This window comes from Ptychodera flava, chromosome 8 (assembly GCF_041260155.1).
Source record: "Ptychodera flava strain L36383 chromosome 8, AS_Pfla_20210202, whole genome shotgun sequence".
NCBI classification, from domain to species: Eukaryota; Metazoa; Hemichordata; class Enteropneusta; family Ptychoderidae; genus Ptychodera; species Ptychodera flava.
Genome location: NC_091935.1, coordinates 20,481,922 through 20,538,819, shown reverse-complemented (window position 1 = coordinate 20,538,819; position 56,898 = coordinate 20,481,922). Strand labels below are relative to the sequence as shown.

At 38.4% G+C, this 56,898-nt stretch overlaps 3 protein-coding genes and 2 long non-coding RNA genes across 5 annotated transcripts; 1 reads left to right on the top strand and 4 right to left on the bottom strand.

Moving 5' to 3' along the window:
• The first annotated feature begins 728 nt into the window (after positions 1-728).
• On the top strand, positions 729-7,383 carry LOC139138761 (uncharacterized). Its single transcript, XM_070707271.1, has 9 exons — positions 729-853; positions 1,258-1,406; positions 1,917-2,008; positions 2,583-3,698; positions 3,912-4,096; positions 4,683-4,827; positions 5,381-5,497; positions 5,826-5,939; positions 6,705-7,383. Exons 1-9 carry the CDS (start codon positions 822-824, stop codon positions 6,768-6,770), a joined length of 2,016 nt encoding a protein of 671 aa, XP_070563372.1. The 5' UTR covers positions 729-821; the 3' UTR covers positions 6,771-7,383.
• Positions 7,384-11,586: 4,203 nt separating this feature from the next.
• On the bottom strand, positions 11,587-37,510 carry LOC139138011 (uncharacterized). The gene is made up of 38 exons (XM_070706229.1): positions 37,355-37,510; positions 36,874-37,142; positions 36,469-36,689; positions 36,041-36,250; positions 35,291-35,537; positions 34,318-34,530; positions 33,408-33,501; positions 32,891-33,154; positions 32,614-32,750; positions 31,091-31,339; positions 30,435-30,723; positions 29,962-30,091; positions 29,618-29,851; positions 29,111-29,398; positions 28,396-28,570; positions 28,120-28,274; positions 27,867-27,986; positions 27,167-27,308; positions 26,499-26,687; positions 25,995-26,146; positions 25,414-25,592; positions 24,642-24,771; positions 24,325-24,508; positions 23,887-24,062; positions 22,568-22,754; positions 21,657-21,827; positions 20,642-20,864; positions 20,206-20,285; positions 19,931-20,023; positions 18,911-19,061; positions 18,374-18,522; positions 17,108-17,199; positions 15,682-16,809; positions 15,202-15,398; positions 14,520-14,676; positions 13,838-13,954; positions 13,418-13,531; positions 11,587-12,605 (listed from the first exon to the last, which is right to left on the bottom strand). The coding sequence occupies exons 1-38, from the start codon at positions 37,363-37,365 to the stop codon at positions 12,540-12,542; spliced, it is 7,383 nt and encodes a 2,460-aa protein (XP_070562330.1). The 5' UTR covers positions 37,366-37,510; the 3' UTR covers positions 11,587-12,539.
• A 164-nt stretch (positions 37,511-37,674) lies between these two features.
• On the bottom strand, positions 37,675-38,810 carry LOC139138760 (uncharacterized). The gene is made up of 3 exons (XR_011553669.1): positions 38,676-38,810; positions 37,956-38,121; positions 37,675-37,798 (listed from the first exon to the last, which is right to left on the bottom strand). It is a non-coding gene; the product is annotated as an uncharacterized lncRNA (long non-coding RNA).
• Positions 38,811-39,000: 190 nt separating this feature from the next.
• LOC139138009 (uncharacterized) lies at positions 39,001-49,270 on the bottom strand. Its single transcript, XM_070706228.1, has 15 exons — positions 49,242-49,270; positions 48,632-48,842; positions 46,399-46,584; positions 45,210-45,416; positions 44,371-44,685; positions 43,198-43,321; positions 42,529-42,700; positions 42,202-42,296; positions 41,873-42,040; positions 41,430-41,610; positions 41,170-41,336; positions 40,564-40,737; positions 40,257-40,448; positions 39,535-39,705; positions 39,001-39,281 (listed from the first exon to the last, which is right to left on the bottom strand). The coding sequence occupies exons 1-15, from the start codon at positions 49,268-49,270 to the stop codon at positions 39,001-39,003; spliced, it is 2,673 nt and encodes an 890-aa protein (XP_070562329.1).
• Positions 49,271-49,948: 678 nt separating this feature from the next.
• Positions 49,949-51,674, bottom strand: LOC139137908 (uncharacterized). Its single transcript, XR_011553491.1, has 3 exons — positions 51,506-51,674; positions 50,898-50,968; positions 49,949-50,090 (listed from the first exon to the last, which is right to left on the bottom strand). It is a non-coding gene; the product is annotated as an uncharacterized lncRNA (long non-coding RNA).
• Between the last annotated feature and the right edge of the window lie 5,224 nt (positions 51,675-56,898).

Sequence of the window (56,898 nt, the reverse complement as noted above, 5' to 3'; positions counted from 1 at the left end):
CTACGCCAACTCACACCTCAGCTCCAGTGAGTCTCGGTCGTGATGTCAGCACGATTACCATAATGCACTCAAATTAAGAGCAGACAAACAAGTTGACAAAATTTACCTCATACGTCCAAATTTACGCGGATTTTGCAACCAGTTAATATGGCGCTTGCCAAGTTTATAAATCTTTCGTGTCAGAAACAGAATCAAATGTACGCTTATGTCTTAAGGTTATTCGATGAAGGAACTTCATACTTCACGGATTTGGAAATACTCTGAATTCAAATAGCGTTCTTAAGGTCAGAATAGAAAGCGGAAATATGACTTCGCAAACAAAAGTACCGCGTAATATATATATGCACCAGACAGAAACACTGCTCTTAAAGTTGTAATCGCATATTAAGACAAACCGCAAAACAGAACAAAACACGAGGTCATCATAAATACATTTGTTGCAGTAAGTGTTCAGACTCTTAAAATTTGACATTATGGCATTTTAATTGTTTGCAGAGAAAGTGGTATGGGTAGGCCTAATGCATGTATTTCTCAACTTTGGCAGGGTAACTGGTAAAAACCATCCTTCCTTTTGGGTAATATTATGTTTATTAAAATCGCAAAACGGATTCTGTGCTCAGAATTATTGATTAATCCCTCAAAACTCTCCGACTATAACTAGACAATAAAGTTCTTTCATATAATGATTATTGTGCTTTTCAGCAATACATGAAGATCAAGCCATTATTGCGGGTATTCTGAGCGAGGACGACTTGAAGCAAAGATATACTTCAGATGCGTCGTTCACATTTTCACCGTTTATTGTCGATCCGGAGTCCACGATGAATCAAACCAGCAGATTTTTGAAAGACAGGTAAGATTCGATGTTTTCGTGAAACAAGACGCATTTCTGAAATCCTCTATATTTCAGACATCACCGTGCAATTTACACTTTAGGCCGGTGACAGTCGTGAAAAGGGAATTGCAAAGTAAATAATTTTGTCTGACTGCAAACGTTCAAATAGCGCCACCTGTCATAGAGGTCAAGAGGTTATCCCTCAGACTGATCCCCTTTTGTCCTAGACAGTCTACCAGGCAAGCCTGTCATTTTTGCTGGTCTACGCCATCTGGCCCGGATCTAGCCTTGGCCAGGGAATATGGTGTTAGCTGAGACATTTTATGAAGTTGATAATGCTACTCTTCCAGCGGGAACCTATATATAATGCTTGAAGTAAAATTCGCTAGTCTTTAAATATACGTTATTTTCGGTATTTATAGAATAATTGAGATGTTAGGACCGGCGTTCTATGCCTCCATAGCCAGCGACAGTGACAACGCACCGCTGGACGACCCAGTATCCATGACTGTCTCCTATGGCTCGTATGCCGACTGTGATACCAGGCCCCGACTGATTTTCTGGGATCCGGGTTTGTTTCACTGTTGTTTGTTGATTTTCTTTCTGTTTGTTCTTTACAAATTTTAAACTGATGATTGATTCATTGACATATCAGTGTATTTATATAAAGCTAGCAGACCCACAGCGCATAAACAGTGGACAAAACCACTTTGCCACGTTTCCATTACTGAATTTAAAATTTGCTCTGGGACCGATATTTAGATCCTCAAACTTTTAGCATACTGTCTCTGTCTACCACCAGTGGGGACTTATTTTGAAGCTTAGGGAATAATGGAAATTTTTACCTATCTGTCTGAAAATCGAAAACTTATCGTCTCCATCTAATGTAGAAAATATTAATTTAATCAATTTTTTTCTCTTTTCCAAAATTGTGCACAGCCCTAATTGTTATTCCACGAAAATAGAATGAGTAAGATATTAGAAAAAATGTTGATTTCATTAATATTGAAGTTATCAGATCGACACAAGGTAACAACAGTATGACAAGTGTTCGATAATTTTGACATTTCGTGTATTTCAGCAACAAAACAATGGCACGATGCAAGTCATACCTGTGAAGACACGATGGACGAGTATCATTATGACCAAGATAACTGCACACTTACTGTGAAGGTCTGTCTCTCGGCATTTTTGTTTGTCTTTCTGTCAGGACTTCTGTAAGTCTTTACTGTCTGTCTGTCTGTCTGTCTGTCTGTCTGTCTGTATGTATGTATGTATGTATGTATGTACGTAACGTACGTACGTACGTACGTGTGTGTGTGTGTGTATGTATGTATGTATGTATGTATGTATGTATGTATGTATGTATGTATGTATGTATGTATGTATGTATGTATGTATGTATGTATGTATGTATGTATGTATGTATGATGTATGTATGTACGTACGTACGTACGTACGTGCATGCCTACGTACGTACATACGGTACGGACGGACGGACGGATTGACGGACGGATGGATGGATGGATGGATGTGCGGATGTATATATTACGTATGTATGTATGTATGTATGTATGTATGTATGTATGTATGTATGTATGTATGTATGTATGTATGTATGTATGTATGTATGTATGTATGTATACACTTATACATGCATTCTTTATCGTGTTACGAAAATGCGTGCCCAACGTTCGTGATATAATTTGGTACTTGGCGTGCTTTTTTCGTTTATTACATCGAACAGGTGTGTTCAACTACAACAGAGGACGAAGAATCTGATGTTAGCATCACAAAGAGAGATAAATCAACTGACATGTTTGCCGGTCCAAATCTATTCATACCTGCCGTAGTAAGCGAAGATTTTGTCAACAATCCACCTGTGATGACGTCATTAACTTCCTTCGTGATGCAAGAAGACTCGGGTACTTTGTCATACGCGCTGACTGCATACGATCCTGACGGCGATGACGTATGGTTCAGTTTAGACCCGAACACTTTAGATGAGACCTGGGGAAATGTTACGCTCCATCCGGATGGACAGTTTACCTATCGACCGTGTCTGGACTGCTTCGGTACCGATACAGCCGACATCATTGTTGAAGAACTCAGAAATGACCCAGTACAACCAATAGCGATACATGACACGGTAACATTCTACGTCGCCCCAGTCAATGATAACCCCGACATTTTCTTCGCTGTTGACGGGTTCAATATCGTAAATGATGACTTGTACTCTGTAATAGTCACCGTGGAGGAACGGAACCAACACAACGCAGCATACGTTGACTTCATGGCTCAGATCGGCGGATACGATGTAGACATATACGACAACCTTACACTGGTTTATGACGACGATTATCCGAAGCATGGTGTCATTGACAGAGACGACCAATTGCAAGAGTTCACTTTCATACCTCTGAACTGCCATGCTTCGCAAAGCGAAAACGCGGGATTGTCGGCATCTCTTGAATCGAATGGTACACCATTAATTCCCTTTCCTTGTGATCTACACACTCCCCACGATATTGACCGACTCGCCTGGGTTGTCTCTCGCGTCAGATACCTTCCCGATGAAAAGTTCTTCGGCGAGGACGCATTGCAAATCTACGTCATCGACCAAGAGGGCAGTGTCTCAAGGGTTCTGAGGGTGAACATTTATGTGCTTGAAAACAGGTGTGTCAACAATGGCACCTGTGTTGGCCCCGAAGATGACCTAGATTGTACAAGTGAGCGACGAAGTAACGGTTTCGATGGGTATGGCTGTGTGTGTCAGCATGGTTTTGAAGGACTTTACTGTGAACTTGAAGTGAATGAATGTGAATCAAATCCCTGTCCAAGTAATTACACATGCTTTAATCAGGTAACTTCGTACTTTTATACCCTCAGAAACACTTTGTACACTTGCATGCATAAACCCTGCATCGTATGACGTGTGTTACAAACAGAACACTCAATATCCGATAATTCATTTTTTTTCAGTCGGCGGTTGGGTTCGCCATTTCGATATTTGCTGTCCGACCCACTCTTCGTAACTCGCATTTTCTGAATCAGTCACCACTTTTCACCATTTCAGGCGGATGGATACCTTTGCCAATGCGAGAACCAAGACTGGCCCTGCGGATTCATTGAGGAGATACCCAGCCATGGCTGGGTCATAATTCTCTTGCTGGTTTTAGTCACACTCTCAGTCACCATACCAATACTGATTGCGTTTTATTTTTACAAACGCAAGAACGGAGGGAAGAAAACTGGGGCAACGTAAGTCGGATCTACGTGCTTTCTGGAATTTTTCATTATTGAAAGAAAACATTCTTTGTTGAAGCATTTCTCAATGCGTTTTTTGACATCAGCCTTGTAGTTCAGTTGTATGGTTACTGAAATGCGTAATCAAAAAAGGTGGATTACATTAAATAAGTTTTGGCATTTGAATATGACATCTTTCCTCTTTAAAATCAAGCGAGCGTAGCAATTGCTAATTTATCCGCATGAAAGTATCCCTTACTTATTTTAATTCACCTTAATGAAAGTATTCCTTCTGCCTTTTCAAGATTTCATAGGAATCTGATTTATAGATTGATATTTCCTGATGAGAAAAAAGTGAAGAATAAAAAGTCTTGCTCAAGTTTCACACATGAAGTAACAGTCTCCCGTGAAATTTTTTCATTTAGTTTGTGATTTTTTTTTTTTTTTTACATTTTGGCCAAAATTTTGATTACAGTGTTCAAAATTGGATAATTTGAAGTTTATGAGTGCAAAATTAGATAAATTGAAGCTTCTGTGCATGGAATTCCTGACATTCAACTGCGTGCCCATCGTGTCTCATTTGTGAAAGGTCCTTTTTTAGATTCAAGTGGTCATTTCTCTCGTTTAGTCGACGAAGTAACGCAGTACATCCCATGGAATCAACTCATGACACACACACAGATCCAACAGTGGAAGACATCGTGCAGCAATCTAGTGTCAAACACGTGACTGACAATCCTAGACAGGTAACATCAGTACATTCCTTCATAATGAATATTATAGACAAACACTGTAGTCATACTTGCCACAAGTTTTCTGGACTTGTTCGTACAGAAGAATTCGGTTTTGCTAAGAATAATTCTAAACGAGCGAAAAACACAGGTTGGACAGACGAATCCTTTGCGCACCTTGAGGATTTGGACGTTTTAATGGCATGTGCTCGTTCGATCGCGTCGTTATAATAGCGATCACTTCGATAAACACTCCGTAGTTTTTTGCAAGGAAGACGTACATTTACTTACGTCATTCTTGTCGTCGACACTCACAAAAATGTTCTTTTCACAGTACGTGCTGGACTACTGACTCTATGTCTTAGGAAAAACTACGGCACTATCAGTAACGAATAAAATAAAAAATCACATCGAATCATAAAAATAACAAAAAGTTCCCAAAGCAACTTTAGTTGTCATTCAAAGGGGTTTCCCTAACAATGAACTGAACGGCTTTTAATTGACGTACATATTTTGTGAGTTGATTATGATCAATCTCACGACAATTCCCATTTATTCTGTGTGGCAGGTTACTCGACCAGTATCATCATCTTCTGGAATGACTGTCATTGAAGACCTTGGAACAGAAGATGATATGTCAACAGATGATGGAAGACCAACATCAAGCGCTGGTCGTTTCATAACGGTACTCTTTTGTTAATGCTATTTTCATTGAGGTTGGGGGTGGGGCACAGAAAAAAACGTTGATTTCGCTTCCATGTACCAAGTCAAGGTTAAAACTTCTCTACTGTGGGCTTGGCAGACTTCGTCTTGAAAAATTGATTGGACGCCAAATATACGTCTTGTATTAAGCATACAAATTATTTGATGAGGAAGGTGAGAGACTCCAATTCAGTAAACAGAGCAACGCCTTATGCCTATATTAAAGTAGAAGAGTGATCTTAGAACCTAGCAAAATATATCGGTTTAGGAGAAAACGGTTTCAAAATGTCCATTCATCTTTTTGAATTCAGGTAAGCCCTCTTCCGACTGCTGATGAACTGATGGGCGATACTCCGGACGAGGCATTGCCAGCGATACCCCTACAGGAGCAACCAATGGGATCATTAGTTAGTCTCTCCCGACCGGTATGTTATAAGTTTGAGCTAAGGTTTCGTCAACGAAAAAGACAAAAATATGTGGTCTCTGTCCATTTGGCAACGAACTCTCTCTTTGTGTTCATTTAAATTTTCAAGACTCGAGTACTTAGGTGATAGCTCATTATTAGATGTCTTATGGAAACATCTAGAACCAGATAACTCGCTATTTCAGTCAAATAGCTCACTTAAATGGCAATCTGTAAATGACATTTTTACTATGAACATTCATAACAAATTATCGCAGTGATATACCTGATCACATGCCATGCCTCATCAAAACATCGTTTCTCGTCCTATTACGTTTAATCATGTTGTGATGTGATGTGATGTGGTGATGTAAAGTTAAATAATGCAATGAGATATGATATAATGCGATATGATATGTGGTATGATATATTGCATGATATTATACTTAACCGGTGTAGACTTGAACGACTTGTATTTGAGCGGCTTGGCCTGCGTTTTTCTGCACCTTGTTGCATCTATTGATTAGCGTTGTTTCTCTTGATCCACAAACATCGACACATTCAGCAGAATCTCCTATCACGGTGCCTCAATACAGCGAGGCCAATGAATGAAGAAGGTAAAAAATAGAAAAGTAATTGTCAATCCACGATTATACATGACGGTAATGATGATAGAATTTATATAATAACACTACAGTAGATGGAAATGTTGCAGCTGCTAGTTTGGAACAGGGTAGATAAATAGTAATATATGCGTCTCACAGCCATTATTATTCCTTCCCTACAGACGTCAAGAATTGCATGGGGCGCTTCAGATGGCAGGGAGAACTCCTTGGAAGAAAGTAACGTTTAGTAGACTACACACTTCGGACCGACGCAGAATTTTATGCTCTCGCCTTTTGATAATAATTAACATGCAAATATCTTCTTTCTTAATATTGCGAAATGACGTCACTCATAATCAGCCACAAACTGTTCTTCGATTCGAGAAGATTTTTTTGACACTTGTTTAGATTTTACGATAAGAACTTTAAAATTAAGGAATTTCTAGTAAATTTCCTTTCAAAAGCATTTTACGTACTTATATTTATAAACAAAAATTTGGTTCAGCAAATTGTGATCATCATTAAATAGTGATTTTGGAAAGCTTTGCCATTTGCTGAGGTATACTTTTAAGTCACTTAAGTCTATCCTTTTAGTTAAATGTTCTAGTAAATGTAAAAATGTCTTCTTCAAGAACTTGGTTCATGGTTATCACAAATATATTGATCCGCTACGAGAAGCATTCCAACGTATTAAAATACCATAAGAGCAGACTTCACTTGAAAATTGTATTTCTACTGACAGGCCTTGTTATCAAAAATAACTTACATTGTTTTGACACTGTGTTGTTGACTGCTTTTGATTATCTGCTTCGTCATAATAAAGTGCATCTGAAAAGCAAAATGGATGACATGTTGCTTAATTCATTTTTACTTTGTCACAAATTGTCCCTTTGTACTTCCACCCTTTTAGTCGTTCTCAAGATGAGGAACCTTGTCTGTTTAGTGATTGGGTGTGAATATTAAACATAACAATATCACATGCGTTGTGACAAGAGCAAAGTCGTAGCGAAAATCCCATCCGCATTTACTAAATATATGAAGTATGTGCTCCTGTTGACTTTTTGCGATTCGTAGTCAACAATTGATAAGTTTTGAGCGATACATGTAATTTTGACAAGTCGCTCTGTATAAGGGTCAAAGTATACCTTGAATGTTTGAATTCCTCGCATCTGATTCGCACAATTTTGTCCGTTTTGACGAGGGGGTCTAATTGCACCCTGCTAACCTGTTTCGTAAAAAATCACGGCCTAATATGTAATCCAGTGCAACACTGACCAGCTTAATTGCAAATCATAGAAAATACAAAAAAAAGCACGAACAATCTTCAGGTGTATTTAAGGGAGCGCTGCACCCAACATAGCTTATTTGCTCAAAAAAAAACTTTTTTTGCAAATATTCGTTCAATTTTAATTAATTATTAACCAAAGATTATAATTTTGTTTGGCTTCACCTTTTAGCTTGTCAAGCACTCGTATGTTGCGTGATAAAGAAGTGTTAATTTATGCAAATGTATGCAAATCACCCGATTTCCAGGCTTCTTTTTCCCCCAATTTCAAGATTTCCAAAGAATTTTACTCCACACTGGCTGTGTCAAATTTTCTGAAATTTTCACATTATGTTCTTTCAAAGATATATAACAAATTGACTATTTTGTTTGGCAATAAATTTCTTACCTTTTGAATAATGGGCATTTTAATTTTGCTTATCATGATTTTAATCACTTTTTTGAGCTTCAGTCTTTCAACCCATGCCATACTAGAATGAGGAATCCGATAGAAAATGAAAAATTAAATATTACATTTTAGAATATAGTATCAATAATATCATGTTTTTGACTTAAATTAAGTTTTCTCATTAATACCAAAATTGAGGATTTTTACCCCAAATACACACGCACTTCATTCTTCGAGTTAACTTCTGCTATCATACTAAACTTTAGAGTCTCTGCTTTCTAAAAAGAGGGGGTTTCCTTATCATCTTTGATGAGAAAAATTGCTTTGAAAAAAACTGTGTTGTAATATGCAGCTCCACCTTAAATATGACAGACTTCCATAGACGCTAATGCATTTACTTGGTAGTGCACAGTATGAGCCAAGCGCCTTTGAAATTAAGCCAGTTCGTATATAAATGAAAACCGATTAACGAGAGAAAAATTTGGACGACAACATAGGGCCACAGTGGTCAGTCTTGACAAAAGAATGATATCGTTGCTCGTTTAAAATATCTTAACGAACACGATATTCAAATTTTGACCTTATTTATATTCATGTCATTGCTTGTACGAAACTGTAGCACAGTACTTATTGAAATTTAACTGAAATGACGCATACTATGATTATGAAAAGTACAGGTGAGTGGTTCCCTGAACATTACCTGTCGTTCAATGTGTTAACCCTGGTCTCCGAATGAATGATAGTACTAACCACAGTCCCTCTGGATAGAAGGACTGTGTACTAACAAAAAGCGTACAGAAACACGCATGGAAATACAGTTAATTCAGTACAGGTGTGTACATATGGATTTTTTATACCACAATCACGTGATCTCTTTACGAACTGAATTTCTCGGCCTCATACATTCTTTTGTTCAGGAATTGAACCAGTTTGGTTTGCGCTTTCCCGAGCATGGGGCTAACGCGCAGGTTTTTTTTGTTACACTCTATGATGGGCAGAGAATAAAGTATCTATCTATCTATCTATCTATCTATCTATCTATCTATCTATCTATCTATCTATCTATCTATCTATCTATCTATCTATCTATCTATCTATCTATCTATCTATTTGTCTATCTATCTATCTATCTATCTATCTATCTATCTATCTATCTATCTATCTATCTATCTATCTATCTATTTGTCTATCTACCTACCTGTCTGTCTGTGTGTCTGTCTGTCTGTCTGTCTCCCCACTCTCTAAAAGTTGAACATACGGATTTTAATCCTGCACGCTATGGACATTGATAGCATTTATTCTCTATTACCGTAATAGCTAGAGTATAGCCTTTACATCTCTGCGCCTCGACTTTCAAACATTTTTCCCTTTGCAAATATATATAATTATCACATTGTAAACATTGTAAATATCGACACGGCGCTTTATATCGTTAAACAACAGGCTATACTAAAGCTGCCTCCATCTACCTACTTACCTCTCCACCATACCTGCTTTTACATGTACAACTATCTATATCGCCCAACTTCCACCATTACATCAAATATTGTCCATATCAGTCCGTGGTCCTTTAATTTGGTCGCTTTACAAGCCTTCAAACGTACTTGTATGTATCCGAATTCACTTTACATTATATTACACAAATAGATTTTGAAGTATTTTAGAGTGATTTAAATAGCTCTTTCAACAAGTGTTTAGAGGCTATCTTAGGTGCTTTGGCCGCTGAGCCTGTGCATTTTATACCCTGTAAAACAAGTTAACTGCAGTTTCTTTTTTGGCTCTTAATTATTTCTCAGATTTCTGTAGCGGGTTGTTATCGACATTATTGTTAAAGTCTAGATGTTAATACAGATTACAGCAATACGAACACTGGTAATGCATACATGGGCTATGTGGAGAAGTTGCCAGGCTTTTAATCCTATTTGAAGGAGCTAAACAATAAATTGTATTGGTACACAGAATTCTAAAAAATAGATAGTTGGATTATTCGACAACAAAATACTTTTACTAGGTATAAGGTTTAATCCCATCAGATCAAAATTAAACTCTATGAACTCTTTCCATCACATGAAACAAATTTGACTTAATTTTTTGGTATAGATCGTAAAATATTTTACTGAATGTTTAAAGCCCCACTAGCTGTAACTCTTGAAATTTGTTGACCTCAACATATCTTCATATTCTCTCCTGGTTTTCTCTGAATTCTACCCCCTGAAGGGAGATGGGCTCTTACTTTATTAGGAAACCATTCCTTTGTGAAACATTTGGCAAGTCAAATTTTAATAGTCATTTTTATTTCCTGCCATTTTCAAAATTCGGTAATAATACAAAGGAAACAGAACATACGATGTCAGAGTTGGAAACATTCACCTCTATGCATTACATTGGACTACTCTGGATATGCACAGTATCCACGGTTTTTGTCTTTTTGCATGTGGCTCCGGCATTTCAATGAGCGTGTCTGTACGTAATTTTGTTGGTACCATGATTCATTCGGATTCGGCGTTTACCCTTCTGAATGGCAGGTAATGTTTAGGAAACCGCTCTCCTCTACTTTTTACGACCATACGATGCGTCATTTCGGTCCACTTTGAATAAGCACCCTCATGCTAGAGTTTCGTATAAGTAATGGAATACGTGTACATAAGGTCAACACTTTTAATCATGTTCTTTAAGATGGTTGAACAAGAAACTTTATAGTTCTTTTATCAAAACTGTCCACGCGGCTGCATGTTGTTGTCCAAATGTTTCCTTTATTCATTGGTTGTCTTTATGTATGGAGTGGCTTAATTTCAAAGGCTCTTGGCTTAGACTGTGTACGACCATGTAATTGCAATAGCGTCTATGGAAGTATGTCATATTTAAATATACATAAAGGTTGTTCATTTTAATGTATTTTCTATGATTTGCCAATAAGCTGGTCCGTTCTCCACTAAATTACATATATTAGGTTGTGATTTCCTACAATACAGGCAGGCAGGGTGCAATTAGACTCCGACGTCAAAGCGGAAGAAAGAACGGTTTTGTGCGAATCAGATGCGAACCAAAAAAAACATTCAAGGCATACTTTGACCCTTATACAGAGTGACTTGTCAAAGTTACATGCATTGCTCAAAAACTTATCAACTGTTGGCTACGAATCGCAAACATTCAACAGGAGCACATACTTCTTATACTTCTTTTAATGAACTGAGGATGAGATTTTCCCTGCGACCTTGCTCTTGTCACAATGCATGTGATGTTGTAAAAGTTAGCCTATGCTTAATATTCACGCTCACTAATAAACAGACAAGTTACCTAATTTTGAGAACAAGTAAACGGGTGGCAGGACAAATGTACAATTTGTGACAAGGTCGCTGGAATTAGGCAACATGTCAGCCATTTTGCTTTTCAGATGCACTTTATTATGATGAAGCAGCTAATAAGAAGTCAATAACACAGAGTCAAAACAAAGTTATTTTTGATAGCAAGACTTGTGAGTAGAAAGACAATTTTCAACTGAAGTATGCTCTTATGGTACTGTAATATGTTGAAACGCTTGTCTTAGCAGATCTCTATATTTCTAAAGATTGTAAGAGTATGTGATGCAGCATCTTTTCAGACGTTATTCTTACGTTTACCAGATCAGGATAGACTTAAGAGACTTAAAAACATACCTCGGGAAATGGCAAAGCTCCGAAACTCGGTATTTAATGATAATCACAATTTGCTGAACCATATTTTTGTTTATAAATAAAGTTATAAACTTCTCCTTTATTTGAATATGATTAGAGGATTCGTTTCAAAATAAGTTGGTACCAGAAGTCCATCAGTTTAACCAAAACAGTTTTTAGTCTCTGTCCCTAGTGTGGTTTCAAGAAAAATTATGGATGGTCAGAAGTCTCGTTGTAAAACGAGAAAAGATTGGAAACGTTCTTGACGTTAATTTTAATATTAATCAGTTTAATGATGGTTGAAACTTTGAATTCCCTTGATCTGTTTTATTGTCTGCATGGCAACTACTGTACAGTTTTTACATGATCTGCGTGACAGTATTCTACGTAAGATGCTGCAAATACAATATGGCTTCAGAAACTCATTTTGGCTTGAATAATATGACATACAATGACATACTTGAGTTCGTAAAATGACTTCAAACGCATTTTACTAGAAATTCCTTAATTTGGTAGTTCTTGACCCAAAGTTCAAACAAGTGTCAAAAACAAAATCTTCATGAATCGAAGAACAGTTTGTGGCTGATTATGAGTGATGTCATTTCGCAAAATTATGAAAGAAAAATATTTGCATGTTATTATTAAGAGGCGAGAGCATAAAATTCCGTGTCGGTCCGAAGTGTGTTGTCTACTAAACGTTGCTCTCTTCCAAGGAGTTGCCTCTGCCATTTGAAGCTCCCCAAGCAATTCTTGACGTCTGTAGGGAAGAATAAGAAGGGATAAGAATGACTGTCAGACGCAGGTATTACTATTTATCTGACTTGAGTAGCTGAAACATTTTCATCTACAGCAGTATAAATTATTCTATCATCATTATCATCATGTAGCGGGGACTGAAAACCTTTTCTATTTTTACCTTTTTTCATTCATTGGCCTCGCTATATTGAAGCAACACGATAGGAGATCCTGCTAAACATGTCGATATTTTTAGATCAAGAGCCTAACAACGCTAACCAATAGATGTAACCAGATGCAGAAAAACGCAGGCCAAGCCAGTCAAATGAAAGTTATTCAATGTTACACCGGTCTAGTACTCATACCATAGCATATCATTTCGCATCGCATTACATCGTATCACATTGCATCATAGAACTTTACATCATCCCATCATATCACTATATATGACAACGCGATAAAACGTAATAGGACGAGAAATGATGTTTAGATGAGGCACGGTACGTTAAATGACTAAAGTGTCATGTGATCAGGTATATCACTGCGATAATTTGTCATCAATGCTCATAGTAAAAATGACATTACAGATTGCCATTTAAGTGAGCTATTTGACGAGGTGTATCTGCAATTTACATGTCATATTGGTGACTAAAATAGCGAGTTATCTGCTGCTAGTTGTTTCCATAAGGCCTCCAATAACGAGCTATCACCTAAGTACTCTAGTCCTGAAAATTTAAATTTGACATAAAGAGAGAGCTCATTGCAAAGTGGACAGAGACAACATATTTTTATCTTTTTTCCTTGACGAAGCCCTCGCTCAAACTGATAACATACCGGACGTGAGAGACTAACTGATGATCCCATTGGTTGCTCCTGTAGGGGTATCGCTGGCAATGGCTCGTCCAGAGTATCGTCCATCAGTTCATCAGCAGTCGGGAGAGGGCTTACCTGAATTCAGAAAGATGAATGGCCATTTTGAAACGGTGTTCTTCTAAACCGATATATTTTGCTGGGTTCAAAGATCACCCTTCTATATAAGCATAAGGCGCTGTTCTGTTTTCTATCACATTCCTCGTCAAGTTATTGGAATGCTTAATACAAAGCACATATTTGACGCCCAATCGATTTTTCAAGACAAAGTCTTCCAAGTCTATACAAGTAGAGAAGTTTTACCGTTGACTTGGTACATGTAAGCAATTATCAATGTTTTCTTCTGTGCCGCCAAAAATGTGAGTGTTATTAACAAAAGAGTACCGTTATCAAACGACTGGCGCTTGATGTTGGTCTTCCATCATCTGATGACATAACATCTTCTCTTCCAAGGTCTTCAATGACAGTCATTCCAGAAGATGATGATACTGGTCGAGTAACCTGCAGCACAGAATAAATGGGAATTGTCGTGAGATAACTCACGCTCAATTTAAAAAAATATGCAATCAAAAGCCGTTCAGTTCTTTTTAAGGGAAACCCCTTCAAATGACAACCAACCTAAGGCTTGTTGTAGGAAACATGTCTTTATTTTTATCATTCGCTATGATTTTATTTTTACTCGTTACTGACAGAATACCATTAATTTGCTATAAGATGTTAAGTTTATAGTCCAGAATGTACTGTGCAAATGACATTTTTCTGAGAGTTGACGACAAGAATTACGTAAATAAATATCCGTCTTCCTTGCAAAAAACCACAGTTTTTATCGAAGTCTTTTCTATTATAATAACGAGTGCGATCGAACGAGCACATGCCATTTAAACCGTCAAAATCTTGCTCCGCAAAAGATTCGTCTGTCCAACCTGTGTATTTCGTTCGTTAAAATACTTCTTTGCAAAACCGAATTCTTCCGTAGGAACAAGTCTAGAAGACTTGTCTCGTCTGGCAAATATGATAGAGTTCGTCAACAATATTCTGTATGAAGGAACATACTTGATGATATTACCTGTCTAGGGTTTTCAGTCACGTTTTCGACGCTAGATTGCTGCGCGACGTCTTCCACTGCGGGATTTCCGTGAGTGTCAGGAGTTGATTCCATGGGATGGACTGCGTTACTTCGTCTGCTCAACGAGGGAAACGGCCACTTGAATTTAAAAGAGGACCTGTAATAAACAGTTGAATGCTAGGAATTCCATGCACAGAAACTTCAAATTATCAGATTTGGCACACTCCGAAACAAAATTGTGGCCCAATGTACAAAAACCCACAACTAAATGAACACACTTCCAGGTAGGCTGCTATTCCATGTGTGAAATATGAGCAGGCTTTTTCATCATTCGAATTTTTCTCATCAAGAAATATTATTCTATAAATTTGATTCCTAAGAAATATTGAAAAGGCAGTAGGAATACATTCCATTTTGGTGAATAGATGAATTCAAATAAGTGAGGGATACTCTCAAGCAGATTAATTAGCAATTCGTACGCTCGCTCGATTTTAAAGGGGAAAGATGTCATATTTCAAATGTCAGCAATGATGCAATGTAATGAATATCTTTGGATTACGCATTTCAGTAAACATACAACTGAGCTACAAGGCTTGTCAAGAAACGTATTGAGAAATGCTACAACAATGGATGTTTTCTTTTGATATTGAAAAATTCGAGCAATCACGTAGATCCGACTTACGTTGCCCCAGTTTTCTTTGCTCCGTTCTTGCGTTTGTAATAATAAAACGCAATCAGTATTGGTATGGTCACTGACAGTGTGACTAAAACCAGCAAGAGAATTATGACCCAACCATGGCCGGAAGACGTGGTGGGTATCTCCTCAACAGATCCACAGGGCCAGTCCTGGTTCTCGCATTGGCAATCGTATCCTTCCGCCTGGAAATGGCGAGAAGTGGCGATCGATTCAGAAAATGTGAGTTACGAATAGTTGGCTGGGATAGTAAATATATCTAGACACAGAGGAACATAGACAGTCTATGTTCCTCTGTGATCTAGAGAAATGGCGAACCCAACCGCCTACCCCAAAAATGAAATATCTGACATTGAATATTTTATTTGTAACACACGTCATAGGGTGCAGGATTTACGCACGCAAACTCCTTCGATAAGTTTGGAAGTGAACATTTAGTGTTTGTGAGGGTATAAATTATGACATTACCTGATTAAAGCACGTATAATTACTTGCACATGGATTTGATTCACATGCATCGACCTCGACATCGACTTCTAGCTCGCAGTAAAGTCCCTCAAAACCGTGCTGACATACACAGCCATATCCGTCAAAACCTTTGCTACGTCGCTCACTTGTACAGTCCGGGTCATCTTCAGGGCCAATGCAGGTGCCATTGTTGACACACCTGTTTTCAAGCACATGAATGTTCACCCTCAGAACCCATGAGACACTGCCCTCTTGGTCGATGACGTAGATTTGCAATGCGTCCTCGCCGAAGAACTTTTCATCGGGAACGTATCTGATGCGAGAGACAACCCAGGCGAGTCGGTCAATATCGTGGGGAGTGTGTAGATCACAAGGAAAGGGAATTAATGGTGTACCATTCGATTCAAGAGATGCCGACAATCTCGCGTTTTCGCCTTGCGAAGCATGGCAGTTCAGAGGTATGAAAGTGAACTCTTGCAGTTGGTCATCTTTATCCAAGACACCATGCTTCGGATAATCGTCGTCATAAACTAGTGTCAGGCTGTCGTATGTGTCTACATCGTATCCGCCGACCTGCGCCAAGAAGTCAAAGTATGCTGCGTTGTGTTGGTTCCGCTCCTCCACGGTGACTATTACAGAGTACAAGTCATCATGTACGATATTGAACCCGTCAACAGCGAAGAAAAGGTCGGGGTTATCGTTGACTGGGGCTACGTAGAATGTTACAGTGTCATATATTGCTATTGGTTGTACAGGGTCATTTCTGAGTTCTTCAACGATGATAGTGGCTTTATCTATACCGAAGCAATCAAGACACGGTCGATAGGTAAACTCTCCATCCGGATGGAGCGTAACATTTCCCCAGGTCTCATCTAAAGTGTCCGGGTCTAAACGGAACCATATATCATCGCCGTCAGGATCGTATGCTGTCAGCGCGTATGACAAAGTACCTGAGTCTTCTTGCATTAAGAAGGAAGTTAATGACGTCATCACAGGTGGATTGTTGACAAAATCTTCGCTTACTACAGCAGGTATGAATAGATTTGGACCGGCAAACATGTCAGTTGGTTTATCTCTCTTTGTGATGCTAACATCAGATTCTTCGTCCTCTGTTGTAGTTGAACACACCTGTATAATGTAATAATGTAATGTCAATGTCAATGTAATGTCAATGTCAATGTAATAAACGAAAAAAAACATGCCAATTACAACATCTTATCAACAAAGAAAAATGGATAGATAGATAGATAGATAGATAGATAGATAGATAGATAGAAAGATAGATAGATAGATCTAGGCCTACATCATACATACATACATACATACATACATACATACATACATACATACATACATACATACATACATACATAAAGACTTACTGAAGCACTGAGAGAAAGACAAACAAAAATGCCGAGAGACAGACCTTCACAGTAAGTGTGCAGCTATCATGGTCATAATTATACTTGTCCATCGTGTCTTCACAGGTATGACTGGCATCGTGCCATTGTTTTGTTGCTGAAATACACGAAATGTCACAATTATCGAACAATTGTCATGCTGTTGTTACTTTGTGTCTGTCTGATAACTTTAATATTAATGAAAGCAAAGTTTTTATACTATTTAAATCATTCTGTTTTCTTGTAAAATATTTTTCGACGTTATTGCTATGCTGAATATATCGAGAAAGTGATTTTTGTTTTGTGGGTCTCGGGTTCTAGTTCCAATAATGTCTTTATTCCGAAGACTTATGCAAGGTATTCCTGACATTTTGATGTAAGTTTGTCACTCTAAGTTTTATCTGTAGCCGAGTGTTTCCGACGCGTGCCTGACATGTGTGCTTGATCTGTGTGTGCAGGCATGCATTTTAAAACCAAGCCGTGTACAGTAATAAATCATGATAAAATTTAACCATAGTAAGCGCCTCGAAATTGAAAAAACTCAGACTTTTGCTAACACGTACGGTATGGGTACTTTTAACCATTTCCTTCGAAATCAAGGATAACAATTCGGGACCATGCAAAATTTGGTACAGGAGAAACAAATTACAGTACAAAATGGCCGCCATCCCTGTGCTAAGGGTAAAATTAAGTTTCCGATTGTTAGAATATCCATTCTTTGTAATGTCATTTCAACAGCTGTGAAAACTCATTGTAGTAGATGGTACCGATAAATGTGTATAGCGCCCTAATGAGGTGCATTCTTGTAAATAAATTACCAGAATATTGGCATGTCCTCCGATTTTAGTGTGAAGACAAGTCTGGTGTGCTTTGTCTCAATCCGACATTTTATTCCTCCATCATGAGTGATCCACCAACCCAACAGGTTATGGGCCCAGTACAGCTGTTTCCAACCCAACACCGATTTCCACAAAAATAAGCGAAATCTTTGATTACGATACTCCATGAGCTTCAAAATAACTCCCAACAAGTTGTTGACCTAAATAGTATAGTAAAAAGTTTGATAATCCGAATATCTGTCCCCGGGGCATAGTCTACCTAAAGTGCCAGAGATGTAGCTATATAAGTGGTTTTGTCTAATGCTAAATGATTTAGCTGTGGGTGTGAGGTTTAAGTATTGATACATTGCCATGTCGACGAATCAATCATTAGTTTAGATTTTGTAAAGAGCTATATAGGCCTAAATCGGTCACACGGAAAAGAAATTAACAAACATCAATGATGAAACAAACCTGGATCCCAGAAAATCAGTCGGGGCCTGGTATCACAGTCTGCATACGAGCTATAGGAGACAGTCATGGATACTGGGTCGTCCAGCGGAGCGTTGCCACTGTCGCTGGCTGTGGAGGCATAGAAAGCCGGTCCTAACATCTCAATGATTCTATAAATACCGGAAAATAACGTATAAGACTATCGAATTACGCTTTAAGTACAGTTCCCGCCAGAACAGAAGCATTATCAACTCCATCAGATGTCTCAGGAGTGCCATGGATATTACCTTTTATCTCCATGCAAACGCCATAAACCCCGGCCAAGGCCAGTTGAGGTAGAGCGGCAGAAATGGCAGTGTTGTTGAGAGGACTGTCTGGGGCAAAAGAGGATTAGCCTGAAGGATGACCCTCTTGACGTCTACTACAGATGGCGCTGTATGAACGTTTGCAGTTGCATAAAATTACTTTTTTTTGTAATTCCTCTTTCACGACTGACTCCGGCCTAAAGTGTAAATGAACGGTGATGGCGTCTTGTTCCATGTGAACATCGAATCTTACCTGTCTTTCAAAAATCTGCTGGTTTGATTCGTCGTGGAGTCCGGTTCAACAATAATCGGTGAAAATGTGAATGACGCATCTGAAGTGTATCTTTGCTTCAAGTCGTCTTCGCTCAGAATCCCCGCAATAATGGCTTGATCATCATGCATTGCTGAAGAGCACAAAGAGATTATATGCACGAATTTTATTGACTAGGTATGGTTGGAAAGTTTTGAGGGATGATTCATGAATTCTGGACACAGAATCGGCCGTATTACGATTTTAATCAAACATTACCCAATAGGAGGGATGGTTTTTCACCACTGGTAGTTTAACCCGTTAAAGTTGAGAAATGCATGCATCGCTCAGACTACTTTCTCGGCAAACAATACGCCACTAAGTCCAATGTTCAGAGTCTGAACACTGATTTGTAACAAATGTATATTTCTGTTCAACTCTTGTTTCGTTTTGATTTGCTGTTTCTGTTATGCGACTATAACTTTCAGAGCCGTGGTTCTGTCTGTTGCACATCCGGTATATTTCATGGGGTTTGTGTTCGTGAAGTTGTATTTACGCTTTATTCTGAATTAAAGAAAGCTATTTTAATTAAGCGAGTTTGCAAATCAGTGCAATATGAAGTATTCCTTCATCGAATACCACAAGCCAAGAGAGCATATTTGATCCTTTTTCTGCCTCGAAAGAAAGACTAAGCAAATGCAATAGTATTTGGTTGCAAAATCAATGTAATTTTGGGCCTGTGAGGTTAGTCAACTTGTTTGCATGCTGTTAAATTGATTGCACAAGTGCATGCTTTATGGTTATCGTTCTGACGCCACGTTTGAGATTTGCTTGAGGTGAGGTGCGAGTTGACATAATTCAATTATATGAGGTCTTGGTCAACTTCGCATCAGGATTAGTCGCAACGAGTCCCTGGTTGTCCATTTTATCCTCTTTTCTGGCAATCGAGACAGGGTACAGAGTCACACAGCTATATGTTGAAAATCACATTCCTTCATGTTATTGTCACAATTTCATACTTACCAGAGTCAAGATTTAAATTCACAACGACATTGCTGTTTCCGTCCTCTAGGCCTACTGACGTGATTGTCGAATCAGCTATGACGTCATTCTGACCTACGAGAAAAAAGTAACGGTCGATTAACACATTGGTCATCATGATGTATCAAGATTCTTGCCTTGGGTCAGATTTACAAATAATGATTCACAAAAAACTGATACTAGGTATTTGTGTCATTGATTGTCTCGTATTGTCGCTCTATATAGTTTTCTGTAATGATTGCCTCACTTTGACTTACGGGAAAATGTAGTTTTGATAACTTTTGCCAGTTCGCAATGATGTCCAACAGTGCAAACTGTGATCTGAATGAACAGTGTCCTGAGAGAGAAGGAGAAAGAAGGACAAGAGATGATGAGAAAGAAAGGATGAGATAGACAGACACACAGACAGACAGAGATGACACACATGACAGACAGGCAGATAGACGGGCAAACAAACATAACATGCACAAGCGAGATTCTGCGATGCTATAACTTTATTTGCCTTTTAGCATTTTGCAAAAATGACTTGAGTTGTTATCCTTTTTGCATAATTGTATCTATAAGTAGCTGCACCTCCTTTGAAGGAATTCACGTTTAACCAGAGAACATATTGTTTTACATTGTTTAACCTCCGAGCATACTTTACATATAATAATGTTATGTAATATCATTCGAGTTGTATCACGGTTATACCTTCCAGGTTCCATGTGAAAATCATTTTCTGTCTTCACAACGTCGTTACATATTCTCTCAGCGCATTCGTCGTTAAGGAATTTCAGATCAGAAATGTTGTAGTTTGGAATAGAAGATATGTACATGTATGGGTCTCCGATCCAAATTGTGCCAGAATCGTTGAAGACAGCCAGTGTGTTGGGTATCACGTCAGAAAGCCCTTCCTTCGTTCCAATTTGAAAGTCTGAGAGAGAAGTATGATGGTTCATAAGGTTTACAGTGTGTGTAACCGCTACATTAAGCGGACTTTTCTTGTGCAATAATGGACACTGAGATCACGTATCATAAACGATTATAATAGTTCTAAAAGTGAAAACGACCCCAGTTGGTTCTATAGTAAACACGCTGTGCCATAAAATGACAGTAATCACGAAGTAGTAATCTTTTTGATTGAGGGCGCCCGTTAGCAGTCGACATCGTGCTAATTTCTTTCATTCGTCCTTCTGCTTTCATCTGATCAAATGCAACTTATTTTATTTGGCATAATCCGAAATTTCCTTTTTTATATATTATCTTGTCTACAAGTTCTGATCAGCTAAGTTTTGTGTGGTACTCCGTTCATAAAACGTCACATCTTTTTAATATTTTACAATGTACAACGCTGATTGTTCGAACCTTTATAATTCACTAAACACGATTGGAACTAATATGGGATAATTTGATCTTGGTATTTTTCAAGTTTCTCAAAAGTGTGAGGTGCCATATAGCTGAATGTTACAATATTACAAATTACTCATAAAAACAAGTGTTTAACTTAAAAGAAAAATTGATGATGCTATATTTGTAGGTTAAATCGACAATACTTCACCATCCAATTATCCCAAATAGTTCCAATCGTGTTACTAATTGTTCTGACTGTCGTTACTCCTCTAAAAAGGAAAACTATTCCTTCGAGTGATGCTTGATATCAAGTGTTGTGAGTTCTATCGCCACACAATAAACTTATACAGAACATTGCTACTGGAATTTCACTTACAATAATCGCCAATGATGTCGTCATCAATCCTATCCCACGTGACACCGACTGAATCGAGGTCATTGCTGAGAAAGGTCTCATCGCCAAGGAATGGTTGAACTTCTCCTGACCTTGATACTGCGTCACAATGCATGTCTGACACCTCTGGCGAATCAAGCACCACTTCTACAGCTGTGTGGAATTAAAAGGGACATAAGCTGTAACTTGTGGCACGTTTTTCAGTATTCTGCTTCTGTATATCAACTACCTTGTCTGACCCTAATCCGTTTGTCATGCTGAAATTTCGAATATTCTTTTTGTTAACACAGCTTGTATGTGTGTATTGATCATTGTCAATTGTTTACAAATGAATTCTAGTCCGGACTTGAATACAATTTTCAACAATAACAATGGGGATTATACTCATATAGGTTGTGTTGATATGCTAAATACCTGGCATTAATTACAGTTTAGGGATTGAATGCAGAAAGTGTAGGGAAACCACAAAAGAAAAGTTCTGAAAAAATAGCCAAAAGATACAGCTTATGGAGCTTTAAACAGTCATCTAACTGACATGAGTGCAAGATATTATTTGTGGGTAACGGACGAAGTGTTTACTGAATAATTACTTAAACAGTCCGGTCAGGCTATTTCGATGTAACTGATCGACAAAATATCGATGCACCAGATCAACAAAATTTCGTAAGAATTTCAGTCTGAGGTAAATGTACAGTCATTTATATTTCAGGATGAAAAAAATTGATATAATCTCGTCAAAGTGAATTGTAATTTGGGACCGAGCGGGGTTTGTCTCGAATCAATAAGCACGTGACGAAGCAGGGTACAATCAACCAAAAAATCAAACCAAAAATCAACCAAAAAATATAAGATGGAAAGACGATCCATACAAGCTTTAGTGTCACAATAAGTACCTGTAGTGTTTTCAGTCTCCAGATCTGCCTGGTCAATGGCCTTCACGGTAATGTAGTAGGTATGACGGTTTTGCAGGGTTCCAAGGAGATTTGCATTCGAGGCTTGCGTAGCATTGCCGACTGACACAAAGTCTTGGATGTCAGTTCCACCGGGTGTAGTACCTATCGCCCATTTGTAGTCCTTGATCTGAGAAAATATGTAAATGCATCATGCAAATAATTCATTGTAATAGTATCAGATGAACAGTTAATCATTTATATCTTCACACATTGTATCTTCAGATATTATTCCTTCAAAAACTTCAAAGACCTGTTCAAGCACTGTCGGCTTTACCTTAACTATTGCACAGTACTGAAGATTTCCCATAATTCATCATGATTTGTACAGACGGAAACTCCTCAGTGATATCTACTGTGTCTCCCATGTGTAGACAAATTCACAGACTAGTTTTATAAATTCTGAAATCGTACATTTGAGGACACCATTCTTCATAATTCCCATTTTAAATGATTTGGAAAAGTATGCTTGATTGAGAGAGGAGATAGCATTTTTGTAAAATTTTCACTGATTGTGTCTTCAGCCATAGAGAATAATGTAATGAAAAGTAGGGAGACCAGTTACACCTGTTTTATGAAACAGAAGGATAATGATTTTTCCAAACAGAAAGACAAAAGAAATTTGCATGCTTAGTTTCCTCAGAGAATGACCCTTCAGTTTGTCATAACTTGCTGCCTAAAAGTATGGCATTTGTCGTACCAGCAGAATGTGACTTTTACCGTTCTTTAATGGTTTCTTTGAAATTTATACTGAAATATCTAATCATACTTTCAATAGATATAATTAATCAAGTATCTAGAGGTTTGATATTATTGCTTCAGGCAGTACTGGCAAAGTTATAAAAAATTTAATGTCGTGTGTACAAATCAAACTGAATCGTGGGTAATTTATTGTACTGTGTATTGTGACTCATTAAATATGATGTTCGGGGAAATAAGCAATATGTATTTTCCTCTTTCTTTCAAATACCGGTGATTTGAAAACAAGGTTATGCTTGCACGTGTTAGATAGTATTCCTCTGGTCAACCCTGCCTTTTAGGTAGTTTGAAAAAGGGACATTTTTGTTTTCGTATGAAATCATGCGTTAAACTTTTAAGATAAGATAATATTTTTTCAAGATAAGAAATATCATTACAATGGCTATTCAGATGATGTGAATGATCGTCAGTTGGCTTAAAGGTTTTCATCGATAGCCAATAAAATCTGTCTACAACACCAGAAAATTATCAGAACATAAAGTCACTGTCTGTATTTAACATACCGATGTCCCAATATCATGAGCAGTCCACATGGCAGCTATGGTAGAATCACTGCCTTGGTGTTCTATGGGCTGCTGATCTGACCAGTCTTTGTCAATACTGTACAGTGTTTCGAACACTGGGGGCGTAGTGTCCAGTATAATCCCACTGCTGTGCGATGTTACCGATCTACCCGAAGCTGAAATATCGAAGTTGTCAAAATAAAATTTAGTGTGGACGTATCATATCAATAATTTGGTTTGAAGGCTATCCTTCTCACCAGTATATAAAAATGCTCATTGATGTTGTAGACACTGAATCGTTGGACAGGTTCTTATGATCTTTCACGGCAGTCTACATTTGTATCTTTCCTTACAAAATAATTCACAAACGTTTTTACTAAACAGGTTTACGTGGTAACGAGATCCGGAAAGTGGTAAATTTTCACGATTACTACTTACCGGTAAAAGCCACAACCTTTACGAAGTAGCTGGCGGCAGTCTCTGTGCCATTGGTGACCACCCACTCTGACAGATTCAACCCGTCAACTTTGACCTGGTACTCTGACGTCGCAGGTGATGGGCATCTCTGATCACAGTTGTAAATACTGCACGCACTGCTACACGTGATGCACGGTCTCACAACCTGCAAAACAGATTATAAATTTGAAACCGCAACCATTTGTTAATTGGTACCATGTAGCATTTCGTGAGCCACATTAGAAAGTTTATTTCCCCGGTGTTGTTGAGAAATTCGCGACGCACACTCGTATACGTACCTCAGCAAATGGTGTTATGTTCTCATAGTCTGTGAATGAAGCGATGGCTGCGTAGAATGTCACTATTGGAGCAAGTCCATTACGAAAGGCGTTACCATAGCGACACAGTTCTTCTCGGTGTGGCGGCATTCTGCGATTAGGAATAAAACAATGATCGAATTGGTTAAGGAATGCGTGATGCGTAATTTGAGAATATTCATCTTGGATGATTAATCATTATCATCCGATTTGCATACCTAATTAATAATTATCAATACATTTTGCGTGGAGTACTACCACGCCCCACTTCGGTCATTTGATGAATTTGATTTCAATGGAGATGGATGGCCTTCAAAGTAGAGACTTCCTATAATACTACAATCATGCCACAATATATACGAAAACTGTTCTACAATTAATGTGCTTTTCATGTTTCATTTGACTTTATGAATGAATGTAGGAGTGAATGGGTGAAAATGCAAGTAATTATCAACGTTCTGAAATTTTGGTAACTCCTATTAATATGATTATCTACTTAACAACAAAACATAACCCTCACTTTCGGGATATCATGTGTGTATTTCTACCATCTCGAAGACTTGTAGCGTGTTTGCAAGGTTATATCTGCTTTGTCGATTTGTCACTATTCACAGCAACTTAAGGAGTTTATTTGTGTGTATTATTCAACTATAACGGTAAGATTCTGCCAACCAATTGGATGACAGCTTCGAAATCGCTGCAAGTTGGCCCCATCTCCGTGGGTTTCGCACGTTTGATGTTTGATATTTCTTACCTCACGACAGCAAACCTTGCTTCTGTGGAAGGTGGATTGAATACATCATCATAGGGCGGAACGAAATCATCTCTGTTCCAGACAGCTAATGTGAGTGAGGTATTCACGCTTAAGATGGGGCATCCATGGAGCTCAAAGATTGGTTTCCCGTCCACCGACAACTCTACCAACAATTGGTCCTGACAAGAGAGAAATGGATCGCCATATAATATGCGAAGACTACAATACAGATAAAATGTTCTCTGTTTTTGTTCTCCTTTCGAGATTTCATACGCATCAAGTTCTGTCTCTTAACAATGGAAAATAAGCATTCCCCATCATCGATAATAGCATTAGAAATAAGATACAAACTAGTTTTTATAGATAACTCAGTTACAGTATCAAAGTAACAGATTTCTGCATTTCGCGTTCTCACGCAAATAGAGGGCCACGTATTTACATGAGTTAATAAAAAGCGATATATCTTCTTCGTCTGATAAGCTATAGTTCATGTGTTTCTCGTATCTCTTGACATTAAAGTTGCTCGACTCACACTCATACATACTGAGGGCTATTATATTTTGTTCGCATTGTATGCATACCTTCTCAGGAAGAACGTTCACTACGTATCTGTGCACCTCGTCGTCCGGATCAAAATCCAGCTCTTTCATTGCATAGACAGGCACAAGCCTGTCATTTTCGTGGCGGCCCCACAACGTTACAAAACTTCTAACTGTACCATTGTATTCAACACCTATAGAAAAGAGGAACATCACGTCATTTTACAGTGAACAATCTAATGGTCCGGGTACCTTCAGATGTGACTTGAAAAAATATGTGTAAGAATGAACGTTCGTTTTATTTTTCTTTTCAAACATTTTCCGTTATGAGCCGGAAAAAACCTCCACTGTAAAGATGACTCGACTACCAAACAAATGAATGAATAAAGTATTAGTAAATAAATAAAAAAATATGCAAAAGAACCGAGAAATAAATCAAATTTTGGTTTTCTATGGTGTGACTCTTTCATAATCGAAATTAATGTTACTGACTGACATGAAGGCCCTCTTAAACTCTTTCACAAAAGAGAAAAAGGGCACATTTACCAGGAGTTAGTTGAATGCCAATTGATCTGTACGCTGAGCTAGCCGATGTCCTATCATAGCTGCCAGTGTCACCTTCAAGTTCATCTTCAATAATTACTGGTGGAGAGTTGTCATCAGGAATCTCTGTAGTTGTTTCGATGTTGCTGCAATCACACAAATCTAAGCAACCCGACGTATCTCTGTCGATATCTGTAAAATTAGCAAATTAATTATGAAGCAAGACTGAACCTCCAAACTACTGCAAAAAGCTGTAATGGAACTTGCGTGCAATCACGTGATTTGTCATCATCTAAAAAGCAAGCTCCAAGCATGCGAACACGCTCTCTCTCTCTCTCTCTCTCTCTCTCTCTCTCTCTCTCTCTCTCTCTCTCTCTCTCTCTCTCTCTCTCTCTCTCTCTCTCTCTCTCTCTCTCTCTCTCACACACACACACACACACACACACACACAAATGTAAAGTTGGGAAGCAAAACTGTTCACACGTTGCAAATAACTTTCACATTAAATTTCCTTTAATTTTTTACTTTGTTCTAAACACGTTAGAAAATTGCATTTCCAGTTTTAGAGACTCCTGTTCCAGTATCCTGCTCTTTAAAGATACAAATTTACACCACGCACGCTTCAGTGTCCTAAGCTTATCGCAACTTATAAACGATGTGTCTGTAATTACCATGGCAACAGGTACATTCTCCTTCTCCACTGTTCAAGTCATACAATATCGCACTGAAGTCGCCAACCACACCTTCAGGGCCATCCCAAAATACAACACTTGTGACGGCATCTAACTTCGAAGATGCTGCCCGTATTTCAAACTGTGAAAAGGTTGTTGAAAAGATGAAAGCGACTGTTTTTCTTCGACATTTCAAAACGATACAAAACGTCATCAATTGTACATGGTTTCCTAGCTACATCGCAGGAACACGCGAACCTTCATTATTCTTAGATCAGTTACATTAACGTTTCCGAAACGTTTTAGGATAAGGCACCTCCCACTTAGAATTCATTGTTGGGAACTTTTGTAGAACCAATTATGGGGACGAATTATATTTCGAAGAGATATCTAAAGAATATGAACTCTGTACGTTAATGAAACTGTGAAAACTTGAAATCGATTATGTAATATTATTAAAAATCACTATTATGGATTTCCTGTTGTTTCTCTTGCTTTCATGAGTAACTTGTAATATTGCAACATTCAGCTATAGGACACCCACCACTTTTGAGAAATTTGAGAAATATGAAGATCCAACTTAGTTCCAATCGTGTTTTGTTTAATCGCACCGTGACTTTATCTATTTTCACAGTATTAAAGCTACTTATTTAGAAACATTGCGCATGACTGAAATGACGCGTCACAACTGTCGCCATACCTCGTACGTTCCACCGACACTAACTTCGGGTTCCGGTGTATAATATGCAGCAGACAACATTTGTTCCGACTGGACGTCTCTCAACATCTCGATAGATAAACCGTTGCCATGGAAATGAAGCTGTAAAATAAGAGTTGATCAACTGTTTAAAAATTAGTCACGTTTTCCTTGTGTAACTTGGCCTTTTCGAAATACGGCATATACAACAAAGATGTTGGGCCAAGCCGTTTGATCAAGGTGGAACGACACTTACCTGTCTCTCGTCAAACAATATCCTGTGTTCTCTCTCAAGTCCCCATACACCCTTGGTGTGAATGTGATGCCACGCTGGATGGCGCCCTTCTTTAAAATCGTACACAAGACCCGGACATACTTCGCCCTCGTGCAGTGGTTGATGTATGAAGACACCTGTATATAACACCGAAGTAACAACTTTGTGAGTATTAAGTACCGACGTTCACATCCTTCTTTTTATTTTTAGAGATGACACTGAAGATTTTTTCACTTAAATCGTATTTTTGTCCCTCACCTTCCATTGTTGAATTATCAGCTTGATATTCAACGTCTTGCATGAAGTCCAACCCGTCTTTGACGATGCCTACATCAGGATCGTAGGGGTCAACAAGAATCGGCATAGATGTGGCTGTGGTTGTCAGACCGGCATTGTTGATTGCCTTCAGCTGCACAAAGTAGGGTCTATCAACCTTTTAGAGAAAACCGTGTAGAAGACGATTAAATGGCATAGTGCATTCTTATAACATACCGGTATATTAATGACGCAAATTACTGACTGCGCTCTGATTGGTCGAGACGTGAAAATAGCCGTGCTATAGCTGCAATATAGCACGTTTGGAACAGACATGAGCTCTCAGCTAAAGAAAAACTCCCTTTTGACGTTTCATGCAAAAGTTTTAATTTAATGTTATGGTACAGAAGCAATAAACCACCTCAGAAACGGGTATACCACTCGATTTTTACCAGTACGAGACATATATGCACTCGCTATCGTTCGTGCACATAAGTCGTGAAGTGGTCGAAATTTCGTGGTATGATGATGCCGTCGCTGAGTGAGGTTTATTGCTTAATTTTTGAATAAAATTGAAAGACGCCCAAAGTTTGCCTTGATTATGGCGTAAATGTTCTGAAGAAGTAGTGAATCTCAGGCAATATCACATGGTTATACGGCAGTAGATGGCTTTAAATAAAACGCTGATTGGTAGAAACGTATACTATATTAACAATACCTGTAGTTCAACGTCATTGAAAGTAAAGTCGTTGATGGATGGGGGTACGTCTTCAAAATCGCGCAGCATAACTTGCTGTTCGCTACTTTGGCAACTGACACCATCGAACAAAGCGATCGAGAAATGACTGATACCGCTCTCGTCATCCTTGAAATCACGCCATTCCACCGCGAATGAGTCTAACCTAGGTACATATGCCACACGCTGAAATATAAAACGATATGCATCATCATCATCATCATCGTCATCATCATCATCATTGCTATTTGTCAAAGTCAAGAAGTGAATCTACGAAAAAGTGTGTGATAATCGTAAGAAATACAGAAATCGATCCAGATAAAACAAGCAATACACTGTAAGAATGAAATATGTCTGTAAAATGAAAAACAAAAGCAGACAACGGTTTAGGTTTTTTTTACATAATTTGGTTTGAACCTCAGACAACTATCACAAACAAACACAAGCAATCTTAAAAGGAAACATCTCGAACTCTTGGCATCTGCTTACTTCATCATAAAGCGGACCAATAACAAACTGTCCTTCCTCTGGAGGAGTGATATCAACCGTTGTACTGCTGTTGGCAACGGCGCACGTGGCCGCCTCATCGTTAGCAACCACAACAACGATATACTCGTGGTTATGTTCCAGTTTAAGCCCACTCTGAACAACCATTGTATCGTCCCTTACGTATGTCAGCGGGTATACATCGAAATATCCATGAACAGCATTTCCTGCATCCCTCTGTTAAAAGAGGAATTGCGTTTCAATGAATGATTCTGAAAGCAATATTGTACTTCGACTGCTATGTGGAGGAGAAATCTGCAAAGGAGAGAAATGACAAACAAACATACCAAATCGCTGCATGATATTCCTCCAAGTTCTGGGCCTGCCGACATCATACCCCATTGGTAGAACAAAATCGGGAAACCGAATTCAAATCCAGTCCAGGAAGCCGTCAAATTGGTTGTCGATGAAATATACCTAGGCAGTGGTAATAGTATCGGTTATACCCATAGTTTCAATAATTACATTATTGGCGATAAGATATAGACATGGCAAATAACTGCATCGTCTGGGAATCACTACGCAATTTCCTTAAGCACTTCACCTGACCACTGTAAATGCCATCTCTGATAGCAAATTTGTCCTCTTTAAAAATAGGAAATGTTTATCATTTTCATCATCCTCACCATAGTCATAACCGAAAATGGGATTGATTATGCCAGTGAAATAGGCGGTAGTTAGTAATTAAATTCCACGACATTATCCATGCCATCCCTTCTGAGTAACGTACATCATAAATATTATTTGTTAGAGTTCATACCGGTCGACGGTAACTTCGCCTGGACTGAGCACCTCGCCACCATAGCCAACTTTGACCCCATTTGAAGTCGATTCTGTCATCGTAGTGGACACGGCATAAGCTCGCACCGTCAAGTAATACGTCACAGATTGGGGAATGAGACGTAGACCATAGAACGTGTGTGTATTATTCAAACCAACATCGACGAAAGGGTGAATATCATTTCTGGTGCTCGGGTAGCGTCTGTCGGTGCCTGCTGCAACCTCATAGTGATGAACTTGTTGATTTTCAGGAGTAGCCCCAAGGCCACCTGGTGAGGAGGACAAAGATTGTGTAACTGTACGTTTATACAGACAACGTGGAAAGACACTGTCGTGAAGGCGTTGTCACACAATTAATTCAAATAACAGTCCAGCTTTTGCTGCGATCTACTTGATCTCTCCATCGTTTTGTTATAACGTACGTCTGTAATACAATACGATATTAGTGTCTGTGCCTCTTTTCGCGGCCGAAAGAAAAATCAGGATTCCATCAGATGGTTGGCCATGCAACACTGTAATTTTCGCGCGCTAATTTTCAACAAAAGTACGACCTTTCTGAAAGAGGATGATGATACGAACTTTGTTTATATCAGCACTTAACGCAGTTTAGTGCATAAAAACGGCGAGACCACCAACCGTAGCCATTGTCTTGACCGAACCCGTCCCAGTTTGCCGAAAGGGTTACCACAGATGCTTGGTAGTTGAGGTCCAGACCAACAATGTCACCATCTCGTACGATTCCAGGTTGTAAAGGTTCCATCATGATATTGACACCGTCTGACCTCAACGAATACGAGTACCCTAACGCGTTGGTTGCCTTGACAACGATATAGTAGGATTCGCCATCACTCATGCCAAGCCCGTCGGCGGTAGCACTTGTTCTGCCTGTCAATAGAATGAATGTAAGATAATATGAGTGACTGCGGACATGAATTTAGAAGTGCTTTTTTGCTAGAAGCTAATTGACTTGTGATATAATTCCAACTGTGTGCATGCACACACAATTGTCCATTTAAGGTACAATGTGCCTCGTTGAATGATGTTCGGACTCTGAAACTTTTATAATACTCTTGTGGTCTAACGCTTGTTGGGATTATTTTGAAGCTCGTGGCGTAAATATAGTCTTCGCTCATACTTACTATTGTGACAATCAAAAAATATTTTCCAATAGAGTTAACATAGGCATAATCCATTTTAAATTTCAAGTGTCAATAAATATTCAGAAATTTGTTTCTCTAGTATCAATTTTTGCGAGGTGACCCCTGATTTTTATCCTTAATTTTAAAGGGGAATGCTTAGAAATTATCTTACGAAAGTTTGAGCAAAAGTCAAAGTCCTTCAATTTCAAGGCGAGTACTAACTTAAGTAAACGTAAATGTGCACAGAGACTAAGTTCAATTACAGTTTCTTGTAGGTTTCAATTGGCGATCTTCCACTCTTAAAATTTAATTCAATATACCTGGTCGGTTATGACGATCACAAGAATGCAACTTCCTTAATGGCGAATAGCTAAAGATAACTATTATGCATGTTATCGACAGTGTTCCTCCATGACGCCACCGACAACTGTCACATCACGTGACAGGAATCAATAAATGGAAGCACGTACCAGAAAATAGTTCTACGCTTAGTGCAACTGCTCAGCATATCAACTAAACTTGAAGATAGCCAACACTGTACAAAGTATCCAAATATTCAACAAAATTACACCCGAAAACCTTTTAAGGTAGTATGCACCTCGAAAGTAAAAGACTTAAACTTTTCCTCTAACTTTCCTCAAGGAATCTTTCAATCATTCTCTTTCAGAATCAAGAATAAAAATAGGGGGTCACCGTGCAAATTTTGGTACTAGAGAAACAAATTACCCAAGATTTACCGATATTAGAAATTCAAAATGGCCGCCATCCCTGTGTTAACTCTATGGAGAAAAATAAAAATTTTCGAATTTCGAAAAACTAAGCCAGTGAAAAGTTTTCTTTTACCAAGAGCTTTAAAATGAACCCCCACATGTAGTATATCAGAAGAGAATTGTAAAAGTTTGAGAGTCCGAACGTCTGTCCCCGAGGTGCGTTCTACCTTAAAAGCATGTATCCGGTATCTTGAGTAGTGATGTCTAAAATTATCTCACTTTCAGTTTTAAAAAACGATTTCTGACCTACCGGATGGAATATCTGTCATGGGCTGTATCTCTGCACCATCAAATCTCATTATTGACCACGCGTACTTCAAAATCGGACACGGGTCACCATCGAAATTCCACTGTCCACTTATCTCGTTTGTGTCATCTTGATAATCTCTGAAAGTTTAGAAATAACGCATAAAACATGAATTGCAGGCCAACAGCTGACTTAATCGAAAACTTTTAATGGATTTATTGCAAAATATGTGATATAATCTGCGACAGCTTATATCGGAAATTATGCCTATGCCACTCACATGTCGCCGTCATCAATATCTCCATCCCAAACATAGATTTCTTCAAGTGGGGGCAAGCCAGAACTAACACGACTGATGAATACACCGTTAGAAGAAGCAGTTGCCGACAGTCCTACTCGATTGAAGCCCCGCACCATGGCGTAGACTACCCTCTCTGTTGTCAAGTCTAGCGCCCCCACGTGAAATGTCATCTGCCCGTCATTGACGTCCGTGAAGTCCAATAACTGCGTACCTCCGGGGCTTGTTCCCAAGGCAACTTGGTATCTGCATAAATCAACAAGAACAACATTGTTACTATATTGACATTGGTACTAGATTGTTACCACATTAATTGTAATATCGTTTTAATCATGCATATTACAGAAATGTCGCTATTCCAGATAGCGATATACATCAATTAACTTGGCTCGAACATATTCGTAACTATCATTGAATGAAGTTTCTAGAAGAAACAGTCGTCACATGATCTGCATGACAGATACACATAAACTGCCGATGAAGGGTGCAGATGACGTACCTTTTCATTGGAGATTCTGCATCTTGGAATGGTTGCCAGGATATTGCCACAGAAGATAGTGACTTTTGACAAACGGCGTCATGTTTGTCACATTCTGTGGAGGAGTCCGAAAAAAGGCAAAAGTCATACGACATGTTATAGAAACTACCAGAATAACGCTTATGCGAATCTTCAAACAAAAAGTACTAATTGTTAAAGGTGTTACCTAGTTTAAATACCATCATATCCTGTGAAGAGCGTCTTACACAATGATGAACCTCAAAAGACCGCCTGGTACAACACTTAGATCTATAGTTACTAATCATCAAATGTCGCGCCGCCAATACCGTGTTATGTATGTCATCTTGTAATAAACATTGGCGCATGCAAATTTGCGTTGATCAAGTAACTTCAATGTAAGCTTTAAAATCCCATTGAATAGAAATACTCTGGGATCTGTACCATGAAAGCAGGTATCTGACAAAATAGATCGCTACATTGCGAGTGAGCAACTTCTTGAACAATGTCTAGTGGTTAACACGGTTGAGAGCTTTAGAAGCATCCATGAACGTAATAATTACATTGCTACCATGGTTTCTATAATAACTAATTACTCCTTTTAAGACAAACATACATATACATGTATCGGTTGAATGACAAGCTTTGAAGCTTCGAAGATTCAAGAAACAAATCGATCTTGCACAAGATGGCGCATTTCAAAACCTTTGAGGCAACAGAAGACAACGCAATACGACGATTTTAATTTTCATCATAAATATATAAGTTCTTGTCCTTGATAACTGTGACCAATAAAACGTCAGATGATCTACGAGGACACACAGTGTGAATTAGCATCGAGGTAAAACACATACTCAGCAGTATAGACACCTTGTCGCTTACTTATAAGAAATGCTCAAACAACCACACTCACCTTCGTCCGTTTCGCAGCCAATGGCGTTACCGCTTGCTCCGGCCGTCAGGTTGAGTCTGTGTACACCATCCAGCTCTATAACTCTACCCGGTATTGGAGGAGTTACGTCCACTGTAATCTTCTCGGAGTAAGCACTGCTCTCGTAGCCAACGCCGTTCACAGCAATGACCGTGACGTACAAAGTAGACGAATGGTTCAAGGGTGTCTCAAAATCTTGATAGAGAAAAGTATTTTCGAAACGCGTTTTAATATTTCACTTACAACGTACACACGTAACATTACCATGCTAATGAAACACTATTTTTGCAGTCCGTTATGCTGTGGAATAGATACTACAGTGGATGACTATCCACTCTCATTGGTTGAAATAAAATAACAAAAATTAAACTATCTTTTCGTTTATATCCTCCATTTATTTACAACCTTGCTTTCAGATATTATATTGATAAAAGCAATAATTAGCTATATTAACTGCATTAAGCAACATGAGACAGCAGTGGTAATTCTTAGAGTATTTCATGTGTCTGTTCTATAAATAAGTTTAGGCTTAATTCTCAGACGAATTCAATTGTGTGTTGGATTACGAACTATTTGCTTTGAAAAAAAAAACGCAAAGCATTTTACGCAATATGAAATGGTTGCATTTGAGAGAGAAATGAATTATTGTCTGGATAATAACAACAACAACATGGGACATTATAGACACACAGGCCAACTTAACTAGTTTAACGATAGCCATTTCTACATCGATTTCACACAGTACTTGAAAAATGAAACTATGTCTTTAAAGTAATTATGGAAAACACATAGCACGTTTCAACTTACAAATCCAGCATTAAATAAATATCAACATTGTAACAAGTACTCTGAAAAAGTTACAGCTGGTACAGACAACAATGGTAATTGAGAATTTTAACAGAGGCTAGTATAAGATTGCGGGAATATTGGTGTTTGTCTATTTCTAGTCACTTACCTCTCGCTGTAAAGTCCCTGTAATGAGCGGCAAGATCGACGAATGGATATAAGCTGTCATCGCCCTCTTCGGTGCCAATGCCAAATTTGTAACCGACCACGTCACTTTCGGAATCATGGAATTCAGACCACGTACATGAAATGATTTCTGTATCATCAACGTAGAGTGGACATTTTACAAAGCCAGCAGTGGCGGGTGTTGTGTCCACGATGATACTACCGGAAACAGTTTGCCCCCACAGTCCGGCCTGAAAACAAGAAGAACGTATTTTCTCACACTGTATACAGCCTTCACCATATGAGGTTGCGTTAATAGGCATTTCACATGTTTTCCTTGAAATATTGGAATGGCTCAAAACATTACTAGAGTGGGACAGCAAGTGTGAACGATTTTTAACTGTGTGTGTAAGTCCAATATTTGAGCTTGTCATGTAAGAGAAGCAGTGTCCTCAAATATTGATTCGACGGACGTTTACGGACAATGGCATGATTTTGATTGTCTCATAATTTTCCAGATCAAGACTATCAAGGCGTTTTCTGACAGTCATTCCGATAAGGTTTTTCATTTCCACGTTCAAACCGTATGTGCATCATTGCACACAAAAGTTCCATAATTACTACTGTTTCTTCTGAGGTTCACTGCCTTTATACGAACATGGAATTAAATTACAGGCCTCATACTAGTACTCTAGAGACCATAGTATTTGAATGAAACCCTGCTGTGATAGAGAGTACATCAAACAAAGCTTACTTCATTCAGGGTTCGAAGGAAAAGTATATTAGATTGGCCCATATCAGTAGGAGACACCATAGCGTTTGGTATGTTCAAACTTTCTGACGTATCGGTACAGTTGTAAACGTCACTTGCTCCTGGATAACTGCCGAAGCAAAACTCTGAGAAGACAATGTCACTTTCCGGTTCATTGATGACCCATTCTGCAGTGATACTGTCACTTGAATCCTGTATAAGATTAATGTACATATTACGAATCAAACTACGTAACTGTTTATTTATCAGGGGTATATTTCTCCTTATTTAATGATTATTTTAGTGATTTATGAAAATATGCTAATACATGGATGTTGTAAATCTGCTGTGTCGATATTATTATGTCTACAACATAGTGGTCTTCTACATAAAATGTCCATTTAATTATGATTTTTCTTATACATACTGACCTGATAGCAAACGTCACTCATTTTGCTGCAAGTGACATTTTCTTCCATGGCAACGCCGATTGTCACGATGTTGATGTCCGGTTTGACTGTATCAACAGTGAAGCCGTCAGCTATCGATTCGAGGGCATTTCCAGCGCCAGTGATTGCACGCACTGTGACGTAATAGGTGACGCCGTTCTCGAGATCAAGTAGGGACTGACACTTCCCAAAACCAGCGATTCCTGGGGTAATATAATGATTATGTACATCAAAGTGAACACCAATATGGGACAGAAAGTTTCTAAATCACTTGCTACATACGGACTGTGATCTTTGATACTACGTTTTGGGTTCATGGAAAGAGGCATTTGGTTGCTCCGTAGTAATTGCTCCAAAGATCATTTGCATTAAGCAAAACCAACTTACCTCCACCAGGATTGTTCTCCTCAGAACCTACAACGATTCCAGCTCTGATGAAGGGTTGAACATCATCACCTCGGGGAGTTGTACCGACGGCCCATTCATAGTGGACTATACCGTGCATGTAGCTTTCGAAGCCATGGAAGTGGGCCGAGACCACAGTTGCTTCCTTTTGATAGTCTACGTCACCAATCAGTGTTCCGTTCTCTGACATCGCTGGTTCTGATCCATCTATGACTGTACCCACCTGATCACCGGGAACAATCTTTATAGGACTGGATATTGTTGTAAAACAAACAATGAATATGAGAAAGAACTTCGAAACTTCAAGCCAGTGCTGATAGGCAAGATAGTCGAGAAGAAATGGTTTCTACAAAAATTTGCAAGATTGGAATGACAAGATCAAGTTCTTCAGGTCTTAACGTCGAAGGATACATTTACTTTTTATACACATTTTCAATTAATATATGTATGCTACTTTTTGTACCTTGACACCATTTCTTCGGACAGACTATTGGCGCCATTTTGTGCCACAACCGTGAGGTAGTATATTGGGCCATCTTTTTCATCATCGAAAAGCTCTAGATGCAAGCCGTCGATGTAGCCTCCTGCCGATGACCCAATGTCTCTCCTTTCACAAACGTCAGATTTTCCTGGAACGATATTTCAGAAAAGCAATCAAAATGCAGCGATCGCCTAAATTGCATGTCTCAATGGGTTCGATTGAATGAGGCGAAGGGCTACTCCAGCAATCTATTTTTTATTCCATACCTGGTGAAGTTCCAACGCTGACGAAGTACGTCTTGATTCCGCTTTCGTAATCAATGGCGTACCAGTACGCAGTGATGCCGAATTCATCAGTCTGCTGAACAAAACCCTCGAATAGTTCCTCCATGTCCGCAGCCATGTTACCAATAGCAACTGTGTTCATCTATTTAAAGTCAAAAGATAAAACAACGATGGAAAGTTTGATTCCATGTGTGGCTTCGGAGAAAATTCAGCGGAATCTCGTGAGAAAAATTAAAACAATAAAATCATAGATAAAAATATTCAATTGTAAGAACAAATGAATTTGCCAATGAACTCACCCTTGGGGCAGTTGGATCAACTATAACACCATCGGTATCTTGCACGTTAGACAGTCCAGCAAAATTGATTGAAGACACTCTGATGGTGTATTGGCCTCCCGTTTTCAGATTGAGATCCGGAGAGGTCCAACCAGTTTCCTTACCTTCCACTATCTCCCACTCGTTACTGGAACATTAAATAAATACCATGCCCTTGAAATGAACAAGATTGTCGACAAGGGAGATACAACCCTTTTCATCCAAATAAAACGAAAGTACTGATAAAAGCCGCAACTAAATCGGACGTGGTATTGTAAAAGTCTGCCTGTGGCTAACCAACAAAGCTGATGACGATTGCGCATTGATATCTGATGAGTCTTGAGGATAACACTGAAATTCCGCACTCGAGTTGGATAATGTGCTCGCTCATTACACCAAAACTTTAATAACACCAGATTTTAATGATATTACCATGAACAATTCAACGAAAGCTCATGCACATCGTTTTCATTTCATATGCACAGTTTCTGTGGATCAGAACCAGGGAAAGAAGAGTACTCGAGTTGGAGAACGCTCAAATCCACCTGCTTAAAGACTTGTGCTATACGAGAATGAAACGACCACGAGATGAAATGTTAATAATCATCCATTGATATATCGACTAAGGTATGATGTAAAAAGAAGAAAATACTTTAACACAAACAATTGAGGTATTTAGAAACTCTAAAAACTTAAAAATACCTGCTTTTGGGGTGGATTTTCTTCTTTGAGCCACCGTATTTCTCATACACTGCCAATTCATATCGAGCAACACCGGACTCGGGATCTCGGAAATCCCAGTTTGCATGAAGGGTCGACTTGCTTGACTAAAACAGGGAAAATATGGCCATATTCATTTTGCATGCAACAATAATGTAATTACAGCAAAACGTAGGGGCTGACACACTATGTTGAGAGCAGGGAGGGTACAGTTTTTGAGGCTGTAGTGGTCTCTGTACAGGCAAAAGAACGTTTTATTTTCGCTATTGAGCCTTCAATTTTTGAACAGAGTTAGAAAAAAAATAAGTTATTCAAGGTTGTCGGTTGACATATAACACAATACCGTAAACTGGTCGTTTTCTCCTGGTACCAAGCCATCTCCGAGAAAGTACATAATCGGGGCTGATAGGTCGATGATGAAACCATCCGTGGAATCCGACGTTGACGATCTTGCTCGATTCATTGCTTCAATATGTGTGTAGACCATATCACCTTGTTTGTGATGGAAGTGATGCCAGTTAAATGAACTTGAATCTCCTGGCAACGTCACCGTATCTTGCAGTACCTCCCATGATGTACTGTTCTCATCTGAGTAGTCAAAGTAATAATAAGTGGCTTAACATAACCTTCAAAATCCGCACATCTCTTCGGTTTTTCGATATTACGCCTGATATCCTCCAATTCATAATAGTGACAAACTACATATAGTACACACAAGAGAAAGATGCTACACTGGTTAGCTTTTGTCTGTAAATACATGTATTCCATTTGTTATACGTTCCGTGCCCTCAATGTTATGGTACGAAGAAGAAGTCACAAATTTCACAATGGCAAATCTTACTTCTCTTTCTCCAAATTGTTACGGCATACTCTTCAATGTCCGACTCAGGATCTTCGAAGCCATGCCAGTTAGCAGACACTGAGGAGGCTTCCGATGAGTATTCAACATCACTGATCGGATCAAGACCATCTAGGATTTTACCCTTCGTTGGTGGCGTAGCGTCATATACAACTGCAAGATAAATGGGACAGAAATAAAAATTCGACCTAGATTAATACGGTTTATCTTTACATAGAACACAGAATGCCATAACAGTCACCATTTCTGATTACTTCAACGTAATCAACCGTGCTCTTATATGTATCTTCATATGTCATATACCTTAATGCTGTTCGCACCATGGTGTTAATATTTTACTTTTTAATTCATTTTATCAGCTGGAGACCTTTGATCTGTTCTCTTCAGCATGCAGACACACACGCTTACTATTTGATTTGTCAACACAATTTGTGAATCCCACAACAGAATTCAATAGTTAACGATCACAAATGATCTTTATAAATTCACAAATCGTCTTTATTCTGTTGATATACCAAAGACTACAGAGTATTTCAACATGTAGTAGAGTGCATACCAAGAAAAATCACGATACATCCACTCGACATCGATGCGGAACATTATAAATTTGTGCCCTCTCCGAGGTACTACTGGTTAGTACTCATGCTTCATAACATCCACACATTTCACAAATAAAATGTGCACCAACTTTTAGTGTTGCATACCTCCGTTTGATGACACTGTTGTGGTCAGAACTTTGTGTCCAGCATTGTACGCAGTCAGGGTTGAAAAATACTTGGTGTTGTGCTCGAGGCTTACACTCTCATTGCATGCTGCATAGGCCTGGTGATGGTACTCTTGAAACGGACTGACGTCATCACTGAACGGGCTCGTCCCCACGCCCCATACATATTTGCCTGACGAGTTAAGATTAGATGATTGCAAATCATGTTAGTTCAGCAGAATTACTTTGTCAGAAATCAGCAAAAAATCGCTAAAATGGCTGAAATTGATTAAAATATAGTATATTACCGATGCCACTTTCTGGGTCATAGAAATCCTGCCAATTTGCACATATCTCGTGTTGCGTACTCTGATACTCGATGTCAATTCCGTGCAGTGGCCCATCAAATAGTTCACCAGCGACTGGAGGACTGGTGTCGACAACCACAGGTATTGGTGCGTGCCCTGTCTCGTACAAATCAACTGTAATATAAGAATCAAGGATTGGATTAAGATTGACACATACATAGACCCTATCAGACTCCGAGATAAGAAGGAAATGTCTTGGCTAAACTAACTTTCTTCGTGAAAGATTTTACCTGCTGGGGCCTCTCAGATATATTGCATACCGTCTGTTTGTAATCTATTTGACCCACAAATATTTGCTAAAATATGCGTTAAGAAACGTTGTAAGCCCTTAAAGGTTTCAAGAGACGACGGGGAGAGGAGCGTTACTCATAAATAGCGATTTGGACGTAAATATTTACCTGATAAAGTAGGATTTATACGGCGTTATGAAACGTTTGAATGTCACGTGCTCGATAACAGGGTTCAGGTTAGTAAATTTTCCTAATTTTAGAAGAAATATCATAGATTAAATCGGAAAAAAAGAGGTTCACACGTATATTACGGTACCGTTATTCCAAGCTTTGATTCTGACCCAGGTCACAACACCGTCTGGTATGCAGAATTCATGGGTAAGATTTGTGAAGGTGTAGTGGCGTTGCCAATCCATCAAATAGACGTCCCTTGTGCTCAGTCCATAACCAATGTCGACCTCTCGGATATAAGACAGTGGGTCACTGTAATGCACATAAATTATCCATCAGGTTTATGTACGCACTATGTTACGGAACACATAAATCGTAAATTCCAGTACAGTGATTTTTTCCTACCTGACATTGTAACTGACAGTCAGGAAGCACGTTTCATCATCATATTCCCAATCATACACTTCATGAACAAAAGGTGGCGTGGTGTCGATGGTGTACAATGTTGTATGGCAGACAGTAGTTGCCATCGGTCCACCAAACTCCGCCTTGTTGAGGGCACGGACGGAGATGTGGTAATGTCCGTCTATATAGCGGGTAATAATAAAAATATCACATGCTGAGTTACAGATCTAAAACTTGGCGTTTATATGCTCATTCGCGGTATTCATTTCCAGTTAGTAGTCATTGTATGAAAGTGTATACATGACTATTGACTTACTTATTACTATGATATTATATACTAATGATATCTTTATCACTACAGGCATTTAATATCATTGTCATTAAAACCTCATCTATTAATCGCACACTTGAAAAGCCACAAAAGTACACCATCGCTCACTTACCGTCCAGCAACAGTGTAGCAACGCCCTCATGCGTCCATTCACTTTCGTAGTATATGTGTGCATGTGGATCGTCATGTTGGTGTATATCCTCTTGGCATGTATCGTTCCCTACCGACCACGTGTAACCATAGATACCCGTCTGGTCATCCTTAAAACCATCCCAGTTGGCTGCCAAAATATCGATTGGCAAAATCAGTTAAATAATTAAAAAAGCACATACAATAAACTCTTAAATATGTACGCTCAGAAATTCGAAATGCAAACCTTTGTAGGTATATGCGAACGTTAAGTTGTCGATTTTAACAATAAATGTACGATAAAACGCTTACCTGATATGTAAGTGTAGGCTCTGGTGTACAGCAAATCAACCAAGGGTTCATGACCATTAAAAACTGTTTCAGATCCGGGTCCATCTATGACATATCTAAAAGATAAAGTTATTGTACTTTGAAAGGGCACGTCAAAAATTTACTACCGAGATATTAGGAAATTTATCCCCTATTTGTTCATGTTGCAATATATCCAGGTGAATTGTTGGAAAAAAGGAACAAAGCAAGTGAGAAGTTAAATATCTGCATGCGAGGTTTAATATGCTGTACAAGAGTCTGTGCTTCAATTTAGAGAAAGTGTTGAGCTTAAAAATATTCAAAACTTACCTGTGGTTTGGCAGAGGTGTGTCTTCAATGCATCGTGGATGCCATTTGTCATGTACAAATTCAGCGCACTTTTCATTGATTGCTTCATCCAGTTCCTCGTTCATGATGGGACCGGTATCGGGTTGTGTGAAATCCGCGAGAATGCCATCAGAAGACACAATCGATTGATAATCTAGGGTATGACAGTGACGAAAAAGGTCAAATGCTAAATTTAAGGTCTGGTCGAGAACGCGATACAACATGAATAAACTATCTGTAAAGGGAATATATTTTCTAAGTCAAGTCAAGTTCACTATAATGCTGACCTATGCTATACATGCTACAAAATGCAAATCGCCCCTGCGTTATTGACAGCACTTCACATTTTCTGTAAAGGTTATTATAAGTCACACTCTTGGCCATGCACAATGTCAATGAACTGTTATTAATTTGAATTTTCAGTACCAACACAAATTTTGTAGTGCATCTCAATAATTAGATATTCTTGGTGCAATAGGCTGACAATGTTGACTTCAGATAAGATAGAAAAAAGATAGAAAACTGATATTTGAGAGGAGTTTAATTCATATAGTGATTCCATTCAGTTCGAGGCGCTAAATTGATGCTGATGAAACAATCTGTATCAACAGCATTTATATTTGTTGCACCCCTTTACTCTCAAACACTTACTTAAGGCGTTTTTTGAATACACATTGAATATGTACAAGTCATTGTGTCTCAGAGTCAAGTAGTCGTGGCGGTGTACACTAGAATAACCAACTCCAAGACGTTCGAAGTGCTTGTAGAGTCCACTCTATGTAAATGAGAAAAGAGGGAGAATCAACAGACTTCATTTCATTTGATGGACTAACATAACATAGATTGAACATAACTTTTTTACGTACTCACAATAATCATTCGAACCCATTCATCATTATACTACATGACGATGTCCATATTTTGCAAACTCTGATCATGTATTTATATTTTATTCCTACCAATATACGAACGATAGATAGCTTTGATCCTTAGAAATATGTTCTTAAGACAAACTTTCAGGAAGTCTTTATTGATTACTTTCTTTCAACTCCGATTTCTAATTATCAAACGGTTTCGGATACTGTAAGGCATTAACCTTTGCTAGCCGAGGTGCCGGTTTGAACTCTGGTATGTTATCATTACCACAATCGTCACGAGATCTTATCGATCAGAACGGCGTAATGTCGCAAACTGATATCATATATACTGACTATGATCTTAACCCACTGACGGAAATCTCCAGAATACTTTCATTCCAATGGAATAGCAGTTATGACCCTTACCAAGACCAACTGTAAATACACTTTACTCTCACTCAACTTTACAATTATTATGTAATATGTCGAAATGTCGAACACGTATCACCTTCCGCTTATTGACTGAGAACTAGTAAACAAAAACATAAAATGACAATAACGTTGACGTGGTAGTCTGAGAGGGGCTTGGTGTTCACAAGCACAGTGGATGATACGACAAGTTTAAAGTGTGCGCAAAAAACTGTATATGGACGTTGTCTTTACGAGCACAAACACAGATGAAAGAAGGAAACCACTAATCTGTTTCTGTGTCCAAAGAGATTCTAGCTAGCTGACTATTCCCCGATGAGAGATGTTGAGCTGTAACACATGGTGGAGAAACCGGGTATACAAAGAAAGCTCTTAGTTTACATGCTTCCATAGTATTTTCCGTCCTGCATGGTTCATAAGTATTTCGTTTTCGTGAGATTTAGCTTTTTTGCGCAATCAATTAATGTGTGAGACATAGTACAGAAAATGCATGGAAATTAAGGGGAACAAATACCTTTTTGCATATAAGGTCACCTACCTGATGAATGTTCCGTCCCTCACCCACTATATGTTCTAGCAACTCACATCGACCACTGCTGCCATAGTCATAATTGAAGCTGAGGCACTTGTAAGTTGGGTACTGTAAACACTTGTAGGCGCAGTTGTACTCGTATCTCTCCCCTGAAGTCTCGAAAGGCCTTGAGTCGAGTCGTCCATTCTGTGGCGCTGTGAAATAATCCATACTCTCTCTTTCAGGGGGCAGTTCGACCAATTCCGATCCTTCGTCAAACTTTACCTCCGTCCAATTCACTACTTGATGACCAAACTTTTTGAAACCGTATCCAACAGCTTCCTGGAGTTATGAGATGATCGTTTAAGTACTGATACGATGACGCTAACAACTTATCATAATAATCACAGTCCTACCCATCCATAATCCGATAACACTAGGTCAAAATTCGTAATACACCATCAATTGTTATAAACAGACACAAAGCAGCACAGAACAGACAGTAAGGCACCGGTGCACACAACAAAGTCAAATTCATGAAATAAATATACATGAACCTCTGGCAAAACACCAAGAAGTGATATCAGGTGTTTCGAAAATAGTAAGAGCACCCTGCTCCACATTGTAGCACCCGCCATATATCAATCTGTAAGTCAAATAGGTAGTAATATCATATAATTTGCGAACACAAAATTGGACATTGTCTTTGCAAATTTTAAACCTGCCAATTACATAAGCCGGCGATAATAGACGGGCAATCCGTAATTGGTGGTATAGTATATTAAAACCTCATATCGTACTATTAATAATATGTTATCAATGACGCAGGAACGAGAATTTACACTAAATCATCAACTCTTTCTCACTTTCTTTAAAATCAACTGCGAATCGTCTGTTATCACTGATGACGCCCTCAGTATCCCAGGATGACTTGTTGTCCTGAAGTCAGGCGTCACACGACCCATTGGAACTGTCGTGTCATAGGTCGGCAGCTCACACTGTAATGTGACACTTTCGTCCCCATCATTCATAGCTGTCACAGTGAAATGCAATGGAACCCCACTACGCAGAACCTAGACAAGAACAAGACCGCATTGATACCAAGGTCAAATATGATAAGCATTATCATTGCCTCGATGAAAGGTTGATTATGATGCTAAAAAGGAAGCTCTTTAACATCCGTACTTTATTTTCCACATCAAATCAACAAATCAAATCATTACATGTAACCCACGGGTGCCGTCCAAACGTTGTCGTCTGCCCTTTAGGTATAATCTTAGTCGGAGTTTATTAATTAGGCAATAATGTACCCCTTCCCGGCCAATAATGGACAAAGGAAACTTTACACGACACGATGAATGAGGCGAAGCTGAGTACATTATGGAGTGCAAAGTTTTCTTGGGCCAATTATGGGCCGGGAGGGGGTACATTATTGCTATTATTTTATAGTTTTGGCAATGTCGGCTGCAGAAAACATCTGGGCCACAATGCTGGATAATCGGATACATTATCAGTAATAATCTGAGGGTATGACGTCACAAAATACACTGGTATGATAAAGCTATAATATAATATAGGTTAATCGTAAAGTGTGCCTTTTATTTTTGATTTTGCTGCAGCTGCATTCATTTTCGTACGCCGTACCAGGAAAGCTATTCTGAGTTGATGACGACAGCGACGTTGTTGTTATTATATATAACGTCTTAGATGTTTAATGTAAAAAGAAATTATGTCAGAGGATTTATGATTTTGATTTATGTGAAGAGTTTATAATTTCAGCTGAATTGCTTGATTTGCATTCTTACGGCAAATGGATTGTAACGTGTGTTTTGTATTTCAAAGAGTGCAGGAGATTTCTTCATCGTTTCAAAAGATGTTTTATGATATAATCTTAATGGCCCTGATGTCTATTTTAGCGCCCTTTGTTGGAGAAAGTGTCATTTTAATATGACGGTGTTACTCTTACACTGTACGTCTTTGAACAATACAAAGTACTTGTATATGAGGTTCCTAAAGGTCATCGCTCTACTGAAGCTGAAGTCTGGAAGAACATACCTCTGTAACCATAGAGCCTTGTTGTCCGAGATCCCGCTGGTTAATAACGTCGCAGCCACCTGAGAATGTTCCGATGCAATATTTCAACCGCACTGGGCTTTCCCCGTCGTGTGCTGAAGCTATCAACTGAAAGGCTGGATCAGTAACATCTCGGTCAATAATTTGGCTTACTTCGCAACCGTCATCCTGTCAAAATTAATGAAAATGAGATGTTATCCCGATAATTTAAAACAATGAAATAAAGACATCGACTTCAACAGCGTTCATGCATTGTAAGACAATGTCATAAAATTGTAACTGCTTTACAGATTGTCTTACTAGATTGTAATAATGTCTCATAAAATGGCAACTAATCGCTGGGCGGCGTCATCTTCCAAAACATCCCATTACAAACCACTCCTTACGTACTCATTTTATCAGTCAGCCATTCGACCAGTCAGCAACTAAGTTACCTGCTCAATTACTCAGTTGTTTGATCAGTCATTTTGTAGGCCGTTCATTAACTTACTCACTTGCTCACACACCTATATTTAACTCGGTCACTCACTTCCTCAATTATCCATTACAACAACCTTAAGTGACCGACCAATCCGTCAATCATTCAATAAATCGCTTATTAAATAAATAATCCAGTCTGTCAATCAGTCTAACCAGTCAGTCAATCGGTTAATTAATCCTCATTTGAACAAATCGTTGGCAATGACATAGTCCCCGCTTGTAATTGGGAATTTGTAACGTTGAGTGACTAAAGTTTGAAGTGATATAATGCGCATGAAAAAAGACTGAAGTGCGGGTACCAAAGGCATGTCTGTGACTGACGCCTATATCGGATTGTATCGTCAACAAATAGACATAAGTAATAGTATGAATGGTATAGGGTTAGGTCTTTTTACCCAGTTGGACAGAATTAGGTCTGCCATGCCCTGGCTCTTGAAATGTCAAAATTTAACTAATCTGCAAGAAACTGGTCCAGGCATGTCTGAATGTCAAAAAGTCGGGACGCCAGATGTGAACCAATAATGGTCAGGTGTTCAGTACAAAAGAGTTCCTATGGTTAGCCATTAATACTGCTATATGCCTTTCTTGAATGTTAAACCTTTGTATGATCAACATCTGCAGCATGTGTTATTAGATTGAGTGTAGCCATTCAGGATATATATCTCTAATTACAAACATTGTTTCCCTGTTTAGAGGCTCAACTTAACTACAGAAAACAATGGAATTGTTCCATACCATGGTGGTAAAATGTAAAGCTAATCTGGGCTGCCACCCTAATCACAAAATATCATTAAATAAGTCAATTAATAATTAATCGACAGGATATTGCTATACACTTTTACACTACTAGGAGATCAACATCTGTACCAAGTTTCATCAAATTTGGTGCAGTATTTCTGCACACATGAAACTAATTAGGAAAGTTCATTAAATACGCAAATCAGAAATTAATTAACATGATACTGATAAACGTCTTATACAAAGTTAAAGCAACATGAGCTGAACGTCTATACCAAGATTCAACAAATTTGATGTAATATCTCTTGACATATCAGACTAATTATGAAACATTCATTAAATATGCAAATACGCAATTAATTGACATGATACGGCTAAATGTCTTTGCATGCTACTACAACGCTTTGAGATCAACATCTGTGCCAAGTTTCATCAAATTTGATGCAATATTTCTAGACATATCACATTTATTGTGAAGTTCATTAAATATGCAAATTAGATATTAATTGATATGATCCTGCTTAATGTCTTTTACAGTTACAGCTCTAGTATATTTACATCTGTGGCAAGTTTAATCAAATTTGAGTCAGTATTTCTTGACATATTACCAGAATTATGAAAATTCATTAAATATGCAAATCAGCAATTCCTTGACACAATACTGACAAATGTCTTTGTGTGCTATTAGAGCTCTGCGTGACCAAAATAAGTACAAAGTTTCATCAAATTTGGTGCAGTCACTTAAGAAACAGAGCTGTTTTTCAAAAAACACTAATTTTGCAAATAAGCACTAATTATGCGTGCAAAAGCCAAAACAATGAATGTGCATATGTATGCCATAGTGATTCATCCTTGTACTTAGTTTAAAAGGAATTGGCTAAGGCATGTCTAGGATATCTGCGTGGACGGACGGACGGACGGACGGAGCCCAAACCATAAGTCCCTTGGACTTTGACCGCGGGGACTAATTGATAATGTAATTCATCCAATCACAAACCTCTTCAAACTCTGGTGGTGAATCATCAGAAAGAACCTCTTCTCTACTATTTCCAGGTCCGATTTCTTTCCCAAATTCCCAACTCCAACCGGGAAGATTAATGTCGATGAGGGTAAGTTTAATTTCTCTTCGACGAGTGCTAAGTAACTCAAAGATGAGATAAATGTGAAATTCGATGCGGAGACCGACAAGGTAGTATACCACATCTTGCCTGTAAACGAAAACCATAAAAATCGTTCAAAAGTTACTAAATTGAAAAATCATCAAAGAACCTCATGTCTGCATTGATTTGACGCTCATGGCGACCACAAAATGAACATGGCCTAAATGAAACTTTAATTTTTAAAGGTTGGGCTGCATGTTGCAAACACAGTTTATTTCAAAGGAATATTTTAGATGACAAGGAAACCACCTTATGCTATATATTTTCAAAAACCACAGAATCTCAAGATTATTATGACAGCAATAGTTTACTGGAAGGATGAAGGTGTATATTTTTGGGCTGAATAAAATTCACATACGTTCAAAGATTGTGCCATCGCACGATTTGAAGGTAAAATCGTTCAAGGGTGTTAAAATAGAATTCCATATATCAACTTGGATATCATACAGTAATATTAAAGGGACAAAGTCGCCCATTTTTCGTGAAATTTGTTTGATACAAGTTACTACTTATATTGTTTGACATGTTGAAAGATACTGAATAAATGGGTGACCATGCATAAATTCGACCCCAGTTTTAAACAAATTAAATGAAACCAGTGCGAAAATGAATTAATGGTCATGACCATTAATTCATTTTTGCGATGGTTTCATGTATGTTGTCTAAAACCGGCGTCGAATATAGAATGGTCACCCATTCGTTCAGTATCTTTCAACATGTCAAACAATATAAGTAGTAACTTGTATCAAACAAATTTCACGAAAAATGGGCGACTTTGTCCCTTTAAATGAATAACATTTACTTGTGGAATGCACAACCATACGGTGTGACCGAACAATTATGCGAGGAACACCAAACTTTCTTTTTTTTCATTATCTACTCATCGTAGAGCTCGCTAATTCATTTGCACGATACAGATTTATGTAATTATCTTCAATCGAGGCACCACTTAATCAGCGTTCTCGCAATACTTTGCGAAACCAACATTTTGACATCTGAATCCTAAAATTCAAAGCAGCTCACATTCCTGCCGAGTTAAGATTTTACCTAGCCTAAAAAGTTTGATTTACCCTCCTCCCTTTAAAGTTTGTGCAGGCAAACTTGTGTATATGATCAACAGAATGGAATGGCATACATTGTTTTCATTGGTTCATGCAGAGCGTCGTTTGAACTCTCGGCTCTTTCTTCAAGATCTAAGAAGAATCCAAGCAGTGACGTTCTCAGGTATAGTTTCTTAAGCCCAAAGTTAGCATACGCCTCGACGTAGGATATGTCATTCACAGGACCAGTGATTACCTGCAAGGTCAATTTGCTACAACGATTACAAGAAGCATCAGTATCTATTTATGAAGAATGTTTTCCGGGCACTGATATTCGGACACTCAAACTTTTTAAGTGTTGTTTTGGCCTGACTTAATTGAATTATTTTTAGTAAACACGAGTGAGTCATGTAGTAAATAAAAATCAATTAGGTCCTATTCGTCGTTAATATTTTTTGGTAACACCATGTCGTCGAGAGCAGCCTGTCGCTAGATGACGCTCTTCGCGAAATAAAGGCACTGGTAGGCACAGTTGTACTGTGACACTCACGACAACTCTACAATGCATTCGCTTTGCCACTATAACTCCTAAATGTTAAGCTTTTGTAATGATCGACAGGTGTGAAGAATAAGATCTAGAGCTTCGTTTGGTCTCAGGCCCTGGCTGAATGTATTATCATAATTTTGACTCACGGGCGATGTTTTGCTTGCTGGTGGACAAAATTGTCCCCGAGGTTATCGTTCGCCCGGTTAAAGCGATGTATTCGTTGCTTCGCTTCGATAAAGTTTCTATGTGCGATGTGTGATAGTGAGCATCCGTGCGTGAGTGCTTCACGAACTCTACAACGTGTGGAGCGGTCTCAGTCAGAAAAAATGTAACAACTTAGACGGCTATTGAACCACTCTTTTTGGGAGTGGAGATTTGGCCGAGCGGTTCTCTCTGTGGCCTCTCCGCCAGGCGACTGATGCCGTATGTTGTGGGTTCGAACCCGATTGAAAACGCCGTATTTGATAGGTTTGACGAATGTTGATCGTCCGTAGTTAAAATTGGCAGTATACTTACATCGCAGGTCATACCATCTGTGGATATTGTGATCTCAGCCTCCAACAGTTTGTCGCCATACGACGCTAATCCTACAAAAATGTTTATAATATTGAAAATGTTATTTGTCGACAATGGAGAATCACTCGCAACGCTTTTCAGTTGCTACCAAAAAATATTAACGACGAAAAGGACCTAATTGATTTTTATTTATTACATGACTCACTCGTGTTTACTAATATACATCATTATTCAATTATTTGGAGCCAAAGATATGCATTTTTACGAATCAGGTCGTTTCCCTGCATATTTTCATGACGTGAAATGTCTACTGTATATCATGGTACAGGCTTAAACACCACGATCTTTTTTGTAAATATTATTCACAAATATCAACGAGAAAAAAGTTACTATCTGTGATTAAGCACCGAGAATTTTTCAGATATGGATGTATTGACAATTGATTATAGTAATGCATTAAAATAAATTTGCAGAACTTGGAAGTGGCAATTTTAGCATCAATACTAGAAGATTTCCCACTTTTTGTTCAATTTCTTTAACACTACCGGATTAATCGTTCACTTGCATTGTAGCTTAACGATTTATCTTATTTGTCCATTCTCACATACCAAATGTAATATAAAATATCCACAGTCTAATTCCTGGCGTCAGACGTCTGTCCCATAATTTGAAGGTTCCAAATAAGGGTAATCTTATTGTAGGTGTCAAGGTCAATAATTCTGTTTCACGAGCAAATTCGTCTGTCTCGGAGTCAGATACTTTCACGTCGATTGAGTCGATAGCCTGGATGAAGAAAGATAACAATACAGAACCATAAGCTTTATGTAGAGTAATGCTGATTACAAGTGTCCATCTTGAATGTAAATTACGATGCTATATAAAATCCGTCGCTGCTATAATATATTCACATCTACACTTGGAAGAATCTGAGTATGAACGTTTTGTCATACGTGAAAATTCAATCAATGTACTTCAAATATCACGATATTTTACCTAAACTTTTTCATTTCTTGAATGTGTAGTTTAGAAGTTTCAGAAGTGTAAGAACTCTGGGTATTGACTTACATCGCTGAGGGTTAAGTCAAGCAAGTTGTCCATGAAGTCGGTAACAATCGATTCATCGAAACCAAACAAATCTAAAAGACTTTCAAATTCACCCAAAGTCGTTGATTCCATCCAGTCTGGAAAAGACAAAAAGAAATTTTTATATATAAGAGTATGTCAAAAACCAGTTGATGCTAAAGGCTTTCAAGCTTTCCGATGGGCACACAATATTACTCCCCTTTTGCATATTTATGCACCTCAAGGAGCAATCTGATTAATATCAAATTTGGTGATTGGTTCATTCTCATCATGTTTTACCTTGTGTATGGGTTCTTTTCAGGCCCCTCCCTCAGCTCTGCAGATGCGATGATAGTGGGAATAAAAGGCAAAACAAAGAATAGAAGAAAAAAGCGGAGCAAATCCGAACAACTGATCACATTAGCTTGCTTAGCATAATGTCGTAGCCGGTTCGCTCATAGTGTGTGAGTCTAGTTTTATCACAGAAGCAAGATGCATCATCATACTGCACACAACAGAGGTCGTGTTGCGGCCGTTTAGCAGGTTTATTGCGATAATATATACCTAGAATGCGCTAGTCAGACTGCACTACCATAATAATTTTTCTTGTGGTAAACGTGAGTTTTAACCAATATGAACAGCATCGTAGCATTATTTTTATCAACAATTGCAGTATCTGTTCCCGCGATAATATTATGCAATTTTATAGATAAAAGCAGATTAACATCATATATTCATCACGTACTTGTGATGAATATTTGATGTAATTGATTGTACATAATTATCGTTACCTTGAATATCAAGATCGACTTCTCTGCTCTGTTCACTGCATTCTTCGATTGGAATCACTAATTCGTTTAGAACCTCGATAGCGGGAAGACATTCGGCAACGACCGTTGAACAAACTGTTGCTTCTACCTTCACCTAGAATAATTTAGTAGGGTAAAGAAATATCAAAATATAGCATGAAGCATACAACATACACTCTACAATTAGTTGATCATTGCACGAGGAATCTTGAATCATATGCGCCTCCAAGCTGTTGAGAATGGGGCGATAATTTTCTATGCCACTTAAGGGAGTTCTAAAGCGTCAATAATTACTGTTGTTCTATTAATTGTCTGAAAGTTGAGCGGCCATTCAGTCAGTTAACAAACTTGATATTTGTGAAGAGATACCGACCGACAAAACTCCCCGAATTTTAACACTAAACACATCATCTTGTGGCGTTATAATTTGTCCTAGAATCTAATCCAAATAACTTCTATCATCGAAAGTTCTTAAAGTTATTGCCAAGCTTCGTAAGAGATTGAACACAGGTGATAATCGTGATGTTGACGTAATGTACTTACCCTTATCTGATTTCCACTTCTCTCTACTCTGTACCATAGCGTATTTAACAACTCACCAAGAATGTCATCTGAGAATGCTTCCACCATTTCATCTTCGTATGCTGCAATCAAGGTTATGTCAAGACTGTACAACACGACTTGATACGCAAATATTGAAACAGACTTCACACCAGAGCAGTCTATTATTAATTCGATAGGAAATAAGGGATTATTTGGGTATATTAAAGTCCTAAGAAAAGCAGTAAGAGGAAGGAAAGGATTCCTGACATTTCTGTGAGTTGCTACCATGGTGGTACCTAGGTGTATGTACGATCAAATCGTCCGTGCCGTTCAGAATATTCTGTTTAATACACTTCAAACTCACCTGCATCTCTATCAGAGATATCCAATGAATGTTCGTGTTGGCCACCTTGAACTGTGAGCAGTTCATTGCACGGATCGTGTCGAACAGAAACTTCGACACTTTGATGAAAGTGATTCAGAAACTGGAGATCGGCACAACAACGCACTCCGAGACAGTCTTCATTGAAACTACAGAAGACAGATTCGCCTGGCGTGGCCTCAATCATTGGGCAACCTATCAGAATGAGGAAGCAGTAAGTAGACATGTGGCATGGTGAAAACTTTGTTACCTCGAGCTAGAGGTGAATAGCACTTTCGTAAATTTTCTATACTACAACTGAATACCCACTATATACACAATATATGAGAGCTCTCTGTCTGTCTGTCTGTCTGTCTGTCTCTCTCTCTCTCTCTCTCTCTCTCTCTCTCTCTCTCTCTCTCTGTCTCTCTCTCTCTCTCTCTCTCTCTCTCTCTCTCTCTCTCTCTCTCTCTCTGTTTGAACACTTACTTGTATCAGGTTTCATGAACCTGGCGATCAACTCTCCTCTTGCCCCGTCTGTGGACTCTCCTCTATTCGAAAGTTCAATTCTCAACTGGACATTGTCCAAACTTTCGGGTCTTACACATTTAAATGATTCCATTGCGATCTGAAATAAAGAAGACCACATACATTGCAAATTTTGCTGGTATAATTCTTCTTTAAAATCCATACTAGATACAGGGGACAGTTATTGCAGGGAATCACCTGTGTTTAACTCCATCATCTCTGACTAATCGGAAAGGTTCTGATCGACTTCCACAAAGAAGTAAATTATCGCCTTTCCTTGTTGCTTTTTAAGGTACTCTCTAAGATAATGTAACAAGACATTTTGGTAAATGAGATCATTCTGAACAAACATACTTACCTTCAACTGTTGTATCAGTTCTACAAAGGGCTCCAATTTGTCATGTTTGACATCTTCCAGGAATCGGTAAACCCCGCTCAGAAGGATGTCCTTGACTTGAAAGTCGCGGTTTGGACCGAGTTCATCAGCTCTTGGAATGTTCAGAAACTGCATGCTAAATTCTGAACCAGGAGTTAAAATGACATTATTCTGATGTAAGTTTCTCAAAATAACAGTGTACAATTAGTAGCGAGTGGGTGCCTTTCATTTTAGTCACCTTATCATCCTGAGCTCATTTAGAAAAGTTTTCAATTGAGTTTAATGTTCTTCTTAAGTGACAAAACTGTAAGCGTCACATGGTTGTCTTTGTTTCCAAAGAACTTTACAAAGAATGATTGTTATGAAGGATACGTTTATTAATCCAGTATTTCAGTAATGAACTTACCATCTTGGACTGCCCGTTTAATCTTGTTGCTTCTTCGAGATTTCAGGCTTTTTAAGGCTTGAGTCCTAAGATATTCTGCTTTCATTTGCGCGCCGATAATTCGTTCAGGAGTAGTGTCTACCAGCTCTGGAGGGCCAGCAAAATCACCAAAATTTGTGAAAATGCCCTGTACAAAGTTAAAGGTAGACATGCCTTAATAAAGACCATGCAAAGAGACGAAGACCTGTGGAGGTTCAATGTATTTCGAAATTCAAATTTCTTATAGTATTTGTTCGTTACAAACTCATTGAAAAGTTGTTGCAAATGATAATGAATAGTGACTGAAACAAAAGTGACGGTAAATCCCTCTAAGTACCTCTTTAATAACGTTCGCATGTATTAGCAAACGCGTAGGTGTTAAATGAAACGGTGTTCAATCGCCAAGAAACTCCTACAAATACGTATATCCTAAAATGGGTATGTTTTCGCTTCAGGTAGTTTTATTGATTGTGACAGAAGGTGGCACATTGTACTAACCAACAGACCAGTTGAGAGAACATTGTCCTCTTCCTCCCAATCAGATTTACACTCTTTCTTTTCCAAAAAGTATGAGGGATCGTAGACTTTGTCACCACTCAACGAAAGAATGGCGACATGTACGGTGTTTGGGTTGCATCCGGATTGCTGAACAGTGCCAAGAACCTCTCCCTTGAAAACCTGTTGACGATATAACTCATGTCAATATCTTAAACATGTCTTGGATATCCTTAATTACCATTGAAAAAATTCGCCATTTAATTCTTGCATGATACGGTACAACATGAAGCTATAATACATAAGTGTAACAGAATTATATATTTTTATAATATAGATTTCTATACGTACATTTTACGTTCATTACACGTTGCTTGTCTCAGCAGTATTTAGCAAGATAAAATTTACATAAAGATTAAATGTTTGAGCATTAGTTAAAATATCCTGTATTTTGTTTTAGAGGCTAAAGATCAGTGGCAAAGACGACGCAATATTGTGACTACCGAAAACATATTCAGGTTATTCATATACGTGCATGGCCCTAAAGTAAGGTAAGTTTAGAACTCGAAAAATTCAGCAATATATGGTTTCAAGGTTTTCGATATCACCATCGCAGAGTATCTAATATTTGTATTGAAGTTCACTTACCGGGTAGCCTTCCTTACCATCAACTAATACCACAGGAGATAGTATGATCTTAACGTCTTGTACTTCGTTCGATATACTTGTATTGCCGACAAAAATGGTGACTTCGTTATGATCGGTTGTTTCGGCGATTCCATCAAACGGAACAACAATCTACAAAGGGACAGCAGACATATCAAAACACACATACACAAACCTCTCTCTCTCTCTCTCTCTCTCTCTCTCTCTCTCTCTCTCTCTCTCTCTCTCTCTCTCTCTCTCTCTCTCTCTCTCTCTCTCTCTCTCATGTTATCATTATTCTGATACCTCTGATCCTGCATCAATTTCAAGATCAATGCCTTCAGGGTTGCCACCAGTAGTTGTTGGGAAAAATCCTTCTCCGCAATCTCCGTCTGCTATACCTCTTGGAAATTCTTTAGCCATCTTAGGACCAAACAACTCGTTTATTTTGGTACGAGCTCCATCGAACCTATGACAAATTCAAAAGAAAAATTCTTATGATGCAAGCTTAATTAAGTGATGCTTACTAGCATTCACCGACTGGTTTGTAAAACTGACTTGCTTTTCAAATTTGAGTAATTTAATTTTACCCTCGTTTGACGTTTTCAAAACCAATATCCATGCCTTCCTTCAAAGCAACCATTTTGTCAAATGCCTCTTCAAAGCCATCGGTGAACGAGGATAACTTCTCAAGGTGCGGTATTAGCTTGTCAACTGCATCTTCTGTCTTCTCCAGAAGGGCTGTCTTTACGTCGATC

Coding starts and splice junctions, on each gene's coding strand:
- LOC139138011 (XM_070706229.1), bottom strand. Junction 32,751..32,890: donor GATATTGATGACGGCGACAT/GTGAGTGGCATA, acceptor CTAAACTTTCAG/AGATTATCAAGATGACACAA. Junction 26,147..26,498: donor TGGCATTCAACTAACTCCTG/GTAAATGTGCCC, acceptor TCTTTTCTATAG/GTGTTGAATACAATGGTACA.
- LOC139138761 (XM_070707271.1), top strand. CDS start 822: ATGAATCAAACCAGCAGATTTTTGAAAGACAG. Junction 1,407..1,916: donor ACTGATTTTCTGGGATCCGG/GTTTGTTTCACT, acceptor CGTGTATTTCAG/CAACAAAACAATGGCACGAT. Junction 4,828..5,380: donor TGACTGACAATCCTAGACAG/GTAACATCAGTA, acceptor TCTGTGTGGCAG/GTTACTCGACCAGTATCATC.
- LOC139138009 (XM_070706228.1), bottom strand. CDS start 49,270: ATGGGCGACTTTGTCCCTTTAATATTACT. Junction 43,322..44,370: donor AGGGACGGAACATTCATCAG/GTAGGTGACCTT, acceptor TCATTTACATAG/AGTGGACTCTACAAGCACTT. Junction 41,611..41,872: donor TGCTACACTGTTGCTGGACG/GTAAGTGAGCGA, acceptor CCCGCTATATAG/ACGGACATTACCACATCTCC.